Below are 60755 nucleotides of genomic sequence, written 5' to 3'. Positions count from 1 at the left end.
TATCTGGGGACCAGATAAGCTGGGCAAATGGCTCTAGGTGGCCCTGCTTGAGCAGGGGGTTGGCCCAGATGACCTCTAGAGGTCCCTTCCCACCTCAACCCCTCTGTGGTTCTGTAGTGAGCACCGTAAATGCAGGACAGCAGTAGTGCCACGCCGGGCCGGGGGCAGGTAGGCAGCACCTGCTGCTCTATGCTCCCCAACTCGTGTGCAGGGCAGGTGAAGCAGTGGTAGAGGGGGTTAGAGAAGCCAGCAGCATTTACCTCTCCCGTGGGGGTCAGGCTTCCGCAGGGGTGGCCAGGCGGGGGGCGTGCAGGGCTGCCCCTCGGGTGTGCTGAGCAAAATCGGCACTACTTAAAGCCTAGTCTGTCACAGGAGGCGGTGGTGGCCTGCCAAAGGACACTGCGGTGGAGTTCAAGGTGAATCAAATGCTGTGTTTTGGCTGTCTTTTTAGAAGGTGTTTTTAATGGTAGCAAAATGGGGTTTTGCAAAGCTGGGGTGCACCCCCCCATGCAAAGGCAGCCAGGATGCCTGCAAAGCTTTGTGCGGTGCTAAATGAAGCTGATCTTGTGGCCTAGCTCAGGCCTCCAGAACCAGGTGTCCTACGTGGTCCCCCACTGCCAAGTCTGTGCCCGGCGGCTCTGTGTTCCCCTTCTCAAATGATGTTTTCAACAGCATGGGACTTCGCCTTCCTCAGTGGGAGTTGTGGTAAGGAGCTGGGAGGGTTTCCTGGAATGCCTGATGCCAACATCTTGAACCTGTGTGTGAGCATGCTGAGATACTGGCAGCTTTACTGCAACATCCCACTCGCTCAAATCAGAATGGGTTGTGAAATAGCCCCGTTTGTCTCATTTGGGGGCTCTGCCAGTGTGGGGCTCTGTGGCCACTCAGTGCTTTTGTTGGCAGCTCTCAGGAAAGCGGGAATCAAGCCTACATAGTGTACAAAATTCAGGGGTGGTGTTAAAAAACAGCAGCATGAGAAGTGCAGTGAAAGAAACATTTACAGCTGTGTCATTAAGGATTTAAAATGAAACTCAGAGAGTGTTGGTCTCCAGCTGCAGGACAGCCTCTCCAGCTTTATGTTGAGCCGTGTTGCTGTAGGATGAGCAGGACCCTGCGTCCCTCAGGGCTCTGGATGCTTTGGAGGAATCCACCTGTGAAGAAAACCTGTAAGACTGTCTGTGCTGGATCTGACCAGGCATCCATGTGCCCTCCCGTGGAGGCTGCCGACAGCAGATGCCCAGAGAAGACTGAATGAACAGAGCACATATACTGGGTACACTGTATATACTATAAACATACAGGCACACTATATATACATATATACTATATATACCCAGAACATTATATCTCCTACTGTTCGTCCCACAACGAAGGGTTTCCCGCACGAGAGCTGGTGTCTGTGTGTTTAGCAGCCTTGGATGAGTTTCTCCATGACCGTGTGTGTGTGTGAGTGTAGACAAATTTGCTAAGGCAAGAGGCCAGTCCAGGGGCAGTACGGATGTACTGGGGGTACTGGACAACCGGGGCACACGCTCTGCGCAGTTAAATGTTAAAAGCCGCAATCTCTGCTCCCTGATGGTCCCTGGTTAATTAAGCAGCTTGCACGTGACGACACGAGCAGCTCTGTAGGGCTGGGAGCCCGTGACGCCTGGGAGAACTGTGCTTGTTGACTCCCAAGCTACTGGCTAAACCCTGAGCCCCGTTCCCCTCTTTGGCTTCCCCACACGAGCTGTTGGCATCCTGCAAGGGCTCAGGGTACTGGGCAAATCCCAGCTCTTACAGATACTTACTGGAACGTCCCATTTATCATACAGTCGTTCATTCATCATTGACTGTGGCGAGTGCCAGCAGGACAGACAGGGAGCCCTGTGCAGCTGAGTTTGGGGGACAAGACCCTGACCTGCAGTGGGTAGGTCTGATTTGGGTTTGGAGGGGCATAGCCAAAGGGCTGTGCTTGTGGGCAGCTGCATGTGGGGTTCCCTGGTGCCAGTGGCCGGGGGGCTTGCAACCTACCTCTCTGCCTGGAGACGGCTTTCAGGTTGCAGGTGCCAGCGGGCAGCTTGCAGGTGTAGAGCCCCAGGCAGCCGCCACAGTCGGAGGGCTTCTGGCAAGGCCGGGACTGGATGCTGTGGCAGGAGTGCTGCAGGGAGAGGGAGAGAGGTGGCCACAGTGCCAGTGTCCAGCCTTGCCCAGCACTGGCCTGGGACCCCCTCCCAGTTACAGCCGTGTCATGGCTCTGTGCTCACGCTGCTGAGAGCGCTGACCCCAAGGAGCCTGTGCCATATGTAGGGTCAAAAAGATACTTTCTGCGCAGGCTTGGGCTGCCTGAGAGCAGCCTCTCATACAGTCAGGTTTCCTTTCGGGGTGTGCATGCCCCACAGTCAGTTAGCCAGTCATTTTGGGGTAACGTGAACTGCTCAGCCCCAGGACCACGCTTGCAGGGGACTGTCGGCTCTGGCACGCTTGAGCTGACTGGTTGCGATGCCTGGGGGTGAGAAGAGCTCAAAAGAGCCTCTTCATCTCCCTGTGATGGGTAGGCTGGAGAGGGTCTCATTAGAAAGCAAAGCCAAGTTGCAGCAGAATATATGATATACTGGGATGAGTATTTGCTGCTGGATGTTTGGTTTCCATTTAAAATGGTAAAATAATGCAGTAAAACGTGCATTAGCAGGACAAACTGCTCACCAGGCTATAGAGCAGCAGCTTCATGCCAGGAGCTGGAGAAGTCAGGGCCCGAGGAAGCAGTTTCAGGAGCAGCTCGTTACTGCTTTTGGCAGAAAGCGCGCTAAGCGGCTGGCCCCCGTGGCTGAAGGGCTGCTGCCTGTGCAGCACAGGTGGGTGCCCTCAGCCCACCTCCTGGGCATGGCTTTTTGGGACACACACCCAGACCTGCGCTTGCCTCCTGACCTGCTCACCGCCTGCATGCACGGCCGGCAGCTCTGCTCTAAGACTCACCAGGTACCAGGTGGGGTTTTAGGGTTGTCACTGCCAACCACCCTTGTCTGCACCACAAGCCGAACAGTGCTGTGAGGCCGTGTTGTGGCCGGCACTTTCGCACTCAGCTCATGAGGAATGGCCTGAAAGCAGCCTTTCTACGCAATGTTTGCAGGGACATGGCACGCTCAGCAGCTGCTCCTGCTGCCCTCAGTCCTATCTGCTTTTTATGTCCTCCTGGTGCCACGAGGACTGCCGGGCAGCGAGGCTCTGTGCCGGGGTGCTGGGGCTCAGGTGTGCAGGGGGGACACAGTTTTGAAGCTGGAGAGCTGTCTGAGCTGCTCAGGCACATACTGCTAACATGAGGGCAGATGGTAGCAGCCTGTGGGTCACAGTGTGGGTGCAGCAACCTCTGCCTGGAGGGGAGGTGCCACTCCAGTCCTGTTCTCCCAAAACCCCAGGCTTGGCTGCCTGGCATGGATGGATAGCCATCAAACTGCAAGCGTTTGGGTGGTAAAACTGCTGGGAGCTCAGGTCATGGGGTTGTGCTGGGAGGATGCCCTCTTTTCCCTGCATTGCAGTGTGGCAGTGCATTTTGGGGCTGTCCTGGCTGGTTTTGGTGTCTCTGCAGCTGTGACATCATTCATGCTCAGGACCTGCTTATAGCTACATGCTGCGCAGACCCACCAGGGCGGCTGGATCCCTGTTATAACAGTGCCAGGAACCAGCGACATCCCGCCCACCCTGGAGGAACCCGTGGAGCTGCGAAGTGGTGGGAAGGACCCATTTCTTTGGCGCTGTCCTCTTCGTTAGGCTCTCATAACACCATGATACGCAGCCCCTCCATGCCCTGCAGACAGGTCAGCCAAAGGGGCTCACCGAGCTGCCCAACCCCGGGGTCAGGAGCGGGGGGCTGCTGCATCCCCTCGCTCCCGGTCCCCTTGCAAACCCTTCATGCAAGCCCTCATCCTCGCTGGCCGAGGGTAGGTTGTGCTTACCGTGTCCCCATTGAACTTCCCATGGCTCTTCAGGTGATGGCTCAGCCCCAGACTTCTGCTGCGAGAGGGCTGCGGCGGGAGCCTTTGGGGCTTGCGGGGGGCGTCCTGCTCGCCAGTGCCCAGTGGGGGCTTGGGCATGGCCTTGCTGGGGGACCCAATGCTGGGAAGGGCCTCTCCCACCAGCTCCCACGCGCCGGCCGGGGGGTGGCTGCCCTCCGAGCCCTGCCCGGGCAGGTTGTCCCCTTCATCTCCAGGTGGCCGAGGGTCTTCTCCATGGCCTCCAGCTCCTGGCTGCCTCTCCGGGGTGCCGGCCCGGCCCCCCAGTGCCTCAGATGGTGCCGGGGCCAAGGAGAGCAGCACCAGGAGGAGCGCAGTGAGCATTAGTGCTGGGCTCTTCATCCTCGGGGCCTGGCTTTGCTTGAGGTCCTCCTGCCCAGACAATGCTGTTGGAGGCAGGAGCAGAGGTGGAAGCTGCCTCTCTTCCCTACCACTGGATCCAGCTGAAGTAATTTTTATAGCGCAGGGACCTACCCTGGGGGCAGAGTCCTTTTTCCCCGCCCCTGCCATGTCCCACCTTCCCGCTTGCAAGCAAACCTGGCTGCTTGCGTGGGCCCTCAACCCCCTCCCTTGCACTCCCAAATGCTCCAGCACCTTCCCATCACGGCCACCCATCCCTGCTCGGTGACGGGTACATGCGTGCCTGCGCAGAGGCGCATAGTGTCTCTCACTTGTGAGCACAGAGTCTTTTAGCTAAACAACACTTTAGCTAAAAACACCTAGTAAAGGGCGGGGGGGCTGCGGTAAATGTTTGTGCATGGGAGAGGGAGAGGGGATGTGTAAGATCAAAGCAGGTCCCTTTGATCTCTGAAAAGGCAGCCATTACATTTTCATTTTGGTTTCCTGAGGAGGTAGTGCTGATGTGATACAGCTTTGTCAGTTCTCCAGCCCACTCCTCATGCCTTCTCAGCTCTTCACCCAGTTTTGGCCAAATCTGATGGAAAGGCAGCAGGCTCAGAGGGAAGCCTGGTGAAAGTGGTCTGGGTAGAGGGAAGACACCCAATGAGCACCTCCATCCATTGTAGTGGGAGCTCATTTCTTATTAAAGATAAGAGCCCACACAGAAGAGTTTTGTTTGACCAAGATTTGGTTGGCTTTTCTGTCATGTTAGAAACCAGTGATCTGCTCCTCAGTCAAGGATCCTCACCAGTGGGTGACATCTATATGAAACAAAGGGTGAATCTGTACTCCATGCTTACTACCTGTCAGGTTCAAAAACCAGCCAGCACCAAGACCCAACTTCACTGGAAATTAATTTTAATGAGTTGCAGTGTTCACCAAACTGTTGGCTGATCACCCACAGTGGCCGCAGTTGCATCTTGTGCACATCATGTGTTGGGAGAGGGGGGTCATCTTTCCTCATTGCTTCCATGGGAGATGCCCTTGCTCCCTAATACTTGTCTGTATTTGGCATCTCTCTTGGATGGGGAAGGGATGGCACCCTCTACCACGTCATGGCCTCCCTATCAGCACCTTCTTGGCCGAAAGGCTGTAGTCACAGTCCTGAGCACTGGGACTACCCCCTTCCCCTCAGCCCCACTTACTAGCAGGGAGGGTCAACATCACAGCCTTTTTCCACTGAATCCTGGCTCCTCATCCACCAAAGGGCAACGTTTGCACATGCACAGGGCTGGGGGAGAGATGCTTTTTGTTCAGAATTGTTCTGTGTACCTGCTGAGGAGGGGCTGACAATGCTGGCTTTAGACACAGCATTTGGGTAGGATGCAGTTATCACTTCCAGCCAGAAGATATCTCTGAATGGAAGAGCTGGGCAGGACGGGGCAGCAGTCACACCACCACAGCCTCCACTGCCTCTGGCCACTTGGAGGACAGATTTCCAGTGTGAAAAGTATCTGTGGTCCTGCCTGCTGCACTGCATCCTCCTGGTGGGAGGAAGGACTCTGGAGGATGTCGTGAGTGTAAGGGAGAGGGAGGCTGTTTCACAGGTACTGTACCTGAAGCCTGTGTTGCACCCTCTCTCTCCTGTCTTCCCCCAGACATCACTTTGGCATTTGTAATTGCACAGTGGGTGTTCCCCTGTGGACCAGGGATGAGTTCAGGTGGTCACTGGCCTTCTTCCCTCTGATGTGGGGAATGGCTCAGCAACCTCAAGCCAGCAGGCATCCCCATGAGACCCACACAGAGGTCTCCTTCCACTTCCCCACTGCCAGCCCTTGTTACTCCCCTGTCAGCCATCCATGGTCCTGTGCAAGACTGAAAAAACAGAGGCAGAGCTGGTGTCTTCCCACCCTTGAGTTTAGTTGCTCAGGGGCTGGAAGACATCTAGAAGAGGTATCTCTGGGACATAAGTTATCCAACAGAAGAGTGAGAACCTGATTTGCTTACGATTTGGCTACGTTACCTAATTGTCAAAAGGCTGTGGACCAGACCTAATTTATATAAAATTGATCTATGATGTGTAGACGTCCTTGCTAATGAAAATGCTGGAGGGGTTAAAGGCAGAATGATCACCATGCAGTTCTAGCCTGGACAGGGTCAAGGAAGCTCTGCTCTGTTCCTGCCTTTGCCGTGGACTCACTGTGAACTTGGCAGAGTCATTTGAGCTACACAGCTTGTGTGTCCTCCTGTAAACAAGGGCTGTGCTTCCCCTCCTCCTGTGAAACGCTATCATTAGCCTCAGATTCAGCAATGGTATCGTGAGACTCCTAGTTCCAGAGGGAAGGAGAGGTGTGTCTGAACGTTTTGGTCCAAGCATGCAGTGGTCTGTTAGGCTCGCATGCCTGCTAGTGCTCCTCTCCATCCGGCCATGAGTGGGAAGTTTTCTGTCTCAAGTACCCAGTGGTTTGCCAAGTGGTCAGAAATGGAGGCAAGGAGAGAGGGGCCTGCTCCAACTCTCTGAGGTGCATATGTCGGTGGGAGGTGGTGGTGTTTGCTCTCTTTTGCTTCAGACTCAACACTCTGGGCTGAGAAGGAAGGAAGCGCCGAGTTCAGAGGAATGTGTGAGGAACAAGGGGCAGTCATCTTTTAAATGCTGCCAGCTGGCCCCTGATTACCCTCTTTGATTAGTCTTGCTTGCTTTATCCAGGGGCATTGGACTTCAGAGCAAGAAAGTGCAGCATTTGCTGGCTGGCTTGGGAAGACTGTTGAGGTTGTCCTACAGTGTTACATCCCTGTCACATGTTGTGGTCCATGGGACCTCTTGGATAGAAACCAGGAGCGAGCAGCAAGGGAGGATGCTGCTGCTGGGCCCACCCGAAGAGACATGGTCCTGAAGATCTGGGAGTCTGCGGCGAAGGAGCTACCGTGATAATGGACAACAGTGACTCAAGGTAGAGGAAGGGAAAAATCCGCTCAATAGAAAATCTAGAAGGACTGGTGGTTCAGGGAAGCAGGAGGTCTGAAAGACCAGAAACCAGGTTTCTTTACAAAGAAGGTGGTCCCTGGGTTGGGGCCTCCTTCCCTGAGGGTTTACTCAAGACCGAAACAGATGAGTGTTCCCCTTAGAAGGGGAGGTGACATAAACTCTCAACAGGCAGTAGACAGAAGAACCAAGGTGTGGTTGTTGTAACCCACAAAAAAAAAAAGAGGGAACAGCAGACAAACAGGAGTGTGAGCAGTGCAATACAAGTTGTCACCAAATGCACTCCATTAACATATCACCTCCCAAAAGGTAGCACGCACCGAAAGTCTAAGTCCTCTGGTCAGCAGCCAGCTTTTGAGCTCTAAGCTCAAAACATGGCCCAGTAGCTGGAAATAGCAATGCTGGGAGTGCAAGGAGGATGAGAAAGCCATGGTGCCCTAGTCCATCTTCCACACCTTCACCTCTGGCCAGCTCCTGCTCTTGACTTGCTCCTGGCTGACACTGGAAGTGCTGATTTCTGGGGAAATGGGCTCATAGGAACGGAGAGACAAGCTTGCAGCAAGCAGACCCATCCGGACACAGGTATCTGTGTCATGTTGAGCAAGCATCCCTGCAAGGATTCCCGCCATTAAGCTGTGGAGAAGAAGAAAGGCAGTTTTGAATACTGATGAACAGCTTTGACCTCGGGAACATGGCCATTCGTTTGTAAGAGCATTCATTTGGACCCAAACCAACACTTACAGAAGGAGAATATGTCACACAGGAGGGGTGAGGTCATAATGAAGTGTTTGCTTTTTTATATTTATTTTTAAATTTTGAGTAACAAACAGTGCTATTATTCGCATTTTATTTGCTTCTCATCTGAGAAGCTGAGGTAGTTTCCCATTTCACCACATTTTCTTTTCTCCCCAGTTTTCCAGGTGAGACAGGAGAAAAGAAAGGAGTCTAAGAAGGGAAGAATCTATTTTTCCTTTGCTCTCTAATTATTTTGTCACTTGTTGGTGCCTTGTTACATTCCCCCCGTCCCCCATTGGGAAGGGGTGGATGGGAAGAGAGGTAAAGTTTCCATATATATGTGAGTGGGGCAACAGACACAGCTGGAAAAAGAAATCCAAAGCTGAAAAGAGATTTTAGATTCAGATTTTCGTAAACTTTAGCTGTGGTTTTCCATCTGAGGTTTCCCAGTAAAATTGGTGTACGTGCTTGGAACAACAAAGGTCACCCATAGGTCCTCACAAGGCACCAAGGAGACCATCAGGAGAAGGGGATGACTTTGCTATCTGCCAGGCTTGCAGGGGAAGGCTCTGTTGAGGCATGGATACGTGCAGGGTACTGTTCATGATTGACTGGGAACAACTACTGTTTATTCATAGCTAAATACTGTAATGATGCTCAGAAGCTAGGAAAGGACAAAGGAGAAGTGAAAGAGAAGGGAGAAGATGACACCTGAGAGGAAGAAGCACGGACAGGAAAATGTGACGGCAGGGAGGATTAATGAGCAAATCTATGGGGAAGGGAAAATGACCACTTTTTTTTTTTTTTCCACTCTGACTAATTACTTCAACATCTTTTTATCCATAACAAAGGCACAGAAGATTATGATTTCCATAAATCATTCAATCTCTCAACAGCTCCAGAAGTTCAGAGTAAATATTTGGAGGAGCATCCCCTAGCAATGCCATGCGCAGGCATGCGGTGTTATGTTGTCACGGCAGCCAGGTGCAAGGAGCAAACAGCTGCTGCTCTCTGCACACACGCACGGCTCCTTGGGCAGCATCTCTGGAGCTATAGGAGAGCCACAGGGCCGAAGCGAGGCGTGAGATGCCCTGGATCACTGTTTCTGCCTGCGCAGTGTCCCCTGACCAGTGCTTCAAAAGTGCGGGGGTTCACGGAGGCTGAGCCGTGAATGTGTTATAGCCCTCAGTTATATCCTGCTGCATAGTCCCTTGAAAGTGCCAACAGGGCTGGGCTTGGGCAACTTTACCAGTTTATATGTTGTGGAGATGGTATGTACATTAATGTAGTGTGCCAGCATTTCCAGCTTGCTTTGGCACTCTTACTCTGTAGAACAGGGATTGCTGCAGCTCAGTGGAGCAGCCGAGGTTACCAGGAAGGACATCCCTGGACGAACAAGAGGACTATGAAAATTCCCACATGGACCTGGGGACTCTGGGGAATGGGATTTCTGGACCAATATTACTTCAGGAATGGGAGCAGTAATGGGCTCCTGGGTTTCAGATAGCTTTGGAAGGAAAAACGAACTTCTGGTACTCCTGTGTAACTCAGTGAAGGTGTTTGGGAGTGGCGCACTTTATCTCACTTTTGATCTTCCCTTAAATTAAGCTTTTAAAAAGGGAATGGAAACCCTAAAGAAGATGTTTAGCTTACATTAGCCTCTAGAAAAAATTGTCCTGTGGTAAGGGGTAGTCGTCTACCGAGCAGATGGTGCAGAGAGGAGGCTGTGTCCCTGGAGGGTCTGGCAGAGGTTGGGCACATCTGCTAGAAGTAGTGAGCAAAGCTGAGTGTTCCTTAGGACAGGCTGACCCCGTGAGGTTCCTCCCAGCCCCCGTTCCTCTGCTGTTACATTTAGTGCTCCGAATAACACTTCGGTCTTCTTTGGAGAAGACCAGCTTGCAGTTGCAGTCAACTTATCTCAGAGGTGATTTGGGGCACAAGGAGTGTGTCCTGGTGTTAAGTGGGTTAACTAACTTGACAAGAAGTTACTGGTTGATCCTAACTCAACTATTGAGGATGCTGTAAGTTTCAAAAAAAAATTACTTTTCATTCTGCCCACTCATAAAAGAAAAAAGAAGTGTTGCTATGTTGAGTTATTGGTAGGTAGGAACAGAAAAATAGAAGGAAATACCTGTCACATACAGCCTTTTGGTCTAGCCCAAGGCAATGAAAGGGAAAAAAAAAAAGGACTACTACATATAGTTTGACAAGTTAACAAGAGCATAATAAAATACTACTCTGACAGACTCAGTATTGATCAGTGGGGCTGGGAATAATACCTGTCATTTCCTACTCCTATATACAGCATTGTGCGAACAGCTAGGCAGACTCTTTTGAAGCACGAGCTATTGCCAGAGGCAGATGCAGAACCTGATGAAATGCTTTTATAGGGTGATTTTAGCTGCTGAGTGGCAGTCCCACTTCCATTGGAGAAGCATGGAAGTAAAGTAGTTAGTTAGTAAGACAGCTTTGATGTAAGGTGGTTTACTTTGCTTTTAGCAGCTCAGCCCAGACTAATTCAGAACTACTAGATTGCCATGAAAGGCTTGGATCTTAAAGAAAAGCAAAACTCATAATGGCAAGACTGGCTTCCCAGATGCTTAGGGGGACATTTTTAGCAAGCTTTACAAGGAATCACAGTAACCAGTCCTGTTCTTGTGTCCTTAGTGTCTGTTCCTCAAGCAGCAGAATGTTGTTTGCCTTTGCAGTAGAATTTCAAAGAAATCCCATCATGGCCCTTTCACATTTAGCTGGAGAAGATAAAGTAGTGAGCAATATACCTGTCACCGGCACCTGAAACGTTGACTATCTCCTCCTTGCTGATGTGGATGGCGGGGTAGTGGGTGGCACAGAGGCTGGCAGCAGCAGTCTGTGTGGGGAGAGAAGAGAAGTTAGTGGTTATCGCCCAAGCTGATAAGGCCTGGTGTGGCTGATGCCATCCAGACCCGCATGGATGCTGAAAAAAGAAAAGCAGAAAAAAAAAGGAAATAATCTTTTTTCACACTTTGAAAGAGATCAGCGATTTAAATGAAGCTTCCTGAAAATGAAGCTTGCAGTCATGAATATTCACAGTAAGCACATTCAAAACTAGCTGACTATAAACACTGCTGATAGGAGCCAGCAGTATATGGACAGTCAACTTGATTTTCTTTCAGGGCTGTGTATTCCACCCCCCAAACACATACATTTGCCAGCAGTGATGCCACGTTTCCCAGGACTGCTGCCATGCCACCAGAAATAGCAATGGTGCTATATGGTCCCAGAAAAAAGCAACTGAGAGCTCAGAGGTTGTTTTCCGTGCCCTTACCTGTCCGTGGGCTCCTGGACGAAGCGAGGTGCTCCCTCCCAGGCTCTTGCCACACAGGAGGATGCCGTGAGCGCCAAGTGTCACCACTACACAGCGCAGGTGGGCCAGCAAAGGACGGGCCAGGGCCATTGCAGTGTGGACAACATCCTCCAACCTGGACGGCAGCTCTTCAGAGAGTGGGGAGGAAAACTGGGGTATAACTTTAAAGGTCCTCAACTGGCCATTTTACGGGCTGGCAGCCTGTTTATGAGCATCGCTACTACTATTTATGAGCACTTCTGAAATGTGGTTGACATAAATTTTTTTCTTTAAATCATGGGATTCTCCAACGTTAGACTTCCATACTAAACCTCTATCCTGTCCTGAGGAAACCACCCCTCATGGGAATAAACATGTCTGTAGAGACCAAAAAACTGACATGAAGCATGACTTCCTTGTCTTAACGCTGTTGGATTTCCACCTGCATGTGGTGGGGTATTTAATTTCTGCAAAGGGTGGTGCTGTTGGGACAGGTGCCCTCAGAGCATCATGCTTCAGAGACATGTTTACAAACCAGAGATTACTCCTGTTTATCTGATGAAATGAGGCAAATGGGATCTCTGGTTTTGGACAAGGAACCATCCCAGGCCTACTGTGCTCTTTGATAGATCAGCAGTCCGGCCTGGGCCGTACAACCCACACAGAGATGGCTGTAAGGTGGAAGACACCAACAGTGCTTATGAATCCCCACTGTGTTATATCCCAGTTTGTTTGAAATGGAGGCTGGAGTAGAAAATTCTCTCCTCCAGGATCTAGGTTATCTAGAGGTGTGACTGGCCCTTCTGAGTGTTTAATACCTGCTGGCAGAGGGTTCCCGAGGGTCCGATTTATTGCTCTTAGCTCTTGCAGGTTGGGGGAAATGTATGTGAGCGCTTTCCAGCTGTCCGAGAGGAATGGCTTAGAGGCCTTGTTCTCATCTGTTGGCTCATAGCACACTTCAAAACAACATTGCAATTGGTTAGTTAGTTAATTAATTAATTAGTGGTTCATCTCTCTGTCAAGGCAGGATGCAGTGTAGAAGGCAACCCAGTGTGATCTGCACAACTGGGTTTATACATGTAATCTATTAGAAACTTAAACACTATTTTCCCCATGTTGGAGACAAAGTCTCCCAAGGTTTCCTTTCCGATGATCAGTAATGATGTAGTTGCTTCTGGCTCTGGATTGATATAATCAGACCTCAGGTTTGTTACTCCTCTTAGCTAGTTTTGGATCCTCTGCCAGGTTTTAAGAACATTGTCTCCTTCTTCAGGATTTGCTTTTAAAAATGAAGGCATAACTCCAAAGGTTTAGGAAGCCTTGTGAAGGGTCCCCAGCATACCAGGGGAAGGGGGTATGTATTTTATGGGAAGTGGGAGAGAAATCCTCTCAAAAGATGCTTTAGCACTTATTCTGAGAAGCAGACTATATTGCTGCTCAAACTGGCAGAAGCACACACATTTGTGCTTGCCTTGAGATTAAAATGCAAAGAGCAGCTTTCCCTGGATTTCTGGCAGTGCCCAAGGGCTACAGCACCTACACTATGGGAAATGTGATTTAGCTGCACAATGAGAAAAACTCAGAAAAAGCAGAAACGTTTCATCCATTTGAAATAGAGTAGCAGTGTACAGAAAGGAGTGCTGAATAACACAGCACATGAGACAATAACTGGGTATCTCTAGCAAGCAGCAGTGGAGAGCGCTCAGGGTGTGCGGAGTGTCTTGGCACACACGCTGTTAGGAGCTACAGGGCCAGGGCTGGGTGGCTGCTCCTTACCTGCTAGCTGATGCTCTCTAGCTAGTTGGCAGACGTACTGAATAGTGGAAAGAGGCACATTTCCATCAATGCAAACTAGCGGGGCCTGGCACAGGTTCTCCTTGAACTGGGACACCTAGTGAAAATCGAGGACACAGGGTAGAGACAGCTTGAGTCATTGCAGAGGGACAAAATGATTGCTATTCAGACTTGGAATGTAGGATTTTCAGTCATATTACAGCCCTTAGGTGCAGGCATGAACCTAAAAGAGTAATTCCCTAAGGAAAATGGATTTTTCTGTTTGTCTCATCTCCTCCCGTTCTTCTCTTTCCCCTGCTCTCTGCCATCAAGAGCTGGACTCAATTGGCAGGGCTCCTCCAGCAGAGAAAGGTAGTTACTGGTCCTCACTAGACTATTTTGGTACCCGTGGGTCAGTCAGAGACCTACAGGGAAAGGGAACGCTGCTATTTAATGTCACTGTAGGATCCCCTGTGCTATGCCTGGCTTGACTATGCCTTTGCTTGCTGCATGTGTCATTTAGATGTCCTCTGTGCACAATGCCTCCTGAGACAGGTTGTTCATCACAGTGTTTTACTGCTGGGTCTTACTGAATCGCATAGGGATGGGGTCAGTGGAGCAGTAGAGTAGGGAGCTCCCGTTCCCTCCTTTGGCTCTCTGAGGCTGCACGACCACTGCCTGAACGCCAGCGCAGTGCTATAGGCACTCAAGCAGCATCCCTCCCATGACTCTGCTAATCCCGGCGGAAAGAAGGGCTGCCAGAACACACTTTGCAGCAGAAGATTGGTTCAGAGTTTCCACTGGCCACAGCTGTTTTGTAAAGCTTAGGAGAATTAATCTGTCATGTAATGGTTTTCTGTGCCAAGGCTTGGGAGAGGCAGGGTGAGGATGGAAGTGGGAGCAATGACCATATTTTTCCCTAGGAAGTCTCCACCTCATGGGGATCCCACTGGTAAGTAAATTGCACTTAACTTCCATGTCGCTGTCAGTCATGAAGCACAGGCTTTTGTTCTGTCAACAAAAGAATGAGTAGGGAAGAAGGGTGCACTGATGGGGATTTCACTGAATCAGTCCTTAATCACGGCTTCCATTAGCCCTGATGTTTTGAAGGTTTGGATGTGCTGAGCAGCAGTGCCTGTTGATACAACTCAGCATGTAGAAACAACAGGGATGGTGAGGAGGGGATGGAACAGGAAAACTTGGTTTAGCCAGTGTTCTGTCCACTTTTTTTTGCTTTTCCCTAAAGGGGGAAAAACCATTTCTGCAGGTGGACAGGATTTATTCCTGGCTTTAAGGTGCCAAAAATTATAGGTTAGCTGGGACTAGTTAATGAAGAGGATTCTGGCCCACATGTCATGGGATGATAATAGTGGTGATACTGTATGGAGCAGAAACAGATAGAAGTTCCATCTGGGTCAGCAGCAAGAGAGGGCTCTGGCAGCTTGCCGTGCTTCTATCTCAGTGGCCAATGTGAGTGGGTTAACTTTAGGATTTCCCATGTTCCCTCTGCACAACCACTCCCTCCTGGTACAGCTTCAGCAGTTCCCTTCTGTCACACAGCCACACTCCTTCTCATAAAAAAAAGCTTACAAATCAGATGGTATGCATACGTATTGCTCTGTTATCTGGTGGTGGATGTCCATATCTCCCAAGCCGACGCTGAGCTCTCCAGCACTAGTGATCACAGCACAGTAAGTGGCTGTGTTCTTCCCCTCCAGCTGAAGGACAGCACTCATGTTCTAAAACAGGGAGGACAATTATAAACGGAGCATGTTTCCTTTCCTTGCCACACTCAGCTCATTCTCTCTCTGTGTCCACCTGATCGGTAGCAGTGGCCCAGCTTGCTGTTCTCCCTTCAACCTCCCTTCCCCCTTGCAATAAGCAACATTGCAGAGATATCTTGGTCTAGACAATCCTGGCAGATGGCTAGTTTTTAAAATTTGCAATGAAACAGATGCCACAGGTTAAAGAAATCGTTTAGTAAATGAGAGTGACAGGTCTCTGCCATGCAGTTCCATAGGTTGTGTCTCTGTCGTAACGGAAGAGTCGTCAGCAGAGTGGCTGCAGCACTGCTTGCTTCAGCCATGCATTCATCCGTTCCCATAGCTTGTGTGACACTTTGATGGCCTGCCAACATGCTGGGACGTCTTGGTGGCACGCTCCAGCTGGTGGTTATGTTAGCCACCTCACTGACTGCACAGCCTGATTTTGAGGGTAGCCTTGCGGCTGTTTCTACAGCAGTGTCGCAGACATAGCTACGAGGTGTCCCTCCTCTGTGGGTCTTTTGAATGATCTGCTTAGAGAATTCAGGGCATTTCTTGGAATATACATGTGGACGGAGAAATGCATCCCCCCCCAGTAGTTCACAAGGAAGTTGGAGGTTTTAAGGAAAGGGTCCTCTCCAACACTAGCGGTAATGTGTTTTGTTACAGGCAAGGATTGCTTGGTGGCTGGCCAGCTAGTCCATCTTCCCTTGGGAGACTGCTCACTTTGATAGCACAAACTGTGCTGTGCTGGGTAGAGGAGGGATTATAGGCCTGCCACTATGAAGCCTTTATAAACCAAAAAAGAGTTGTGTTCTTATTGCTTCATTTACTGAGTTGCTCAGGTAGCGAGAACTAAGGCCCCATGTGCTCTACTTGGATACCAGAGCCCTGAGGGCACTAACAGACCTTAATGTCCCTGACCAGCCTCACCTGGGGTCTCTACCCACACCCCTGGCTTGTCTTCAGCCCTGCCTCTTCACCATGGAGGTGCCTGATGCCCTAGGCTAGGGTTGCCCACCTGGCCGTCTCTGCTCCCTGCCGGGGTGGTGAGGCTCTGCCTTGCTGCCCCCGGAGAGCTCCTGCTGCTCCTGGCTCCCCGACCTCGGGGTTCAAGCTGCTGCTGAAGTCGAGTATTCCTATGGTGCACAGTTAGGGAGGGGCGTATGCAGCTATGCGGAGGACCCTACTCCTCTGAACTTGGGAGGTGTCCAGCCCGTGCTCTCAGTTTCGGGTTTTCTTTAACTTACGCTTTACCCAAACCAGGCTGATTTTGGCATTGCTTTTGTCTATCCTCAGGGCCAGGCTTTGCATATTTCTGGCTGTGCTTAGGCCTTCCTGGAAGTTTTCATGGTTCCTCCTGATTTACCTCTCTTTCTTCTTCATGCGCCACTCCCTGGAGCTGAATCCAGACCCCATGGTTTAGACTCCAAATGGTACATACATCTAGCCTGTGTTTTGAGGGGTGGCTCCTTGCCTTCTAATTGTCTGTAACTAAAGGAGCATTGAATTATTCCTACTCTTAGCCTGATGAAAGGTGGCTCTTATGTCTGCCAGGGTTGAGAAGACTTTTCCCATCATCACTTCAATGCTTCTGAGGTGCATTTACTGTGCAACGTACCATGTGGTGACAGTAGTGCAGGATGGACTCTGAATGTTCATCCTTCCCCATGGCTGATAAAAAGAGAGGAGTCTGTCCAAGACGGCTTAAGCAGTCTAAAAGGAACAATGGAAACAAAAGATATTAATAAATCCATCAGAGTATTGTGAACACAGTGAGAGCCTGTGCAGGATGAGTGTCTGTAGGAAAGCCCTCTCCTGGAAAACTTAATGGCTATCAATCCTTGTCTAGAAGGATGTTCAAGATGAAACTCAGCCACAGCTGCCGCAAATGACTGGCTGGGGTTGAGTGGGGCGATCTACATCTGCCTGCTGCATCAGCACTCTGAATTCTCCAGATTTTTTTGGAGCATCTGGGAGTGGAGCAAAAGAGAAGAAGGGGGAAGAAACTTCTGCACTTCCCTGGCATTATGTCCTTTACCATTACAGGCACGTGAGCTTTCCCACATTGCTTCTGTGCATGGCCTTTCCTGCTGCTGGCCTTCCCACACTGCTGTTCCCACCATGCTATCTTACTAGAACCACTGAATCTGAATGGATTCATGGGAAATCCTTCCTCCTCTCCCTTCAGGTTACCACAAATTATACCTCAGTGGGTGGCATCGGTGGCATTTTTTTTCCCTCAAGCTTCTCCACTTGTGATCTGAAGTAATAGCAGGTTTGTGTTAGGAAGAGTTGGGAAAGGTTAAAAGGCCGGAATAATCCAAAAATCATTTTGTAATCTGCCCTTGCTAATTTCAATACCCGAACACTGTTTGTCTGCTGCTTGTGGTGGAGCACCAGGTACAGTGTGCTCCTTTCCTGTTGCCAAGGTCTGCAGCCCCAGTTCCTCCTGTCCATGGTGCATGGATGATCATCTTTAAATAAGATTATTCCTTTCAAATTCTTCCTCAAAACGTACTTCTATTGTGACTATAACCTGGCATTAATTCAACGCTGAGGGCCAGGCTGTTCAGTAGACACTGGAGATCACTGATGCTTATTTAACTTTGATTTGGGGTCACTGCGCTATATGCTAGTTAACTTCGTATTTGTGGACCTTTCTTTTACTGATCCCAACTCCCTCCCCTCTTACTTTTTGGCATGGCCCCCACCTTTTCCAGGCAGTCTGCCCACTGGTATATTGCCTAACGTGTCCCAGATCTTAACAGCATTCAAGAGCTGCTGCTGTTGAAGGAATACCAAAGGACAAATCACAGCTGGCAGGCACCCACAGGCAAATCCAAGCACTAGGCACCTGCCAAGTTTCTTCCAACACCGCCAAAGGTTCGTCTCACTCTTCCAGCATTTGTTTGCCCACCGACCTGGAAGAATAAATTGTTAATTGGCAAAACTGGGGGGGCTGCTTGGCATAGATGCTACGTCTCCATTAACATGTGAAGTGTAGTCAATGTTGCTGAAACATAGGTCAGCAATTAGAGGGAGCAGAAGGCATCTAGCTACCAGACTGAGGGCAATACAAAGTTCTACAGCCATCTACAGACTTCAACCTTGATGACAAAGGCCCACTTCCTAGGAGGGGAGATCTGCTTGATCTCCCCATGCTTTGATATTTTGATCTTACTTGATAAGACCTCTTAGAACAACAGTAACGAGTGTTTCAGTCGATACAAGCAGCCCTCTGAATTTACCTGCTCACAACAGCACTGGGACCCCAGAACTGCTGACCCAGACCTAATGGGCTCTGCAGCTGCCTTCCAGGCCACTTAGCGGCCCCCTTAAGCAGTTTGGGGTTTGGGGGGTTATTTATTTATTTATTTTTCTCTTTGAAGGTAAAATGAGATTTGTTACCTTTGCCTGTACTACCTCTGTACTTTACTCATGGAAGGATCTGTTTCAGTGTCTGAATACTTTTTCACTCACCTTTCTCTTCCCAAACATCTCCCTCACCAAAAATACCCATCTTCTCCACCTGTGTGGTTATCAACTTCTCTTTTCTCTTGCCTCTGCCTTCCTCTCTTCTGTCCATCTGTCACAAACAGCCAAATTGTCAGAACACAGGCAGTCCCTCACCCATCTCCTCCTCCTTCTCATTCTTCTGCCAGAAGAATTACATCAGTAAGTGCTCAGATCAATTTGGGCTTCATCTGACTATCAAATGGTTTTAAAGCTCTTGTTTTCATAAAATCCTGAAACATACTTTCCATTTCTGAAGACAGCTTGCCACTGATGGTCATGACGATCTTCACAGTTCTGGATAATTTGGAGCTTTCAAGAGTATGTTGAGCATTTGGGTGGCAAGCGCTGAAGCGTGTGCATGCCTATACACAGCAGCTCCTGGCCCAGACTCTCTCTGCCCCGTGTTAGCCCAGGTGCACTAGAATACCCCTGCATATACACATTTTTCTTGCTTGTAAACATCACTATCTATCCTAAACAAGTAAATGTATTGCCATCTCACAGTAAGAAATATTCTGCCTCCAACCCGTCACTGTTCTTGGGTGTTCTCAAAGCTCATACTGAAGCTCCCCCGTGCAAAGCTGTACATCTGTCATTTGCACAAAATGCTTTCTTCTGCATCCAGCCCTACGACTATAAGAGCCTGCTCTCCCATCTAAATATGGTCTTTTATTTCTCTTCTGACCTCCAGGCTGGTTTTGTTTCCCCTGACTCTCCCCAGTTCCGTAGTCTGTAAGACTTGATGCTAATTCTTGATGCCTTTGCTTTTCTGTCTGGCAGTTCTCCAAGCCCGGAACTGCTCAGACCACCTGAGCAGAGCTACCTGTATATAAGCAACCTATGGTGTCTGTCCATCTTTCCACTACTTGTCACTCATTAACCCAAATGCCCCTCCATTACATTTGCTCATGCTCCCTCAGAATTGCCACTGGCACTGCCAGGAATGAGGATATTTCCATCTGCAAGTGTCTCCTGTTGAGTGTTGCAGATTTCAAAAGCATTGAGCTTGGCTATTTTAACTCTAAATCTCACTATCCATAACAGAGGCAGCCAAGAGGGAAAAAAACCCAACAACCTACTCCAAAGTAAAAAGCAAGGATGCTTGTTTAGGCAAGTCAAAAAACGTGGCTTTGAACACTGGCCCCTATTTCAACATTAAAAGAGGGTACTAACTGTCATCAGTAATGAGCACAAACTCTATTTTATGCAGCTCCACTATCTGTTTTTCAAAACGGATGCTAGCAGGAATGTTGAAAATACTCATGAGCTCATTTTGTTGTTTGGCATGCTGATCTTCTCTTTTAGTGCCCCGCACATCCCAAAGGCAGAGTTTCAGGTTTTTTTATGCCAAGCCTTGCCCCAACAGCAGATGTACCAGCCTAGCACTCAGGAACCCAGCTGTGGGTGACCTCTGCTGTTGTACAACCCCACAGGGCCTAAAAGAAATGAAGATGCCAAATCTCTCTTTAAAGTAGCAGGTGGGTGCAGTGAGAGAGAAACTAGCAGCCTGCTTTTGAAGAAAAAGAAATTACTGGCTCTCATCGCACTTTGCCAGCTCAGCTGGTGACTCTAAGTCTGAGCAGTACTTGGGTGTCTCTTCTACATTGTGCTCAGGTGGGGCTGGCTGAGATGAAAGAACTTAGAAGAAAATGGGCTTGCTGAGGTGATTCGAAATAAGACTGCGCTGATGCTTTCTGGCAATGTTTCAGAGAACTGAGAGAGTCTCTGGGACCTTCTTCCATGTCCTAAGAGGTTTGAATTCCTAATGTAAAAATGAGACTCTGCTCAACTTCTGGGCATCCTGAGAGAGTTATAACCATAATGATTCTTCCAGCACCTTCCTCTGAGCAAGACTGTGCATCCTCCTCTGCAGGTCAGATAGATAGTTACTTAGAAAGCACTTTGCTTCTGGATAGCCTTGGAAGCTATGTGGGAATTACAACCAGGACAGACTACAGCTGCTTTCTTGCTAACTGGGAAAGCATAAGGTGTAAGTGGTACCCCAGTGCTCTGCAACAAATCCAACATGCATAAGGGTGGGACCTGCTGGGTGCTGAGCCCTTTGAAAAAATCTGTCTTTAAAAGCCAAAACAAAGCAATGCTGTTGGGGGTGCCTTTCCCTCTGTGCCTAACCACAGCAGCTGTCAGCAGGAATCTTTTGGCTGTCAGTTCCTGAATCCTCCTGCAGCTTGGCATTTGGGTAGCTGCCACGATGGGGCACCAGCTCTAGGGCTCGCTGCTATGCGGAAGGGCAGCTAATACCTCACTTTTTCATGCAATGTTAAAATATCTTTTTTTTTCCTTTTCCCTGTCAGCTGTTCCCAGTGGGGTCTATAGCTGCCCTTGGCGCCTCACCATGCCATGGGTGGTCCAGGGATCTGCACTCACGTCTGACACGCCAAGGGGTGGCTGCCCATCCTCGGACACAGCTTAGCTCCTTGTCCTGATAGCTCAGTGTGGGGTATGTATGTTATCAGTTAGATCACAGCTGAAGCAGTTGAACTTTTGGTTTTGCAAGCCTTCACAGCTGATGCCACAGCATGTATCACCCTTCACCATTATAATACTGTTTGGCCTCTGCCTCTGTATCATTGAATAGCCAACTTCCTTAAGGACAGCTTCCCCAGCACGTCTTTCTCTATCTGACTGAGAGGTCTTCACAGATTGTCCCATTTGATGGCAGGAGTTTCCTGCCTTGGCAATCAGCATAGAGTAATTTGAGACACCAAACAACTTTTGAGTAAGCTTCACCACCTCAATCTGTACTACTTCATATAGCTCAATAAAAAATGTATAAGCCATGCAAATGGCTGTCATTTGCATGGGGAAGTCCCAGGTCTGTTCCACTTTAGCTTCTTGGTTGTTTCTTGGTCAAACCAAATTGAGAGGGAGAGGGTCTGGTGACATTTAAAATGTTCTGGGTTTTTTTAAGCAATCTTTTTTTTTTTTGTGACTCAAATCCTTTATGACTGAGGAAGCTGGCTCTCTTGTTTAGCTGGAACTGTGTCAGTACTACTTTTCTCAAAGGTTTCTTACCACTGTGGGTACTCTGCACGGAGACTCTTTGCTCCTATTCATGCTGCTTTCCATAGCTACAACAGTCCCAGGTAGCCAGAGCTGGCTCTTACCCGGGGATTTCCTCCCTATAGGGTCTGTCCTTGAATTAGAGGTTGTCGTAGCACAGCGAGGGTCTTTACCCATTGCTTCTAGCTCTTTGCATATGTGCTTTGAGAATGCCCTGTGCAGCTCCTGCTAAAAGAGCTCTTTGGGCTTAAGGAATGAGAGAATAGCCTCAAGGCACCTTAACATAGACTGTAGAGGCCAGAGTAATCTGTGGAGATCGTAAGGATGATACATTGCTCTGTCCCTGACTTGAGTGGTAAGGGTTAGTGACTTTCAGCATGGGAGCAGAGTAGGTCAGTAGGTATCACCCCATTGCCCAGCTAGACAACACACCAAATATGCAGTACTGCACCTCCCAAGTTCGTGCATGTGTGTGCGTACAGACATGTGGATATCATGCATGGATACCACCTTCCCCCATCCCCCTTTGGCTTGGCACTCATGTAAAAGCAGCTGGAAATTACAGTGGTGCTAAGAAAGCTGCTATAGATACAGTACCAGGATGACACGGTTCTGCGCCTTGGCTATAAAGTCAACGTTGATACCTCCGATCACCACCTTTAAGAGGGAAGAAAGAGGTAAAAAATGGTTGGAAGTACTTGAGGGAAAAGTTTCCAACTCTTCTTTTCTTTTCTTAGTCACTTTTCCCACCCTCTTGAAAGCTATCTAATTTATAGTGTGAAGGCCTGTGCTTATTTTGGATGGCTAGACACAGGTCTGTACAATCCCAATCAGAAAGAATGGAAATCTCTTCTATATGTTGCTTTGTGAATTATGCCTGCTCATAGCCAGCCCCAGCATGGCAGGTGGGATGTTATTGTGTACATATGGGTTGCTGGCCGTTTCTCTGTGTGGTGGTAGAGTAATACAAGAAGTTGCATGGGTCTGGTCGTGTCAGTGCCCTTGAAGCCATCTCTCTTGGGACAATTTTTGACATGCCAAACGTCAGAAACATTCAAGCACTGCTATGTAAAAAAGCAAAGAAAATGGGAAAAAGTGGGCAGAAAAATGCAGTCATTTCTTGCAAGCTCCCAGGAGAAATTGCCATACCCTGTGACACTTTACAGATCACTGTCTTATTGTCCTACAAAACCAGAAAAAGCAGTACAGCTCCACAAACAGGAAGTTTCCAGATTCTTTGGGGACATGCAGCTGTTTTTTCTCATTTTCTCATTCCATCAAATGCTGGGTTATTGCCTCCGGAGTTGCTGCCCTCTTTTATGTTGACAAATCCTATTGCAAATGGATTTTAGAAAATTTTTCATCTCTCTAAAGACTACCTAAAATAGATTTCCTGTAAATTATGCAACACACACAAAATCCAAGATAGTGAATAGAGTATTAGGATTATAACGAATCTTGTTTGGGATATGCTGCACCTCTTGTAATTTGGCAATCATGAGCAGGAGGCCAACAAAAAGAGATATTTATAAAATGTGTATGGCTCAGCTGCTAAAAATATCTCCCTTCACCCTCTTCCAGGTCTACTCCTGTAGTCACGAGTTCCCTGGCACTGAAAGAAATACAGCTGACGTTGTATGTAAGGGCACAGTAAAAGGTGAAAAGGTGATTAAAGTTTTAATGGATTGGGTGGTCTAAGACTTAATGGGATTAGTTCACTGTCAGTGTTTATTCCCTGTGAAAGTGGATAGGGGGAGGAGAAGAGGATATTTATCTGAGAAGAATAAAAAATAACTAAAGAGAGAATGTCTGCCAGTGTGAAGCAGAAAGATTGGTCTCTGGCTGAGTCACCTTTTACTTTTAGGAAGAGATATAAATTTATCCTGCGCTGTCAGCCAAGAGGCATTGTATGGTGGGCAGCAGGGGACTCACTGGCTGAGGTGGAGTTGTGTCCTCTCGCCGAGGCAGGTTCCCCTTCCTTCTGGCTTTCTGTAGTTTGCTCAGGGCCACTGCAATGCAGCTGCCCACTCTGGCATTGTTCTGGATCAGAGCAAGGTCTGTTTGGCATTTCTTTGAGGAAAAGAAAAAATACCAGCAAGATCAACCTGTCAGAAGCCTATGTAGGAACTGCCTAGAGAGAGAAAGCACAAAGTATCTGCTGTGAGACTCGATAGATTTGATCCCCCTATACCACAATCCTTTGGGAGTACATATACTGGGTTACAATACTGCATGAACACCCTGAATTTTTAAATTTTTTCACCTTTCTCCCCCTGTGTCCACGGAGAGGAAACCTGTCATCTCCATTTGAGAGATAGGGAACAGAAGCAAATGCTTCACAGAGAAAAGAGGTGAAGTGCTTACTAGGGCCGCGAGTCTAGTTTAGACTAGAGGCTAGCCAGAGGATCTTGCCAGCTTTTCCAGAAAGAGATGCCTACTGTGATTTTTGCCAAGTCTCTACAAGCAATTATTTTAGCAATTTCACTGTAAGCAGAGTATCAGAGGCTTTGAAAGCCCCACTTTGTGGCTACATACAGCTCTAATATCCAAAAAATGCCTTTACCAATCTGCTCTGACGGACCAGGTCTCCTAGAGGGCTGGCAGCAGAGCCTGGATGTGAACCCAGCTCTCCCATATCCTGCACTGGCATCCCAGTAGATCTGCTTTTCTCTTGCCTGTACGAGAGAATTCCTGCTCACCCAGGGGTGTTTTCCTTCCAAGTTTCTCTTACCCTGCACTCGCATGAAGAGTTCGGTAAGGCAGTGTGATGTACAGCACGGTGTTCTGGGAAGCCCAGGTACCTTCCAGTGTGGAACCGTACCACAGACGACAGTATCCTGAGACTCCATCATGGAGCGGACAAGCTCGGGGATCAGATGTGAGGGATCTCTTTGGGCTCTGGACCACCTGCTGTCTGTGCAGGCCTCCAATTTTTAATTTTTAATGCAAAAGTGGATGAGGACAGTAAGGGTGCTCCTGAAAAAGCAGGATGCTAAGCTCTCATCTGTTTGCAGATACTGAAGTGTTTGCCTGTTGCTAGACTGTCAATAAAGTGTCAGCGTTTTCCACCAAGCATTATCAGAAGAGATATGAAGTACACTGGAGTAATTTTTTTCCCCCCATTCAGTAAAAGGATACTGGAGTCCAGTGATTTCCCATCAGTTAATTCATTGAGCTTCTGTAACATAAAAGGGGTCAGTTCTTTGCCTGTGATCCCTTTGGACCTGCAAATGTAAAGAAAATGCCTGCAGATGAGAAGGCCTGAGCTGAAACAGCATCAGAGGAGAAGCACTGCTGCTAACAGATAATTTATCTCCATAACCACATACCATAAAAAGTCCTGTAAACAAGCTTCAGGTTAGATAAAACTATGGTTGAAAGCATGTTGTGGGCTCACCCGGCCCAAGGTTAAGCTGTGCTACAGCCCCTGCAGCAGTGTCCCTGAAGTCGTTTACGTCCCCAAGATCACTGGGTGAGCAAAGGATAGGGCTTAGGTTGCCTCTCACCTGGCTTCGCTGAGAGCTTGCTGGATGGCCTCTTCAATGACCTCGCCTGAGGCAGCTCTCTCCTGGGGACAGGGCACTGCTATCAGCACCCCGCTGCTCAGGCCTAGCCCCAAAGTGCTGGCTGGGAGAGGACAGACAGACGGTTAGCGGTTTTCCTTGGATAAATCAAATGCTGAAGGAAAAGGACAGAGGAGAGTGGGCACGGGGTGAAGGAACCCACAGAGCTGGAGCTCCTCTTCTTAGCTGACCCAAGGGCAGGGTCTTTTCCGGCTACCAATCAATTTACATCTGCCTACTTCTTTTGAGTCTGTCTGTAAAATAAAAGGGGCAAATATTTTTTTTTTTTTAAAGAAAATTGATTCTACTTCTGAAGGCCAGAAACTGTTTTTGTAAACACATTACCATGTGTGTTCCTTCCACTTCACCACTGTGAACTAAATGTGTATGAGCATGCCAAGGTGGCTGCAGCTAGCTAAAAAACTTCCTGTAAAGACTGAACTTCCCTGCTACTTTATTTTCAAAGCACTGAAGCAGGAATGAGGAGGTTGGATGGCTTGTTTTTCAGGACAAACTCTTCTCCAAAGCTAAAAAAGAAAGTGCCTCATCCAAGGTGATTTTTCTGTCCCTCTTTTCCAGGACCCTACATGGGCCTTTCCCTTCTGAAACACACCAATGAGTTCAGCTGCCTCCTCTTCATTCCGGACGTGATATGGTGCCTGGAAGCTGCTCTGGCGTGAGAAGAAGGCTGGGAACTCCCTTGACTCTCCAAAGGCAGCCACGCAGACTCCCTGTGTCTCCTGCAGCAGAGGAGGCGAGACAAGCAGGTAATCAGTGGAGGGAAAGGGGACCCACCAGAAGAATGGGACTTTTTCTTTCTACCCAAGTAGAAACTGCCTTTCTTTAGCACAGGGTTTGGTTATTTTCATACATCCCATTCTATTCTGTTCTATCACCAACATTTTTCAAAGCAAAGAGACATGGTAACTGGTTAGACAGAGTCTGGCTTACTGAGACACAGAAGACATGCATGTCCTTTGCTTGTGCTCGGAGCTGATCAAAAACCATGCAGCTGTCATTATCGCAATACTGAGTCCAAGGTAACAACCTGTGATCTGAAGATGTGTCATGAGCTGACAGGAATATAAATGAGTTCTGTTTGCGGTTGAGAAATATTGACTTTTGCTGTCACCTGAAGTGCTGGCCCTGGTGGTTTCCAACATGCCAAACCTTAAAAAGTGACTCTACTAAAAATCATCTTGATTCCCATTTTAATTCTGATTTTATTTTGGCGTTTGATGGATCTAGCTTGCCTGATCCATCAATTCCAGAGCATTGTCCCAGAAAAGCAAGTCTAAGGCCAGAGAAAGAGGGCATGGCTAGCGCTGCCTCTGGCCTCAGTTGAAACAGCTGCTGGAACAGCCCCTTGGGCATGGATAGATTTATGTTAGGGAGCAGCCCAGTGCTTGTATAGCCCCAGGACTAGAGAAATGTAAATATAGCTTCACGTTCTCTCAATAGTAATTTCTAAAAATCTTAGGCTTAATACCTACCACAGCACCACTGGGCATTCTGTACACGAAGTACAACATTATCTGCTTTCAGGCTCAGCAGCCCATGCTACCTACCAGATATTCCAGTGTCCTGCCAATATCAAGGATGGACTTGACTCCTGCAGATACAACAGCAACCGGAGTTCGTCCTAGCTCTGTCAAGTCAGCACTCACATCCAGAGCTGTCAAGGGACAAGCAGCCATTGTGTCAGTGATTGTGTTGTACTCCAAGCTGATGTGATCTGCCCTCTTAAAAAACCGTATCTGCCTCGGATGCCACTGCCTTCTTTTGTAACCACTTAGATCCAGAAGCAAATATTACAGGTTTAGATCATGCCTTTATGTGTTGAGATTGAAAGAGATATTGACAAAAAGAAGTCACACGGCTTAGGGCAGAGGTGCAGCCTTGCACTGTCTCTCTCAGCTCTTTGATCACATCGATAAACAGCATGCAAAACTTTGGTAGAAAAGAAAGAAGATGTTATACAGCAAGGACAAAGTTCAAGGAGACGGAATATAATTTTAGTAGATTTTGATTTTGGTATTGACTGCACTGGCAAAAAAAAGCGCCACAGGAGCTTTGCTGACCTCAGAAAGCTCCCTGGTCTGGAATTTACATCTCATCTGAAAGGGATGGCATCCAGCAGGGCAGTGCACTTATGCTGTGCTAGAAATATATATGGCTAAGAAGAGACAATGTACTTAAAGGTCACGAACTACACTGCCAAGGCTGGGCTGTTTTCCAGAGAGGAACATGCACCTCTAACACGGACCAGGGCCTAAGTCTCTTTTGTGGTGAGACTCTCCTTCTCCTTAGCTGAGAGAGAGTCAGTAACAACACAGTGCTCAGTAGCCAGTATCAGGTTATCCAGGCATTACCAAGCGGGACAGGTACAGTCAGCTCCTGTTGCACCAGCAAACAATATCCATATAACCCCGTGTAAGCAAAGGATAAAGAGAAACTCCCACCCTCTTAACAACTGGCCAGTGCTCAAGAAGAATATTTTGAAGCTTCTGGAAAGGAGACACTGTGGAGAAAACAACCATAGTACGGTCAAGAAGAATGATAACTTTACTCTTCTGAACAGACAGTTACTGCAGGACAGACTGGGGGAAAAGGAAAAAGATAGAATGAAATAAAACAGTAGCAACATAAGGAAAAGTAGAATGTATTGATTTTCTTACTGTTCTCTCCTCCCCGGTGGACGCCTCCTATGCCGCCCGTCACAAACACGGGGATTCCTGCTTTGTGTGCCGCAATCACTGTTCCGGACACAGTAGTGCCACCGGACAAGCCCTATCAGGGGACAACCAGTCACAGTCAGCACCCAGGGTGACACAGAGAATACCGCATGCGGGCAGCTATGGTTGTGGTCTGACACACAGCAATGTCACAACAGCCTGCTGTCACCAACTGACAAGTGAAATTCTGATACAAATATTCTATTAGGTAGAAATGCAGGGGAATCATCGTCCCTGCTATGTAATGCATTCTTGCCCTGATGATAGCAAAGGCCTTTGTTCTCCAGGGCTTTCCAGAAGGCTTCACAGGCAGCTAGTGTCATCTTAAGCACTGTGTGCATTACTCGGGATGGCCTGTGTGTCATGTGGTTTACATGTAACATGATGATGACTTATCGTACCAATAAGAATATTCTTAGCCAAGCGCTCATGGCTTGCCAGCCAATCCAGAATGACTTTTCAGGAGCCCTGTTTCATAGCTGCTATTCCCTTACTTTGTTGTATTTTGACTCTAGATAGGAACACATTTGAGCTTACCAATAAGATAACACTTTACATGGTATTTTCAAGAGGTTTAAAAGCCACCTGGCTAGAAGCTGGAGAGCACTATACTATTGCTGTATAGAAAACACCACAATAGAAAGTCTGCATGCCATACCTGGCTGAGGACGAAAGGAAGATCTCTCCGAGACACTTTAACTACATTTTTACTGCTTGCCAAGAACTCAAGTTCCTCGTCTGTGAGTCCCACATGGATTCGACCCCTTAAAATACCTACAGTGGCTGGCACTGCTCCATTTGATGTTACAATTGCTTCCACCTCTCTGGCCATGCTAGAATAGGATAAACAAGACAACAATCACAAAATTAGTGAGGCAAACAATCAGACAAGAAAACTGCCATGTTTGATGGCCATCATTCCCAGTTTCCAGTTTTATACAGTTCTTGTGATTTCAGCTAAGTCCAGTTCCTCTTCTGTATCTTCCTAATGGCAGAAGTCTTTGCATTTGAATTTGCAGAAGTGCAGAGCTCCCATTTTCAGGACAGCAATGTCCAAGATCTGTGCTTTGTTTTTGAGAACAATCACTTGGTTTACAGGCAAATCTGGTTGTAAAATAGCCTACTGAAAATAGGGATCCTCTCAAAATAGGACCTTTCTGTATCTATTACCTGTTATTTCTCTGAGATCATAGACCTTCACAGAAATCCCAGGTAATTCAAGCCTTGCTCAAATGACCAAGATATATTTTTCACAATACAGGCAGTTATAGAGTAACAACAGTGCCAAAAAGCTCCAGCCTGAGGATAATCTAGAGCTGCAGACTAGGTCTTTCTCAGCTTCACAGGTTTTATACTTGATCATTCATACACCATCGTTTTTAAGAACAGCTGCTTCTCTCTTTCTGAGCTAGCTGTACACATGCTAGGCAATGTTTAACTACTGAAATTACCTCCTCCCCCAAAACCGAATTTTTAGAGCTTCATTCTAAGACAGAATGTCAGGCAAAATAATGGCCAGGTAAAAAGCAAGATGGAAATCAATACCAAACCCTTCCTGTGCTTTCTGAAAGCAAGGATGGAGGGGAGAGTGCAGTGATTTCTGGCACTGTAACTCAGTGAAAGACAAATCTAGTGAACATCAATAAATAAAGGGTAGAGGTGAGGGGTTTTCTACGCAGGGCACAGAAAGTAGCAAGAGGGACCAGCAGCTCTCACAGTAGCTGCTTTGAGTGCGCTAAGACCCAGATTTCACTATTGTGTTCCAGTCCTTTTTGCATTACAAAAGATATACCAAAAGAAACTGCAGTGTTTTCAATGTCTGTACAAACTATGCAGCCGAAAAGGCTGGTGGCTCTCTCCTAGAGCAAGTGATGACATTATCAGATGCCACATTTTAAAGGAAGCCAGAAATTTAAGGTGTTGGATAAGGAGATAAATAGGTACCCCATATGTGTCCTTAAAAGTCCAAAACCAATTGATTTACACCAGACCTCATATTCCGCATGCCTAGCAACCTGACATTTCCATTTGCTTTTACAAGGGTTTTGGCTTGACCAAGAATACTGATACTGATCCACCAGTTATATGCCTTGTGCTTACAACTTTGTTGAATGAGGAACATCAAAATCCACCACCTCAGATTCTGAGGATAGGTCATGCCATGTGTAATGATGGTGCTTTCCAAGGCTACCACTGGTCTCCCCTCCATCACGGCTTTCTGTACAGAGGGCTGAATCCTGAAATAAGCACCTGGGGATAAACACAGAAAAGTGAATTTTTTGTGTGGGTATCTGCATCATCACAATAAATTTATCCCCCTCTTCAGCTGTTCTTTGGGGTGAATTCACGAATAACTTCATGCAGACTAAAGCTGGTTTTTATGTAAGTAAGTGAAATATTTGCAAAATATCTCTACTGTTAATACGAATAATAATCCTCCCCATCATCACTGAGTGCTCCTCTGCCACCATTTTTGCAGCTGGGTTGCAAAATGCTACTGGCTCCAGTAACATTACTTTAAATTAACATTACTGTGAATGAACTGAGCCCTGCAACCATGCCCAAATAATATGCTTTAAAAGAGTGGAAGCACCAAGAATACCACAGTAACTCAATAGACTGTAAGACTGTTATGCATTAAGACTATTGTTGCTCTTTGCTTTGCTCCCAAAACACTACCAGCAAGGTCCCTGCTGCATTCAGATGAGGAAAATGTTTTCCACCCAGGAACTGTTTCAGAATACACTACTCACCATGCAGAGATCTTCTCACCTGGGTGGTCCCACATGCCACAGCGGACACATGTCTTCGCAGGCTATAGGTTATCTTCCTAATCATCCTGTGCATATGGATGGTCCTGAGTTAACAGAAGTCGGGTAAAAATGAAAGAAGTAATTTAGCAATGATGTGACCATGTGAAACTGAACATACTATCTCTTGCCTTGATCTTGAAATGTAAACAGATTGCCTGGAGACTCCTGGTGTTTCAAGCATGAGCCAGGGTGTCAAAGCTGCAGAAATGGAGTTGGAAGGGTTCACCTGGCCCATTGTCAATGCTGGGCTTAAATCGTGGTGAAGCAGAGGAAAGTGTGAAGAGTAACAAACTAGCGAGAGTTTAGAAGGAGACAACGTTCCAATTTCCAAAGCTACTTGCTCATGACAGATTGCAGGCTCAGCCACTGCCACCTCCAAACCTGAAAGATCACAAGGAGAAATCTACGAGGTGGACGCAGGCAGAGGAATGCTGTAAAGATATGAACCCGGTTTTTGCCGGTGTCTAGGAGGAAACAAGCAGTTCAGTAACATAAAGGAGCTGAGCACTGGTAAACCAGACTGTAACTAGAAGGAGGAAAGAGCAGCTTTCCCTAGAGCTGGGAGTGTAGGCTCACGTTACATCATCCTTCTTAGCACAAAGCCTTGGAAGCAGAGTGGCAATTCAGCCCCGGCAACAAACTCCAGAACTCCTCTGGTCTCTTAGCAACTCCTAGTCACGTTAATTAAATTCATTTCCAAATAGAGAACGAGGGGGAGAGAGTTGTAAAGGTTAAGAGACTGGTCTGGCCTGGGCCTCGAGGCAGTTTCACTCAATGCCTGGCTGCTTCACATATTTTCCCTAGGCATTTGGCCATATCCCTCCAGCCTTTCGATTCCTCACCCCTTCACCAGGAGGAAGGGATTTCTTTCTTCAGTCCTTTGTACCTATTGTTAATTTAGATGGCAAATTAATTAAAATACAGTACTGTGTGCATGTTACACTTAGCAGAACATGGCTCTGATCTCAGTACAGTGTGTGGCACTACAGCTATACAGAAACACCGTATACCCAGGAAGAGTATTTTTACCTAAATCTAAAGACTTCAGCTATAAGGACAGCTTGGGCTGTGTAACGCAAGAAAAGAGGGACTGCTTCAACTAGGTGCGATACACACCTGATCAAAACAGTAAGCTGATCAAAACAGTAAGCTTTTCCACTTTCCAAATCCTTTTTAAGGATGAAAACCTTAATTAAGTTTATGGAATCATATCATGACACGAGAGTGGCAAAAGCTCTTTCTTACTTCATGGTTACAACCTCTGCCTGTGCAATGCTAGGCTCAGCAGCCTGCAGCCTGAGCTGTTCATGCAAAAGTTCTGGTATTGCTCTGTGTGTGTGTGTCTGCGTACACACCCCTGATCTCCAGGGCAAAGTCAGCTTTGGAATAAATTAATTAAGCCAACAAGGCTACGCCAAGGATCAGTTGAGCTGCCCGAGTTGTGCTCTGAATTGTAACAACCCCCCGAACTCTGAAGCGCAACAGCCAGGAGTGCCCAAGCTGTGCTGGCTGTTGGATAAAAACCAGCTGGTCAGCACCTGAAACCCAATACAAATTAGCTGATGTTTGCTGGAAACTCAGCCAACACTCAGCCTGAGCTGGCTGAAAGATTTTTGAAGCTTGGCAAGTTTTGCAGCAAGACCCGTCCGACCTTTCGCCTCGTAATGAAACTTTGCAGATTCCTGGTGCAAGTTTCAGGCAGCTCTAGCACAGACCAGCTTTCCTCCCTCCTCCAAACCGTCCCTGCTCGCCTCCCCTCATCCTCGATCGGCGCATCCGACCTCATGGAGCAATGGCCTGGCGTGTCTCTTCCTTACCTCCGTGTGTCCGTCTCCCGGAGGGAGGCTGGGTGGGTACTGGAGCGGGCCTGGGCAGCCCTGGGAGAAGGCGGGAGGAGGGGGGCCGGCAGCAGCATGGGGGTGCGCAGGCCGGCGCTCCTGGCTGAGCGAGTCCATTTATTATTAACCGCAGGCGCAGCTGAGCTCTGCAACTACTCGCTGCCTGGGGTGCAGGGGGCCGTTTCACGACGGGGCGAGGAAAGCTTCTATGATTATTTTTGTTCACACAGTGCCAGATTTTCCCCTCAATCCTTAAAAACTTCCCTCATTTTTTAGATTCCTTGGCTGTTAGACTTTTATTTTTAATCAGTGAATTCATTGCTCTACAACAAACAATGCCTCTGCAGACTGAGCCCCTTTGTACTTACTCCTAAAAAGTAGAGGAATTGCATTGACGCCTCCCCCACAACTTCGCCAAATGCAGCTGCTGAGCTCCTTCTTCTCAGGGTAAGAGGTCTACCCAGCTCTCGGCCTCCCCAGCGAGGAAAGCTGTAGGGCTGAAGACAGTTGTGACGATACTCCATACAATGCAGACACCAGGCTACGCCGAGAACACAAGCTGGGTTCAGAGAGAAAAACTATTGTAGTCTCCTACTGTAAAGACAATCTATTCTAGCAGTTCTAGGGTGGCTTTGAACAAGGACTTTGAAATTAATAGATCTTTGTCCACTCATAAAAAAGGCATGATACTTCGAGATCTAATGCACTGATATTATGCATGTTTCAATTTTATATTCTGCAGAAAATATCAGAGTTCAGAATTAAATGGCTAGCCATGAAGGAACTGATTTACGGGACGAGAGACAAGACATGATTCTATGCAGCTTCCATGCATAACGTAAAACTAGCTAAAGTAATTGCTAATGTATTGCTGAAGTAATCATTGTCAGGGAACTGATTTTACTGCAATCCATTAATCAGGAAATTGTAAAGCACAGGTTGTTAAAGCAGCATTTGCACTTTACACTTGTCCCTTTTAAAAGAAGTTTCCTGCAACTTTTGTTTAACTCAGCAGTAACGAATGTCGTCTTATTTTCTACATCCTTCCAATCTTTTCAACTAACCACATTCAAGGCAACTTCAAAAAAAGCTTGCTAAGTTACAATGACAATCCATCTCTGACTTCTGCTATGCGGTCTGCAGGGAATTTAATTGCAAGAATGATAGATTGCATCCTCAGATACCATAAATGGATGCTGAAGATTTTGTGAATACTATCTTCTTCCTGGGGGGATGGGTAGCTAGATGTATTGAAAAGAGAAGGTGTAGGTAAAATTATATTTTTGAAAAATATACACAAATTATAATGACATCATTTTACTTTCTATTAGATCTATTTGGAAAGACTGCGGTACTGTAGGAACCAATCTGGGCTGTCACATTTTTGGCATGCTACAGGACAAGTTGATTTAGTCATGAGGCTGCTCACTCAGTTTCCAGCTCTAAAGATGAAGATCACCTCAAGATGATCTTATGCAGTGGGCACCCAGTTCAGTCTGCCGTATCGGCTAAGTCTGGGGTAAGAGTGTGTTGCTTGATTTGCCATTTTTCTCCTCAAACCAAGTGGAAAACCAGCCTGTCGGATTTCTAGCTCAACTTTTCCAATATGAATCTGCAGGTGTCTGAGACAAAACGGGGCTGCTCAAGCAGCTCTCTGAGGGCACTCCTGCAGTCTTGTGCACATCCCAGGTTTTCGATTTGTCTTCTGGGTTTATTACGATGACAATAACAGCTTATATGTGAGCAATTTTCAAGGGCTAACCCCATCTTTTGCTCTACTAGAAAAGCCACTGAGGCTTGCTAAACAAGGAAGAGAATGGGCCAGTTTGATACCAGCTAGGCCCTGAGAGGCAGGCTGGCTGCGCTCTTCCCAGATTGTTTCTGAGATGGGATATATGGCTGATGATGGTATAGGGGCTAGGGTGCCAGGACCACAGTGCGTAGGTGACTGGGAGAAGAGAAAGCCCCGGAGGACAGCTGGAGATAATTTTTGTAGGAAACCGTGGGGGCTGTGTATAACTTGCTCCTCTGCTCGCTGCAGCGTTAGCTGACTTTCCAGTCCTGTCTGCCTGCAGTCACCCAGAGAGCTTGCTGCTGGTACTTCCCCCTCCGGGCCTCAGAAGTAGAGGTTAATATTAAACAGGTTGCTGGGTAAAATGGGAGCGGCTGGGAACAAAGTAATCGCCCTGGCAAATTCCTACTGCCTGCTGGGAGCTGGGCCCTCGGGCCACCCTTGCATTTTCATCTGTGACTGATTCCTACCTGAGTTACCATATCCTCTGAAACCTTTCCTCTCTCAAGGGCGTCACTACCAAAGGCATTAGGGAAATGAGAAGCACCACATTAATTTTGTCACATTGGCACATCTGCCTTGGGACAGTATTTTTCTTCCTCTGTGTACTTGATTTCTAAGAGTCTATTAACCTGCAGCAGTTCTGTGAGCTGGAATGTGCTTATTGGTGTCTTGCTGTTGTGAAACTTGCTTCTAGGCCGCCAGTATCCCGGAGATGTACTAGGGACATGCGGAATCATACGGAACACACTTATTTAACCATTTATTTATTTTACCTTTGAGTGAACTGTGGTGCCTGGAACCGGCTGTTTTGCCAGGGCTGCTATGTAAGGTAACAATCTAACCAGTACAAAGGCCAGACAAAGTCACTCTTTAGTGATTTAACCTGTCTTTAAAGGCTTACATTCTTGCACTTTTATTAGCAGATTTTCATGACCGTTCTAACGATTCCAAAACAACTTTACAGATTGTCTTAATGGCTTGGTGATAAAGTATTTGATTAATTTCTTTTTTTCCTAATACGAAGTCTTTTTTTCTCCAGCTGTTTCTAACAGAACGTAAGACTGAACGTACAAACCTGGTGTGGTTTTTGAACTTACGTTTCAGTGTTGAACATTGTATGAAAAATGCTCTGAGATTGAATCAAGGTGTGGAAAATAAGTTCATTAATATGAACTTATAAAAGAGGTCTTCTTGATTCTCGTGGCTCAGTTTCCCTTTGAACATCCTGGTGTTCTCATAACAGTGATTTGTGGAATCAAATTTACAAACTATCTGGCATTGATCACTGTGCTGCTGATCTCAGGAGGGAGTCAGCTGCTGCTCCTGCCCATCAGTGCTGCATAGATAACCTGGATCAAGGTCTTTATCTGATGCCAGCTCCTTATCCTGGGTGAAGGTTGGTCTTATACAACCGACCATGTTCGTTCCCAAGCACTAAACATCTCCGTGCCCTAACCTCTGTCCACCGAATCCTGTGAAGTTCAGCTTTTGGCAATCTTTTTTTCCGATGCATACCTTTACCTTGGTTTGAAGTCTGTTACAATCTGTATGTATACTTCACCACCTTTTACTTTAGAGTTCTGTTTGCCCAGGTCACGGCTCTGCATACTCCAGAAGATGCCAGCAAGTGCGTTCACATTACCTCATTCCTCAGGTCATTCGCGGGCACTGAAGTCATTGTCTCAAGGCAACCTGAAAACAGATTTACCTCTTCTGACCTCTCCAATGCACTTCCTAAAGTCCTGCCATCCTGGGATGGTGTCCTACTGTCTACTTTTAGAACAAAGGCTGAATTTCAGTATTTTCTGAAGTGACTAATGGCTTAGATATGTTTGATTTTTTTAATGTATTTTCAAATACATATGGCAAATATCAGTAAAACTGCACTGACAGATTTCTCTCTTCACCTTGCCCCTGCATACTTGCTTGTCGCTCTGCCTTTTTGGGCCGCGTCTGGTACTCGGTTTAAGACTCTTAGCAGTAGGAAGACAAGGCCATGATACAGATCAGGCAAATAGTAGTTTTACAAACAGGATTTGTAATGGCAGAAGGACGTGATGTTTCTCACCCCAAATTAGCAGCACTGAACTCTCTCGTGGCCTAGTGCCGATTTTTGGTCTGGGCTTCTGAGGCGCCACTGGCTCGTTTTTCTCCCCCCACCCCCCCCCCCGCCCCTCCCCCTTCCCGGCAGCCGGCGCCACGTTGCCGTTACGTGTTCCTCCCTCCAGGGCAAGGCCCCTTTCCCGCCGCTGCCTGAGCCAGCCCAACCAGCGCAGCCCAAGCCGGCAGCTGGGCGTCTCTGAAGGCCCCACCCCGTCAGGCGAGCGCTGCCGCTCCTCGCGGATGACTGCGGCGAGGCGGCCTCTGAGGCCCAGCAGCCGGGCTGCGCCTGGGCCCGGTCCCCAGCGGTGCAGCCGAGGTGGCTTTCCCCCGGCCGCGACCGACGGTTCAAACAGGCCGTTGAATTACTGCGGCCGCGCGGCAGTAACGCCCGGCGCCCCCCGACCCCGCACGTTCCCGCCTGGACATTCCCCTCCTCCAATCGGAGCCGCCGTTCGGCGGGGGGGGCGGTGCCCGCCCCGCGCGAGGGAGGGGGCGGAGCTGGTGCCCGCCTCAGCCTCCCCGCTGCCCGTTGCGGCCCGGCCCCACTCTGCCCGGCTGCGCCCCGTCCGCACGGCCGGAAGGATGTGCTCCCGGAAGTTCCGGTGCTGCCGCTGTGTGGGATAAACAGTAATGGCGGAGGCGGTGGCTCTGGGAACAACGGCGGGCGCCGCGGCGGCTGCGGCCCTGGGAACACCTGCCGTAGCGGCCGCGGGAGCGACGGCCGCGGCTTTCGACTTTGCAGCCGTGCCGCCACCCGCCGCGGGGCCGGGAGGAGGCGGCTGGACCAAGCAGGTCACTTGCAGGTATGCGCTGTCCGCAGCTGGGGGGGGGGGGGGGCGGTCGCGGTCGCGGTCGCCCTTCCCCCCACTCCACGACCGTTTCCCTCAGCGCCGCTCCCCTCCCCCCCCGGTCACGTACGCGCAGCGCGCGGCCGCAGCGCCCCCTCCCCCCCCCCCCCCCCCCCCGCCCCGCCCCGCCAGGCGCCCTGGGGCAGGCCTGCGGCAAACTGCGCAGCTGGCCGGGCCGGGCCGCGCCGCGCCCTGCGGCGGCTCCGGGCGGAAACCTGCCGCGGCGGCGGGGCTTGTGGGGGATGTAGTGCAGTGGCGGCGGCGGCGGCCCATTGCCGGAAGTACCGGCTGCCGTCGAGCGCGCTCCGGGCCTAGCCTGCCGGAGCGGGACCCGCGAGCGGGGGCCTTTTTTCTGCTCCTGCCTTATGGGAGGGTGTTCCCTGCGGCTCCGCCGTGCAAATGGCGTGTGGCTGCCGTCCCCTTGCCATACCGGGGGGGGTTGGAAGCGTTGTTGGCTCCTTGTGGGATGCCGGGCCGCTATTTATTGTGTGAAAATATGCCCGCAGTGGTCGGTGTGAAGGAGACCGTGGAATGGGAGTCCTGTAACCGCGTTACAGAAAATGCGACAAAGCAGGAAATACAAAATGATTGCAGTTCTCGTCCACTTAAATAAAAACTTAAAAAACTTAAAAATGGAAATGAATTCGTGATTGATATAGCAAGAATTATTTATTAATCCGGAGAATGGGAATAAGTCATGATAGACTGCAGAATGTAAGGAGTGCTGCTACTTGCGTTATGTTGAAGATTCTGTATGCTGCGTCATTTTCTATTTGTATTTTCCTTTAAACCGTATGTCTCAGAAATCTTTTATATGGGATTATGCAAATCATACTGCATGTTGTAAAGCTTGCCAAGAGGACTATTTTTAAACTTATACTGCTGGCCTATTTGCAGGCTGAAAGGAATCTAAACCAGTTTTTGTGAATATAGAAATATATTAGTTCATATGAAAGCAAGTGGTAATCCAAGATTAGCATCAAGGAGTCTCTCCTGATTCTTTTTTTAAATTATAATTTTTATTTTTTACTTCAGTAAAATTGTAAATTACGTTTACTCTGAATATGTTTCTGGGCAAATACCTTCCAAGTTACTTGGAAGCAAAAAGGAACATCCATTGGGCGAAAAGGAAGAGCCTTTAGATCTTGATGTGAGATCTATATCTTTTCTGCATATTTTTCCATTTGTGCCAATTGCAGATTCAAATAGCAGTATTAAGAACCGTCGCTTGGCTTTCACAGGGAGCTTGCTTGCTGTGTCCCTTTTGTGCTGTTAAGTATGCCCTGCAGTATTTAAAAGCGCTCCTGTTAACTGTTGATCACTGTTTATTTTGGTAATGCACTGTTAACGTGTCCCAATTGTGAAGCACTGTTTCTCAGCTCTCTCTGAGTACTCCTGCATACAAAGAAATTCGCCTCTGAATAACCGGGTTAATATTTGATGCATGGCAGTTAAACATAGGCCACTGATGAGGAAATGCCCGGGAATGATGCTTAGCTCAGCTTTTAAGTGAGCTGCGAGGGTTAGTGCTCCCTCTATATAGATTGCCTCATTATTTCGGAAAATCGAAAGGCACAGTTAGGTGAAATGGATTGGTGGGAGAAATACATACATGTATTTTCTCAGGTAACAATCACAATCAGTTTATTGAAGTCGGTGACTGACATAGTACAGAAGCTGTCAAGTTCATCAGTGTCATGCAGTGCAGTGAGTCTGTCTAATGAATATATTTATTTACAAACACTCAGGACTAGCGGGAAGTTAAAGCTACTCTTTTGTAACAGTTAATGTGCTTTAATGTGAGCTTGAACAAAAATGAGGTCTCACCTTTGGACCTAACTAACGTCCCCATTCTTTGTTCTTTTTGACTAATCCTCCCAGTTACCCCGTTGCTTGCTTGCTTATTTACTTGTTTATTTTTAGTGGGCTGTTCAAGTTGTAGGCAGACTAGCTTTTCTCACACTTTAAAGTGAAATTAACAATTTCGACTTCAGCTTCTGGGAATCTGTGATAAAAATTTTGGTTTTCTAAGTTTGGTTTCAACAGGATGTATTCATATTCAAGAAAATATATTTCTTACTATTAAGTCTTGTTTTACCTTCGTAAAAGAGCTTCATGATTTAACTGTGAGATGAAGGGGTTAAATTTCGAAATGCAGGTTTTTAATACAGTAGGTAGAGCAGTTTCTGTTTTGAGTAGGTCTGCACAATTCTATTTGTTTATAGGCTTTACTTGAATCATCATACGGGTGACAGCAAATGCTGCCCGAAAAGCTTCTGGGAGATACTAGTCTCTTCAGTATAAGTACTTCGCACTTCATGGTTGGTGAAGGAATACTGCTGTTTTATCAGAACTGGAAGTTTTAGAGTTGGTAGAATAAATTCTTGCTGCTCCTTCATGATATGATAAGTTGTTTGGCTAATGGGAATGGATGATTGATATCTCAGAGTGAGAGACACAACGACTAAGATGAAGGACTTTGATTTCTCCTAGACATCTAGTTTTGCAGATGTTACCCTTCTGCTTTTCTTGCAGCTAAAATTCAGAAGTCTCAGGGTGAAATGTAGGAATTCATCATGTTCCTTAAGAGATTATGAAAAATAATTTTCTTACATTGCTTCTATGGTTTAGCAGTTTTCAAGGCTTTTGTGGTGTGTAATAATTTATAATATTTTAATCTGCAATAAACCGCAGGGGAATAAACTGTAATTCATAGCTACTTTTTATTTAATATTCTGATCCTTTTGTTAGTGATATGTTTGAAACAAGAAAAAGAATGGTGGTCCTTACCAAGCTTCTCTGTTCTTCCAGTTCAACACGGATACGTGGTTTTATTGAGCGGTGGTATAGCCAACATTTTTTTTCAAAGACTTGACACTGTTAGCTCCGGATATTTGTGTTTTCCATATGTCATGCAATAATAGTTAAGGTCATGAAGTTGACATAAATAGATTACATTTCACTTGTTTGTTTAATAACTGAGCATAAATAAAACCCTTAGCAACCAATTGGTGTATTTTGAGAGTTGTCTGTATGTTTGTATCTTTGCTGTTCTTTATGAAAACCTAGATCAGATATTCCTCTGTCTTTTGATCTGAAGAATCTGAATCGGTAAAGTATGCCTCCTTAATTCAGTGCAACACTAGTGATAAGATGTGGAGTGCAAACCTCTTAACAGCTTGCTTGTATTGCCCCTTCCTTAGCTGCTCTGTTCTGGATCCCCCACTAGCTTCTTGCTGAAGGAGGTTATGAAGGAGAAGGGACAAGGCAATAAATGCTATTAAGACCTACTTTTTTTTTTTCTTCTTAAGGCTACTAACTCATGTAGAATTTCATCAGCCACTTATATGACTGGGTGTCCACATGCTGTGCTAGAACAGCATGCCTCGCCTCTTCACAGCTACCTTCTTCCCTGGGAGTTCTCAGTCTGTGTATGCCACCTGAAGAAGCTAATGAATGCAGTTGGCTCCGTCTGCTAGTCATGGCAAGGGCTCAGTTTTTGAAGGAGGTCTGTTGCTGGGTGTGACGTTCTAATTCAGCAAAACTAGTAGTTTAATAAACAAAATGGGGTTACCTGAAAGCAGAATTAAGCGGACCTGAAGTAAAGAACAAACCACACCTGAATAAGCAAACCCATTGCAAGCTTCAAAAGCTGTGGAAAGAATTATTGCATATTGATTTCACTAACAGGATTACAGTGGTAAAGACTTAATATCTAGAAGGAAGCATCTTGAAAGAAGCTGGTACGTGTTCAGGATTTTAGATGGCAGTTATGTGTTTAACACTGCATTGTCTTTTTGATAAAGGCGTTGCAAATTCTTTTTCTCTAGCTTATGGCAAGTAATAGAAGTAATGTTATTCTGGTAGTGGAAGACAAAGCCTTCAGCAGATTATTATACTTTAAAGCATTATGGAAATCAAGGTCATTGAAACCTGGATAAACTTGAAAATTTTAAGTATTCTAGTAAATTAATTGTAGCACTTGTAACATCTGACCTCTCTACAGCAGTTGGAGTTCCAGGGAGTTGGAGACATGATTAGCTTTATGGCCTTGGACAAGTGTTGTCTCTATGTGTTTCTGAAAAATGCCCACCGGATCTTGGCTACAACTTGAGACTTTTGGATGTGCAAAGCCTGGTTTCTATCACCTTTTTTTTTTTTTAAGTACCCCATGAAAATCAGGATACGCTATTTTGATCAAGGCATCCATAACTAGGCATGAGTTGAAATGTTTTTCAGTGATAAAATGCCAATGCAGGCAATTACTACTTCTGGGTGGTAGTTCTGTGTGTTGGTATCACTCATGTTTTGTACAGTCATGCAATGAACTGAACTGGGGAGATGATCTGAGTTTGGACCCTGATGAGTTCTCTGGTCTGGTTCCCCATGCAGCCTCACCAAATTATGCTAGTATATCTGAATAGGAAAGATAGAGAGCACTGCTGCCAGAATAAGTGCTTTTTGGATGATAGCATCATAGACACTCGGAGAAAATCCAGTTATATACTTGTCTTGATCTAGTTTTACTTTCTCAGATTAAATTATAGGTATTCTCTGAGTACTTGAAGGAAAGCAAATTTCGGATATCCTTCTTCGTGTCACTGAGTGAGGCAGGTAACTCATGTATTTCTCAGTTCTAAGTATCCTTTTTTCCTGTGACCAGAAACAAGAGGCTGGTATTGCTGTTGTGTAAAGTTACAGTTAAATTGAATAATCTGGGTGTGTGTAAAGATGCTCTCCAACAAGTTTTGTCACCTTTTACCAAAAATAATGCACTCCGTTTATTTTTTGACATGACCAAAGTGTATTTTAGCCAAACACCACAATTTCATGTGTAAAATGTTAAATTCTTTGTGACCTTAAAGTAAAAAATCTTACCTTTTGGCTGGGGGGGAGTTGGTGTAATCCTTAGAGAAATAAATTTTTCTCTCCTCCCACTCCAGCCTTCTTGTTCAAATGGTGCTGAGTTTGCTGCGTAGGACTGCAAGCCTTTAAAAGTGACGTGTGAATTAAATTGAGCTTGTGAGTGTTTCAGGTTTGTTTGTTTTTTTCCCTTTATAGCCTACCATCTTGATGTAATGAATTGTGACAACTTTCAGAATTACACAGAATCTGTATTTGCAGAGGATTTGCTAACATAAGCTGGGAAAGAGGGAAAGGGACTTGGAGCTCCATTTCCCCTAACAAGCAGTGGGAGAGCCTGATTTTTGATGCTTACATATTTGGCATAAGTTATGTTGCCCAAGTACTTTCTAACGGAAGTCCTCACTTCAGGCTGGTGCCTTTCTCTTAGTCACTTATTTCAGCTGTAGCGGTGTCCGAACACTTAGTTGGCTTAAGTAGCAGTAGCTAAAGAGCAGTGATCTGGTCTAGATAGGAATTTCAGGTTACATCTGAAGCCATTTCCTGATCTGAGTCAGCAGGTGGCTATGAAATTGTGTGCCCCAACACATGGGGGAAGCAGTGCTGTGTGGAAATAAGCAAAGGGTGGATACAACAGTTGTTCGAGAACAAACATCTAACAACCTGAATTACTTGTTACCGTACTGGTGTGACTCCCATTTCTTAAAAGCAAGCCAGAAATTCCAGTTATGTTCTGGTTCCACGAGTTCATGGGTTGTCGTTTTTTTTTGGCTTTGAGGTGGGTTTGTTTGTGGGTGGGTTGTGGTGTTGCGTGGGTGGTGGGTTTTTTGGTGGGATTTTGTTGTTGTTGTTCACAGTGGAGAGTGCTGCTTATGGAGTGTGGGGGTTTTTGTTTTGTTTTTGCAAGACCCTAATCCTGGTGTGTGCTGGCATAGCTGTACAGCCACCTGGCAAACCTGACTAGGGTACTTATCTCTCTGGGGAGAATATCCTGCAAAGCCTCATCTTAGTCTTATATCACTTACTTTTATGTAGGACCACATTTCTTATCTGGTTACTATGTGGCTACAGTGTACAGACAGCTGATTGTTTTGAGTGTGAATTGCAGCCTGATGGCAAGTGTCAGCTGATGGTTTATAAAACCATTTCAGATTTTTTTTTTTCTTAGTACCTTGAATACACCACTGGTTTTGCGCGTGGAGGGTTATCAACCCTCTTAAGTCTTACCTCAGGTTTTGAGGAGAGGTTTGAATATATCCCTTGTACTGGATTACAAATGTAGCTCTGCTTACGTTATTTGGTGAATTGTCCACTTCAATTTATCTGACTTCTTAAAAACATAGCAGACTAAGTGCCCATGCAGAAGTCTGTGCAGTTCAACAGCTTGACACCTTTTAAGTTCGGGAGTATCGACCCGAATGTGCTGTTTTGCGAAGAGCTATCCTAATCTTAGTCTGGGCTGCTGAAAGATGATCCTTCTGTCTCTGGTGCTGGTTGTACTGCTATGTGGCTGTGCAGTCAGCAGGTTGGAGGACCTGGTTCTGCTGGCTGCGTAGGTGTGGTAATACCAATGCAAAGCAGTGGAAGTGTGCAACAGGAGGAGGGCGGAACTGCCCCTTTTAGCAGCAAAATGTATTTAGAAGGGTATAATCTGCTTCTCAGTCTTCCTTCAAGTGGTGTTTTGTATGAGACCTAAACCCTAACACATTTTCTTGTTTACCAGGTCTTGGTATTTCCAATGAATTCAGAGTTTGCAGCTTACTTGTGATACCAATACTTGGGGGCCGATGCTTCTCTTCCTAAACTGAAGTGTTGGTAAACATGTTGATGGATTCAGTTCTTACATAGGTTTGGGGTTTGTTTTGGTTCTTTTCTTTTCTTTTTTCTTTTTTTTTTTTTTTCTTGGCTAATACTTCTATGTGGATTGGGAAAGATTTACTTAAACTTCTGGTTTCAGTTGTGGCTTTGATGTGAACATATTGAGTCTGAATAGTTACAGTGCCTTGAATTCAAAGAAGCTTGTGTTTTCTAGGTTAAAATTTAAAACAAATGGAAAACGACTCTTCAGTTTTCTTGAATAGCTGAATTTGAGGATGCTTAATTAAACTTGCATTATTTGAAATGCTAAAACTTAGAAAATTGTCCTCAAAAGCTTTGAAACTGTACGATTCTTTCAAGACAGGCAGCACAGTATTGAAGCAGGGTGCTTCTACTGATTATTTGGCTCCTATGGCAAAAGCTATCGTGTATGTTTTGTCAGATGTGATTATCCATCACAAACATGTTTTGCATTCTTGAAGAGGAAATTACTTCCAATTGAATTATTTACGAATTCAAAGTAGATTTAAGTCCTCAGGAAGCTTGTTTAGGGTGTGGCTGATTTTGATTCTTGTTCAGTGGTGGGCTTCTCTAAGGTTTTTGTTGGTGTCAGAACACAGGAGCTACAAGTAAAACTTTGTTCAAGACCCTTTCCTCTGTGTGTCATAGCCCAGGTTAAGGTTTGCTTTTCAGGTTTTTTCCAGGCTTTTGTAAGTGTAAGTCCCTAAATGTGCAATGCAGTTCACTGGAATAGCTAAGGCTTCATCTTTTCTCTGACGTTCTTATTTGTATGTTTATACTGGGATGTGGTCCCATGAGTCGTTAGTGGTGTTCTTAATTCAGCATACCTTGATTTATAGAATAACTCATCATCCAAATACTTTGTTTACAGCTTCAGTGCTTCTCCTTAATTCACAGTAATCTTCTGTCTTACAGATATTTCATTCATGGAGTTTGCAAGGAAGGAGACAACTGTCGCTACTCCCATGACCTCTCCACTAGTCAGTCTGCCATGGTGTGCAGGTATTATCAGCGAGGATGCTGTGCTTACGGAGATCGTTGCAGGTAAAGAAATGCCGTTGACCATCCCATAGGGGAGTGATTTCAGTCTGAGTCCCTGAGTAGAGAGCTCACAGAGAGGCAATAAATCTTAAAGTGTTTTCCTTTTTCATTGCAACTTCAGAAATTCATAAAAATAGCTTCTTTTCACAAACTGCCTTCTCTTGCTAAATAGTATAGTGTTTGCTTTGCTATGGAAATAAATAAGCAAAGGCAAAGTGAGAAGAGAACTGGTTTTCATAAAAGTACTAGTTGTCCGGGGGTGGGGTTTTTCTTGGTTTGTTAATTAATAACATGAGTAGGTGAATTAATTGAAATCTGAGACTACATTCAGACTAGCTGAACTCTGATGGAACTGAGTTACATTTGGTAAGTAATCATAAAAGCCTGAACAGGTAAGAAATTATTTTTTTTTCTGATTATGTGCGTCTCTGGGAATTGCTACTCTGACACTTAAACTGCCATTTTGGAAAAGTAACTGGAGTGTATTCATGTAGGTTCTAAAATGTTGCCTGTACAAAATGGCCCTACATTATGAAAACATAGTATGACGTAACCTATATCCCTGAAATTCTTAAAAAAAAGAAAAAATAAGTGTGAAGAAATGAAAAGAATGCTTTCCTAGTGTAGCAAAGCTTTACAAAGGCTTAGGGATGTTTGCATCATCTTAAGTTCACTTTATTAAAATTTATCAGGAGTTTTAACATTCTGTCTTGTTGCAGCTCTAATGCATGATTAAATATTTGCATCATGACTTCATATGGTAGTTCATAGTTAGCTTTACTTTCATGTTTAATATATGGTTACTATGTATAAGAAAGAAGGCTACAGAGAGGCTTATTTTTGTTATCTGTCTGACAGTGTTGCTTTCTTGATCATGTAGATCAGTGGTCTCCAAACTTTTGATTATGCACCCCATCAGTAAAAAAATTTTCAAGCACCACCACTATATATATATAATTATTTCTAGATTATATATGTATATCTACTACTGTACTAATATATTATGTACATTATAAAACATACACAAAAATCAGAATTTTAAAAAGGATGTAATAGACATGAAGTAAACAATATTTTATAAATATTTTATTAACAATCCAAAACCATTTTGCTCTCACTAAAAGCCTTATTACGGTCAGTAAAAAGAAAAAAAAAATATTACTAGTGTTGACTGAATATGCTTCATTATTTTTTTAAAATCTTAGTTTAACATTTTGTAATACAGCAATTTGAAGGTCTCATTATAAGTTCAGTTTATTTCAGTACTTAGTTTTAAGGGCTGTCATAGCTGAAAAAGATCTTTCACAAAGATGTGTAGATCCAAAAGGAATAAGTGTATTGTTGGCCGCACTTACTAATGCATGATGATAATTTTCAATCCTATCCACCAATTATGCAAAGATTTTTGTTAAAATTTGGCTAGTAAACTTCCATCTTCACTGATGTCAATCAGCTGTTCTTGCAGACTAATTGAAAGGTGTTGCATTTTTATATTTTCAACAAATGGGTCCAAAACCCTCTGAAACTCTTTGTTTGGAAGACTTTTAAACATGTTAGAGAATTCCGTTTCCAAGCTTAAATGTACAAGATATGAGAGGTTTTTTTATAGTTGACACACTTGCATTGTTTTTGGCAACGAAATCACATAATGGTGGAAATGTTTCAGAATATCCATTTTCAAAATGTTGTCTCCATACGACAAGTTTCTTTCAAAAAGCAGTTACTTATTCTTAAAACGTCTTTACCTTGAAGGGGCAGATTGAGTGCGTTTATTTTTTTTTTTGGAAAATATCTGCTAGGTAGTGTACTACTGGCAGCGACTTGTCATCACAGAAAAGGTCAGCAAATTTGGAACACTTGTCTTTTTGTGAAAGAAATATGCTTAACTCATCTTTGACAACTTTTAAGCGCTTTACTCCGAGATAACCAGCAAACCTCTGAGTGGTACAGAAGATTTTCATGGTTGCTCTCCATCTCATAACAAAGTGTTGTAAAGATTCGACTATTTAAAGGTCTTGTGTTTATAAAATTAACTATATTAATGGCACTCCGTAGCACTTTGTGCGCTTCTGTCTCCACCTTTGCTACAATATCTTGCCTATGAACGATGCAGTGAATGAATTTCTGATGTGGTGCTATCTCTGTAACCTCACCCTGGAATTTTTTTTTTTTTAATTCTAGTCAAAGCAGCAGCTCCTTCAGTGGTTACACTTGCACAGTTTTTCCATAAAACATTGTTTTTATTAAAGAAGTCATTTACTGTTGAGAATATATCTCCTCCAGTACATCTTTTTGTCTTTAATAAAGAAGTCATTTGTTTAGAATATCTCTCTTCTGGTACATCTTGTCTTTAGTGGCTCACAAAAAGTAGTTCTTTGTGTATTTCATTATTGAAACAGAAGCTAGCAAATATCATAAGTTGAGACACGTTAGAAACATCTGTACTTTCATCCAGCTGTACAGCAAACTTCCCACACTGTGAAATTTGTTCTAATGCTTGTTTGTTCAAATCTTCAGCAGTGTTTTCTATGCCCAAACAGTATTTGTTGACAAAGGAATGTGTTTTACTTTGTCACCATATTGTTTTCCATGTATTATTTCAGTCATTTTTACCACAGCAAGAAGAACAAGAGGTCCAAGGGTATGTAGCTTTTTGTCTTTCACTATTAAGTAAGAAGCCTCAAAAGAGGCTTCTAAACATTTATTATGAAGTTTTGTAAAGTACTGGATTTGAGTATCGTATGACATCAAACCTCTACAATTTTTTCAGAGATGTTTCTCTTCAAGGCACAATATATACTGAGGGCAAGGTTCATTATTAGTAATAGTGGATGTAGATCTGTATTTCAAATAGTCTTCTTGGTAATCTCAATTTCCCCCCCCCCACCCCCCCCCGCCCAGGTCTTGTCAGATCTGATTAGGTTGGCATTGTCTTAACCTTGTAGCGTGCCTGATAAAGAGCTCATAGTAGGAGAAGTGTTAGCTCTGACATTTACTTGTTGTTTGCTTTTGCTTGCATTATCGGTATCATCTTTAGTCCACAGTTTATTTGCAGGAATCTTTTTAAGCCACTTGTTCATCTTGTCAGGGTTAGTTTAGGTAAAACGAAGTAATATAATCTGTCAGACCATTTAGTTGGGCACAAGCAAACTGCAGTGTGTTGCAATATGCTGAAAGTGACCGAACAAATGGTGGTGCCACTGTCCACCCCGCTGCATGGTGGAACACCCACTCCTCCTTCAGGACACCTCGTGCATACCATGTGTGGGAGCTCTGACATACAGACCAAGTGGGGACACTGCTGTCAATCTGTATGTTAAACACTAGTAGAACTTAATTTCTTTTAAAAAAAAAAAAAGACAAGAAATTACAGTATTTTCTTCCTGTATACCCCAGTGGGTTGTCTTGCTCACCTCATAGGGTGCATGCATACCACTTTGGAGGCCACTTGATGTAGAGGTCTGAAGGCTTGATTTTTAAATTTGTGCTTCACAGCTTCCTTAGGATTTCAAAGCTGACATTCGTTTGGGAGCATCTCTTTAATATGCAAGAACTGTGACACTTTGTTGTTTTCAATCTGACACAAGGTAAATGAATCACAGTTGCTTAAAAGTTTTGTATGATCTCCAAAAATTCCCTCCCTTTGTCCTTGAAATTAGTCAGCGAGTATCTAAGACTTCAAAGGTACACCTGTAATTTATTTTCCCATGTAGTCTACTAGTTGCTGGAAGACAGATTTTTGAGGGAAATGGCGCTTTACTGTTGCTTGTGGGTGGTAGGGATCACAGTGTTCTGAGGATCATTTTCAACAGTAAGTTGAAAGAGGCATTAGAAATAATTACTAAAATATTAATGCAAAATCAGAATGAGGCAAGATGCTCCGACACAGAAAAAGAATCATGTTGGGGGGTTCTCTGGAGCCATGCTGAAGGCAGAGCCAGCTTAGGTCAGGTTGCCCAAGGCATTGTCCGGTCAAGTTTGGATTATGTGCAAGGATGAAGATTGTGCAGCCTCTCGGGGCACCTGTTCCAGTGTTTGACTACTCTCGCTGTGATTTTTTTTCCTAATATCTAATTGTAACTTCCCATTTTGGACTTGTGTCCACTGACTGTCATCCTATTGCTGTACCTCTGAGAAGACTCTGGCTGCATCTTATCTCTGTGGCTACCCACAAGGTAGTTGAGGACAGCAGTATCTGCCCTTAATCTTCTCTTTTTAAAGCTGAATGAACTAATTTATCTCATTCAGCAATATTACACATGCATAATAGGTACATGACCAGTTTTGGACATAATTGAAGTTCATTCTATGTAAGTTAAATAAGAATTGTGCATGCTGCTCCATTTCCTTCAGAATCATGGAGTACCTTCTGTTTCCTTAAGCAGTGCTGACAGATTACACAAGTGGAAGCACGTCCCTATAAAGGGACATCAGTGGCTTTCTCTTGCAAGCCATTTCTAGGTCCTCCTTTCGAATAGTGTGTTTACATCTTAATCAGTTTATTTCCAATATCTTGGGCTGCTTTATGGAGGTATTTTTTTTGTGAAGAGTTGACATGATGTGTTTTAACTTTTTAGATACGAACATACCAAGCCACTGAAACAGGAAGAAGTGACTGATGTGAATCCAGATGCAAAAATTTATCCCTCGGTATCCTCAGACTTTGCATCACTCCCTGAAACAGTTGAAGAAATTATTGCTGAGATAGAAGATGAAAATGCAGATCTGGCAGCTGCAGGAGTAGGTGCTGAAGACTGGGTGAATGCTGTAGAGTTTGTCCCTGGGCAGCCATACTGTGGACGTGGTAAGCTGATCATGGGGTAACAGTTTCTGTCATGGGTCAACAATTTTTATCTAGTGCATTTATTTTAATCCTTTTTGTTTTGTTGAGTGCTGCTATTTGTATTTATTAATCACTTCAAGTAATCTGTCCTTAACTTATGCTTGAATTTTCCAAAATGAATAGTCAGACCGTTCAACATCAGTTAGAACTGCTGTCCTGATATGCTTAAAGGTATGCTTAAAGACAGTCTCTGCATAACTGGCTTCCTCTTGTTACGGCTCTGAATGACTTGGAGAATCTCCTTCTTTGAAGTTTAGTTTGTGTATGTGATGGGAAAAGAAAATACTGGTGATGCAATTAATATCACTATTCTGGAAAGATAATCTGCTGTCTTTGTTTTTAGGGTGGGTTGGTTGGTTTGTTTGTTTTGGGGTTTTTTGCAATCTTTTAAAGGTTTTCCAGTGGAGGTACAGATTCCTGTAGGATTAATTGAAGCCTAATGCTTGCTTTCATGAATCCCATGGCAATTCAGGCCAGAGGCTGAAAATCATTTATACTAATTACCTTTCTGAGTCTTGATCTTTCTAATACTGTGACAGCTCATGTTGAGAATGAGATTGAAGAAGCTCATCATATGGGACCAGACTGTTTAAATAGCATACTTGTCATCTGCTTTTCCTGCAGAAAGCTAGCACAAAGACTTAAATTTTAAGTGAAAAGTAGGCTGACAGTGTTTACTTTAACATAATTTCTAATATTTGGCTCCTAAAACTGAAGGCTTTTGGCCATGAGTACTCAATTGTTTGAATCCAAAATGGACACCTTGTGTCCAGAAGAGTTTGAAGTTGTTGTACAGTGCTCCGATTATACTTCTTTGTCTCCACAGTACTATGCAGATCCGAAAAGCAAATTACCTTCTTGGTGTTACAGGGTGCTGCTGGAGCCTGCTGTGATCTGATTTGAGGAAGGGTGAAGAGGAAAAGGGTGGTTGAGTGACATGAACATTTGCTACTGTTGTTGAGAAGTTTGATTATGGAATTGTTTGGTGTATCTGTGACTTGGGTATAGTCCAAAGGAATGAAAACTTACTTTCTACCTGTTAATATGTCACCTTACTGTCATAAAAGATATAGCTTCTGTGTTCACTGGGAGAAAGGATCCCTTTTTTAAAAATCTTTTAATCAGAATAATTTAAATTGGAAGGGACCTCTAGATTTCATCTAGTTCATTTCCTGCTCAAAGCAGGGTCAGCTATGTCAGGTTGCCATGGGCTTTGTTTATTTGAATCTCTGTCCTTGGAGATGTTCCAAACACCATAACATTTGGGCAACCCTTGCAGTGTTTGACTTCTTTCACAAGGGAAGACTCTTTCCTAGTATGTAATTAGAGGTTTCCCTGCCTCAGCTTGTCATTTGTCTCTTGTCCTGTGCACATTTGAGAAGAGTCTGGTTCTATGGTTTTTTTTTTCTTTTTTCCTTTCCATTAAGTAGTTGAAGATAGCAATAAGATCGCTTCTTAAGCTGAACAAGTCCAGTTTCCTCAGTTTCTTTTTATGGGCTTCAGCCCCCTTAATGGCTGGGCGGCCCTCCACTGGAATCAATTCATTGCTAGTCTGAACAGCCATAGATCTTTTAAATACACCTACTCCTTAAAGGAGAGCTGGTGCTTTCTTCTAAATTCCTGAAGCGTGTAAGAGCATTTCATTGTACCTTTAACTCACTTAGTTTTACTGAAGCAGTTCCTTTTTCTGTGGGGTCAGGCTTATTTTTCATGGAAACTTGTGGCTGCCACAGATTAAGTAACATTCTCTTCTCTGAATCTTGTTCCAAATTCTCTGTTTTGTTGTATTTTAATGTACAGACGTACTCAGCTTTTTGTTCTGAGCAGTGCTACATGATATTAATTCCCATGGTGACTTCTTAAAAGCTGTGTTTTAAAAACTTTTCTTTTCTGAAGCCACCGTCTATTAAGCTCAAAAAATGAAAAACCTTGCTGTAGTGATCAGGAAGATGTGTGCAGCGTGTTCCACAGTGTATACTTTAAAGCTAGGAGCCTGTGTGTTTTAAATTGTCTTACAAATGCTGAAGATTCAGGGTTGACAGTTTAACCAAGGGTAGCTTGGGCTGTAACACTCATCTTTTACTATGAGATAACACATTCTGCTACTGCAGATGATATTCTGATTTTAGAACTAAACCTGATATCTTGCGGATGACGTCAGGGCCTAGCAAAGAAAATAGTGACAGTTCTTCAGATACTCACTTGTTTGATGTACAGATGCACCCCATTTCCATATTTGTTCTGCTGCTACTGCTGCTAGATGTTCTGGAATAATTGAGTGAGAGTAGAAAGGCGGAAATATAAGAAACACTCTGAACTAGACGGCTGTTTCCTGCTGCTACAAGATGACTGTATTTTATGCTACAAAGTGTGTCCTAGAGTGAAAGCAGGTGGTGTGTGAATTGAAGGTAATGAACTATTTTTTTTCACTAGTACGAATTTATCCCTGTTGAATGTGAAATGGGAATTGAGAAGACAGAGATTGGGTCCACCTACTGGAGAGTAGTGGTTTTGAAAACAGCAGACAGAATCGTAGAGAGCGAGCGTTGCTCTGAGGGATGTTGGATTCAGAACTATTTGAGGCAATAGAGTCTTGTGAGTGTCTCTAATTTTGCTTTCAAAGAGGAAGCAAAACTGTAGCAAGTACAGTGCAGTAGATACAGGCGATATGCATACAGGGCTTTAGGTTATGGAAGCTGAGATATTCAGAAGTGGAAATACTGTTTTAATTTTTATTTCATAGAAATACAACTCTCACTGAGGGGAAGTGCTGGGACAGTGCAGAAGACTGGGACTGGAAAACTAATGTCACTTTTAGCATGTTTTTCCCTCTCCCACCCTTTCATACCGTAGAAGTACCCAGAGCCATTATTGAAGACTGGCATTCACAGATCTGTGTCTTTTTGTCTAGATGTCTAGTCACTAAGAACTGGTTGTACTTTTTTGTGCAAGGATGGTATTGTGGACTGGGCTGGAATTTAGTAGCTGTACTGTGTACTGTGCTTGTTGACTTTGGTGGTGGTGGTTTGTCTGTTCTGTGTTACAACTTTGTACTTTTTTGTGCCAAGATGTGAAGCTCTGCTCTCTCCGTCTGTGGACCAGCATAATAAATAAATGGGTTTCTAAGTCAGTCTCTGGAGGGGTAAGACTTCAGAGCCTTTATTCTCAAAGAACCTCAAGTAATAAGTGTTTGATTTTGGTTTTTTTAATGAATAAAACTCTAGCTGAATAAAGTTTTGACAAAAGATATCCTTGAGAGCAGTGCAGGTGACTCTGGGAAATTTTTCTGTTAAGAGAAGCTTCCAATGTGCCTCTTCTTTCAAAGTATGCATTTTCCAGGCATATAGGGTTGTCTTAAGCAAAGATCATCTTGCCAGCCCCATTAAAAGAAGTACTGTATCACTCGATTCCTTTGAAACTCAGCTGCATTTGTCTGTCTAGTAGGCTTCTGCCCATCTACACTATGATCTACTAAACTTTTCTTCCTCAGTAAGGGTCAAACAGGATGTCAGAAGTCATGTGAATCAACTAGGTAAAAAATATGTAACAACATTAACTAGAAAAAACGCTGGCAAAAATGACAGTTGAGGAAATAGAAACTGACTGGTAGTTGTGTTTTTTGTTACTACTTTTGGAAGTGGACACCATAGGTTTCAAACTGGGGGTGGAATTTCAGTTAATAAGTACAAATTGTTACTTTTCCTGGTGCCAGTTTGCTAGAACTCACGGGGAAGAAGAGGTAATGAAGATTTTTTTGGTTGGGAATCACTTACTGAAAAATGAGCAGGTTGGCAGCTGACTTCTTGTTCTGTCATTCACTTGCTTTTGAAAAGTATGTTTCTCACAAGCAGACTGATCCAAGATCAGTGCAACTGACCTCTAAAGTCAGAGAGGGTTCAAGAAGCAGGCTTGAACTTATTTTGAGAGCTAATATATTCCTGTGCTAATCTTCAATATTTGGTTATCCCCCAAAACTGTGAGCTCTCAGGGACCTGCTTTTTCTTTTTCTTTGTATGTCCAAAAGCTAACAGGCTGATACATGCTTATTGTATCTTTTTGCTCCATGGGGATGAAAACTGTGTGAATGTGTAGCCTCTGTTTCTTTTTGGGAAGGAGTCTGTCCTTTACTTTTACTGATCCAAGTATGCTTTTGATAGTTTTTTTGCTTACTTCTCCAAATCTAGTGCTCGAGCAGCTTATAAAAGTTACACTTTCTTGCAGCATAGATGACTTCTTAGTCTTGTAACAGCTACTGGTTATGTAAATGAAGTCCAGTTGCTGTTCTTCCTGGTGTTTATTCTGAATATAGTAATGCTTTGTTGTCCTCTTGTGTTTATTACATCTTCAGTTCCAAACTGACTGTTTTTGTCTTGTAACTTAGTTTATCATCCTACTTAGGTAATGATCTCAAAAGGCTGTTTGTCTTGTGGTGACACAGAGAAGCATACATTCAAGAGGTACAGGGAGAAGTGTTAAGCAGAAGCTGTCTAAATGGGGAAGAGAAATTATACAGATTGCAATTTAGAATTAGGTAACGGAATTTACTTAGGATTTTGCAAAACTGATGGCTAGCTTAGAATGCAGTGAAAATGCCCTGAATTTCAGTTTCTTAAAGCTAGGTTTATGTGTCTGACTGATAGACTGGATATCTGTTTAGGATAGGGTTTTTGGCAAATATCTAGAACAGAGTTAGTTTGGTGAGAGGTGTGGACACAGCTTTTGTGTCATACATAGGCATGCATGGGAGTCTAGAAGTGAAAGTCTTGCTCAAGCTGAACAACAACATGCTAATTAACCTGCACGTAAGGAACTGCTGATATGGTATTTCCATACTAACATTTTGTTATGCTGGATACACCTTTATTGCTTCAGCTGTGTAATATCTGGGGAAAAGCCTGTTAACTTTAGCCGATGTGGAGTTGATTCTCAAAGCAGTGAGAGATTTGTAACCTTATTTAATTGTTGCTGAACCAGAGTTTGTATAAAAATGTAAGCTGCTGAGGACTAGTGAGATTTTTCTAGGGCAGACTTAGCCTGTAAATAGATCTGAATCTGCCCATGGAAACCTTGATAGCGTTAGTCTTGTCTGGGTTGAAGGATGAAGAAATTGGTTGTGCTTTCTTGAGTGGGAAAATAACTGTTTGTTTGGGTTGAGGGTGTGTGAAACTTGGGCTGAAACGAACCTTGGTTGTTTTTATTATTCTCTTTGGATAACTTGAGCAGGGTTACCCAAAGATTGCTTTGCATTAAAACAAAGTATTCTCACTCCTAGTGCTCTAAATCTGAATGTATTGCTTACTGTCCTTAATTTTTTTCCCAGCTGCTCCTTCCTGCGCCGAAGCACCCTTAGAGGAAATGGTGATTGAGGAAGAATACGAAAAGCAGCAAGTAGACGTGGAGATGAAGAAGGAGCTGTGCCCCTACGCTGCAGTAGGAGAATGTCGTTATGGAGAAAACTGCGTGTATATCCATGGGGATGTATGTGATATGTGTGGACTGCAGGTCTTGCATCCAATTGATGCTGCACAGAGATCCCAGCACATAAAGGTAAGCAAACGACTGTCTGGTGTTAAACAGCTTTTAGTTACTGCTTCCTGGCTCCCTACAATCAGTTGTCACTAATTCCCTTTCATTTGAAGATGCGTGCAGGTCAGGCAGTGAATGAAATTCCTGTTGTAAACTGGACTGTTTCCTGTAAGGGCCATACTCAAAAGCAGCTGGGTTTCCTTATCTGTGCTGGGAGAGCAGTCTGCTTAAAGATACTAAAGCTTTGTTCTTTGCCTAGTAAAACTGGATGGTCTTTTAGATTGCCTTTCTCATGTTTAAAAGCAATGTCTGAAGAAAGGAATTTGAACTCTGAATTGATTGTTCCCCACTACCTGAGCAAATTTTTTTTAGGATAAAGATTTTTCAGCTTAATCGTACTCCATTCATTATGCAAAACAGCAGAGTAAAACTGAGCTTAAAAACCTGCTTAGAGTTCACCAGGTGACCAGTTGTCTCTGTAGTCGTTTTCTTTGTCTCTCCTTTTCAGTCTTGCATTGAAGCTCATGAGAAGGACATGGAGCTTTCATTTGCCGTCCAGCGTAGTAAAGACATGGTGTGCGGGATATGTATGGAGGTGGTGTATGAGAAGGCTAATCCTAGTGAGCGCCGCTTTGGGATCCTGTCCAACTGCAGCCACACTTACTGTCTCAAGTGCATCCGCAAGTGGAGGAGTGCTAAACAATTTGAGAGCAAGATTATAAAGTGAGGCACTTTTCCCATTTCAATTGTGCTTTGTTACTATGGAAGAACTTAGTAACTTGTGACTCCTTGCAACAGACTTCCAGATGCAGACTGCACAGAGACTGCATTTAATGCATACTAACTTTAGTTTGGAAGTGAAATAATTGTTAGGGGTGACATTTACACTCTGATTTCATTAATACGGATTAAGTTTGCAAAACTCACTTGATGGTAGAAAAGTAACTTTCATTTATTTAGTAGCATGTTGTCCAGTGGTTACTGTTTACATCTTGGACACCCAGCCAGGAATCTGAAAACAGATTAACCAGTACAGAATGTATGCTTCTTAATTCATTACTGCCCTAGTTCATTAATCAGTTGACAAAACATTTCTCCATTTAAAGGCTGTTTTAAAAAAACAAAGTTCCAATCAAGTAAATACAGAAATCAAACCAAAATAAATTTATTTAATTCTAAAGAAAAAGGAGTGTGTGAAGTGTTTTTTCAAGCTTTTCTGAGATAAGCTGACCAGCTGCCATTGCCATTGAGTTATTGAAGAAGAGAGCTTAGGTTATCTTCATGTGTAAGAGAGAATCTAGACTGAAAAGCTCATACATCAGATGTGCGGGTACATTACTTCTTTAAAGATGGATATATGCCATGACTTGTTATATAGGAGAGAGAGCGCCCTGTAATGTGGAATTTTGCAGCACAGTCTGTTCATTCCCCAGGTCCTGCCCAGAATGTCGGATCACATCTAACTTTGTCATTCCAAGTGAGTACTGGGTGGAGGAGAAGGAAGAGAAGCAGAAACTCATTCAGAAATACAAGGAGGCAATGAGGTATGAGCACTGCGGCCTTTTGTCAGGTTGAGACTGCAGTGATAAAGGCACACCTGGAGAAGAAGCGTGTTGATGTAAAGCCCTCTCACACCTTTCCACCACCATGTGTGAAGTGTGTCCTTGCCTATCTTGCCCACCAGTGCATGCAACCACACAGTCGCAAAGCTATTCCTAAGTTCTTTGACCTCAGTCTTTCCCTTCTGTACACAAAACACTGGTGGTGTAGCCATAAGGTAGTACAAGCTTGTGCACCGCAAGCCATCAGTGTCCCTATGCATGCATCAACCCACACACATTGTGTAATGCATCATTTCTGCGTGTAGGTGTTATACTGACAAAATACCTTCAGCTCCAAGTGGTACCTGAGATCCTTTTGGACTACAGGTAAATGCAATTCTGAAGTCTGGTTGGGGTCTGCTGTGAGTAAGGGTTGCGATATTTTCCTTTCCAGCAACAAGCCATGCAGGTATTTTGATGAAGGCCGTGGGAGCTGTCCATTTGGAGGAAACTGTTTTTACAAACATGCATATCCTGATGGCCGCCGAGAGGAGCCACAGAGACCCAAAGTGGGAACATCAAGTAGATACCGGGTCAGTGCTGCTGGGTTTTGTCCTTTTTATAAAGAGAGAGTGCAAGGGGGAGTGGGGGGGTGGTGGTGTTAACTTTTTTTTTTTAACTTCTGATAGACCTCTATAATGGTGAATTTGAAGGAGGCAGTGGTCTAATGTTTGTGAATGCTGGAGGGCAAGGTGGAAAGAGTGAATTCTAAAAACTTTCCTAGTACACCAACATACTGAAGTAGGAATGTTGGGCAGCATTAATATGGGTGTGTAAGGGTAAATTCTACTGGAGGTCACTATCTCCCTGAAAGAGAAACATTGTTTCTTGCATGTCAGAAAGTATGCATGGGGGGTGTGTGGGGGGGTGAACCTTGTCAGTCTCTAGGAAGAATCCTACCTTGTACGGCTTGATCACCTGGGAAAATACTTGTGTTCTGCTTGCAGGCCCAGCGGAGGAATCGGTTCTGGGAGTTCATCGAGGAGCGAGAGAACGGTGATCCGTTCGAGACCGACGAGGATGAGGTGGTGACCTTTGAGCTTGGTGAGATGTTGCTTATGCTGTTGGCAGCAGGAGGTGACGATGAGCTAACAGATTCCGAGGATGAGTGGGACTTGTTTCATGATGAGCTGGAAGATTATTATGACTTGGATCTATAGCACCTGTCAGTGGAGTGTGGACTGTTGTCTTGGCTTCAGGCAGTAGCTATTACCTGTGGTGTTGTGGCAGTGCCTGTGTTTCTCCTAGGCAGGCCGATCAATTCCAGGTGCTGTTGTAATAACTTTTACCCAGGGTCTGTCTCTTCCCACCCCCTCCCACCCCAGGAGTGTTGTTTTTCCTCTGTTTAAACAAATAACAAGAAATAAATCTTTAAAATGTTAGTTTTTGTAAAAATGAATTTAACTGTCAAACAGTTAGCTTAGATTTGTTGCTTCATCTGTGTACCCAACAGAGTTCACCCAGTTCCAGGGTTAAAGTGTTTACAGGACTTCCACACTCATTTTGAAGAGCCCAGATACAAAAATGAGCAGTGGCCATGCAGTGGGGATGTAAATTGGCTGATGGCCTTTTTTCTGTCCTTGTACCAATATTTCTGACTTCAGGCCAGATACAAATACTCTCTTTCTGGCATCAGCTCCGTTCCAGCCCCCTCATGTACACGTCTTCATTTGTGATTTTGGTCTCTTGTTTACTTGCACATTACTATTACTACTGTGTAACCAGAACCAGGTGTGAACGTTCTGGGTTTTTACTGTGTTTAGCATGAAAGGAAAATGTCTTTGTGAAAGGAGAACTCTCTATGTGTATATACAGATAAATGTAGAGTTGGACCTCAAGGATGGGGAGACTCTGTGTAAGTTAAAAATAACAAAACCATCTTTCATCCCCTCTTGGTGCATGAAGTCTAGCCTCCAATTGGACATGAAACTGGTTTAGTGGTCTCAGCCCAGTCTGTGGCAGTGATCTTAACTATCACTTAACTTAATGGATGGCACTCCCTAATACACCAGCTCTCTTTCATGTGTATGATAAGTTGTCCAGGAGCAGAAATCCGGTTAACCAAGGTGAGGTCAGAGGAACACCAGAGAGGATCCTTTAGCTTTATTGCTCTGTAAGTTTTAGAACTTGGTGTAACCACTTAAGCTGTGAGCTTCGCTAGGAAATCACTATGTCTCTCAGCTGGTTTGAGGTACATGTGCCTCTTGGCATCTGAGTTGGGCAGGTTGCCTGGTAAAGCTCTTCGGCTTAGGCGAGTTACTGCTTACAAAGGCAGTCATGCAGTTTCTGGCTGTAATTTGCATTGAAAAATTACTTTGCCACCAAAGCCCCAGCACAGGAATTTTAACCTTGCATTACATTATTGCTGGTTTTTATTGACTCGTGGATGCCCCGTGATCTGTTCTCCTGCTGCTCTTGTCCCCTAGACTGCCTCTCCTTTCACTTTTAAATGGAATGAGAAATTGTTCTGAGGTCTATAACGTATTGTTTTGCAGCTGCCTTTTGTAAGAAGCACTTTTCCCAAATAAAAAAAAAAAAATCAAAAAACTTACACAAGAAGTCTGTCTGTTCTTTTAAGTTTGAAGCTTCTGTGTTTCAGCTTGATTGATTATTTGTGTGTGTGTTTCTGTAAATATAAAGGCATTTATGCCACTTATTCTTAAATCCTGCACAATCGTGTCACACTAATACGGAATGTTAACTTGGTTATAACCTTTCCAGTAAAGAGCCTGTAACGTAAGGAACACATTCTGAACAGACAGCTGAGACAGTTGAACTGTTGAAGGAATATATGGGGCCATTATTGGGAACAGATGTGGCTTGCTTTCTCAGAAGTAAGTTCTGCACTATGATATAAATTTTATTTGTCCTGAGCAAAGTCAGTTGCAGTACATGCTCTATTGATAGTTTCCTGTCGTAATGCTGTTTGGACAGCAAGTCCAAGCATTGCTACAGGACACTTCCTGAGAACCCATGTGCTTCTTTAAGCCTATGTGTGTTTGGAAAGAAGCATTCTTCTGCAGAAATACAAAAACCTGGAAGTAAACTACTAGAAACATACTCAGATGCTGAGGGATATGACTAAGGAAAATTTTAACTGAACAGTCTAAAACAATCTTTGGTTTGTTTGGTTTTTTTCCCCAGAGGCAAGTAGCAGAGGGAGAAAAGGATTTGAACATAATTTACACAAATGATGCTTAAAACTGATATAGGGAGAAACAGAAAAAATGAAAGGCTTTGAAGTAGAACTAGCCTTTCCTCTCCTATGTAGTGAACATAAGTTGTTAAACATCCTAGTGGAAAGCTGCATTCAAACATAAGTTTAACAAAGATGTGTTCTGGTAAGATGGAAAAAAGTCATAAACTTACCAGACAGAGCACATGCATCAGCTTTCCTTCATTGGGGTCAGAAAAGGCATGTGTTACTTTTTAATGTCGGTGTACATGTGGCACAATGGTGGATGCAGCTGCTTCTAAACTTTACTTCTGTGTATGTTACAGTGGAAGCTGAGAATACGCAAGTAAGTGATTTGCTTGGTGGAGGCTGTTCTGTCTAGCTGCAAGGTGACTGATGTAGTCAAGTGCATCGTGACAAGTAGTTTCTGTTGATCTCTTGCTTTGAAGCGTGCTGTGGTTCTTGTTCTGTAAGTTAAAGAACCATGTACTTGTCATCACACAGTACTGCTGTGTGTCACTTCCAGTTTGAATCTTGATGGTGGTAGGCCTGTTTCTAAGCTTGCCTGTGGCATAAGCTTTCCACCCCCCACACCCCAAACTGGAATGACTGAAAAGAGTAGGGCCTTTAAAATGAGTAAGGTATGTTAGCAAGCTGCTATGTCTTTCCTCTGTAAGAACAGGAATAAATGTAGTAGAATTAAGGCAAACTTTTAACGTAAA

The 60755-nt window shown here is 44.9% G+C and overlaps 2 protein-coding genes across 2 annotated transcripts; one reads left to right on the top strand and one right to left on the bottom strand.

Annotated features, from left to right (window-relative positions):
- Positions 1 to 7748: 7748 nt before the first annotated feature.
- On the bottom strand, positions 7749 to 30586 carry LOC104265083 (uncharacterized). Its single transcript, XM_009822411.2, has 18 exons — positions 30502 to 30586; positions 29884 to 29998; positions 28407 to 28581; positions 27692 to 27803; positions 26582 to 26688; positions 25627 to 25753; positions 24957 to 25077; positions 24589 to 24674; positions 23383 to 23507; positions 22048 to 22107; positions 17765 to 17831; positions 16529 to 16623; positions 14755 to 14883; positions 13148 to 13262; positions 12190 to 12327; positions 11354 to 11520; positions 10827 to 10915; positions 7749 to 7944 (listed from the first exon to the last, which is right to left on the bottom strand). Exons 1-18 carry the CDS (start codon positions 30584 to 30586, stop codon positions 7749 to 7751), a joined length of 2109 nt encoding a protein of 702 aa, XP_009820713.2.
- Positions 30587 to 36906: 6320 nt separating this feature from the next.
- On the top strand, positions 36907 to 59399 carry MKRN1 (makorin ring finger protein 1). The gene is made up of 8 exons (XM_059816217.1): positions 36907 to 37100; positions 44763 to 44891; positions 49466 to 49692; positions 55052 to 55278; positions 55766 to 55980; positions 56691 to 56801; positions 57253 to 57391; positions 57806 to 59399. Exons 1-8 carry the CDS (start codon positions 36928 to 36930, stop codon positions 58016 to 58018), a joined length of 1434 nt encoding a protein of 477 aa, XP_059672200.1. The 5' UTR covers positions 36907 to 36927; the 3' UTR covers positions 58019 to 59399.
- The last annotated feature ends 1356 nt before the right edge of the window (positions 59400 to 60755 follow it).

This window comes from Gavia stellata, chromosome 4 (assembly GCF_030936135.1).
Source record: "Gavia stellata isolate bGavSte3 chromosome 4, bGavSte3.hap2, whole genome shotgun sequence".
NCBI classification, from domain to species: Eukaryota; Metazoa; Chordata; class Aves; order Gaviiformes; family Gaviidae; genus Gavia; species Gavia stellata.
The sequence above is the reverse complement of the archived record's forward strand: the minus strand, read 5'-3'. Positions and strand labels throughout refer to the sequence as shown.

What these genes read in the sequence shown, in the direction of transcription:
- LOC104265083 (XM_009822411.2), bottom strand. Translation starts at nt 30,586, where the DNA reads ATGATTAGGAAGATAACCTATAGCCTGCGAAGACATGTGTCCGCTGTG. An exon ending in TTCCTTTCGTCCTCAGCCAG is followed by an intron (nt 27,804 to 28,406) that starts GTATGGCATGCA and finishes GTCCCCTGATAG; the next exon opens with GGCTTGTCCGGTGGCACTAC. An exon ending in ACCAGATAACAGAGCAATAC is followed by an intron (nt 13,263 to 14,754) that starts GTATGCATACCA and finishes GATTTTCACTAG; the next exon opens with GTGTCCCAGTTCAAGGAGAA.
- MKRN1 (XM_059816217.1), top strand. Translation starts at nt 36,928, where the DNA reads ATGGCGGAGGCGGTGGCTCTGGGAACAACGGCGGGCGCCGCGGCGGCT. An exon ending in TTTGAGAGCAAGATTATAAA is followed by an intron (nt 55,981 to 56,690) that starts GTGAGGCACTTT and finishes TTCATTCCCCAG; the next exon opens with GTCCTGCCCAGAATGTCGGA. An exon ending in GAACATCAAGTAGATACCGG is followed by an intron (nt 57,392 to 57,805) that starts GTCAGTGCTGCT and finishes TTCTGCTTGCAG; the next exon opens with GCCCAGCGGAGGAATCGGTT.